General features: G+C 35.5%; 4 protein-coding genes and 3 non-coding genes across 7 annotated transcripts; 2 read left to right on the forward strand and 5 right to left on the reverse strand.

The window, feature by feature from the left end:
• Nucleotides 1–2798: 2798 nt before the first annotated feature.
• LOC145596357 (small nucleolar RNA Z279/snoR105/snoR108) lies at nt 2799–2906 on the reverse strand. The gene has a single exon (XR_014103200.1). It is a non-coding gene; the product is annotated as a small nucleolar RNA Z279/snoR105/snoR108 (small nucleolar RNA).
• Nucleotides 2907–20147: 17241 nt separating this feature from the next.
• LOC145596378 (small nucleolar RNA snoR136) lies at nt 20148–20293 on the reverse strand. The gene has a single exon (XR_014103219.1). It is a non-coding gene; the product is annotated as a small nucleolar RNA snoR136 (small nucleolar RNA).
• A 106-nt stretch (nt 20294–20399) lies between these two features.
• On the reverse strand, nt 20400–20484 carry LOC145596216 (small nucleolar RNA SNORD25). The gene has a single exon (XR_014103090.1). It is a non-coding gene; the product is annotated as a small nucleolar RNA SNORD25 (small nucleolar RNA).
• Nucleotides 20485–33658: 13174 nt separating this feature from the next.
• On the forward strand, nt 33659–34422 carry LOC145593811 (17.4 kDa class I heat shock protein-like). The gene has a single exon (XM_081650178.1). The coding sequence runs from the start codon at nt 33769–33771 to the stop codon at nt 34258–34260; it is 492 nt and encodes a 163-aa protein (XP_081506304.1). The 5' UTR covers nt 33659–33768; the 3' UTR covers nt 34261–34422.
• A 7172-nt stretch (nt 34423–41594) lies between these two features.
• On the forward strand, nt 41595–45788 carry LOC145594979 (transcription factor MYB1-like). The gene is made up of 2 exons (XM_081651334.1): nt 41595–41973; nt 44470–45788. The coding sequence occupies exons 1-2, from the start codon at nt 41688–41690 to the stop codon at nt 45456–45458; spliced, it is 1275 nt and encodes a 424-aa protein (XP_081507460.1). The 5' UTR covers nt 41595–41687; the 3' UTR covers nt 45459–45788.
• Nucleotides 45789–46806: 1018 nt separating this feature from the next.
• On the reverse strand, nt 46807–47286 carry LOC145594528 (17.4 kDa class I heat shock protein-like). The gene has a single exon (XM_081650841.1). The coding sequence runs from the start codon at nt 47284–47286 to the stop codon at nt 46807–46809; it is 480 nt and encodes a 159-aa protein (XP_081506967.1).
• Nucleotides 47287–49323: 2037 nt separating this feature from the next.
• LOC145595088 (UDP-glycosyltransferase 76B1-like) lies at nt 49324–51696 on the reverse strand. Its single transcript, XM_081651447.1, has 2 exons — nt 50827–51696; nt 49324–50416 (listed from the first exon to the last, which is right to left on the reverse strand). Exons 1-2 carry the CDS (start codon nt 51314–51316, stop codon nt 49524–49526), a joined length of 1383 nt encoding a protein of 460 aa, XP_081507573.1. The 5' UTR covers nt 51317–51696; the 3' UTR covers nt 49324–49523.
• Nucleotides 51697–59366: the final 7670 nt, after the last annotated feature.

Genomic DNA, 59366 nt, shown 5'->3' on the forward strand with positions numbered 1-59366 from the left:
CTAATAAACTATGTTTGCCCCTGGGTTGGATTTTAAGACTTAAATTTCATGCACATATTAACCCAATGAAGAAAAAAAAACTTAATGTGCATTACAAACTTATGAGAATAAGTACTACCTTCATCTAGCTAACATGCATTGAATAATGAATAGGTACCATCAAGTTTCCTTCAAAATTATAGACATTCTTTGGACCACCCCTCTTTATCTTCAATATCTCTGGAAATGACAGTGGATAATTGGATATGATGTCCTCATTCCTCGATATCTAGATCTTCATATTAGATTGGATTGGACTCGAATCTATTTACTCCGTATGTTTTATTGATTTGGATTTAAATCCTTCCTACTTAATCTGAGTTTTAGATAAAAATCAAACCGTAATACTTATTAATGTGGTGCATAAGTCTATAACCAAAACTACGTCAGACTACAATATTTTTTAAGAATGTAGACCAAATCAAAATCTCACAATAATAATTCTTCATATTAAGTCCATCCCTTATAAAGTTATAAGTAATAATTGTATCATTTACTACGAAGTACCATTTATCAATTGAACAAGCCAAAGAAAACATTGAACCCCTCAAATCACATGGTATTGTTGACTTGTTACCTAGAGTTAGGTAAAAGTGACCTGGTAGCTGCTTTCCCCAAGTCTTGGGGCGTGAAAGACTTTGATATTTTTAAGATGGACCTATTTTGGAAGACGTGACAATTGTCTGGACCTTATTACTATATTTATATTAGCCCAAATATGAACATTAAAACAACATACTGACATAAGCTGAAAATATAATGGGCTAACCCATTATAAAATGAGTTTTACGGTCCAATCATGTATATCAGATACTCCGTATATTTAGCTATCTGTTGAAAGTGGGCTTCTGCCTCATGAGGAGTGATACTGCAAGTGACCTTCGTTGGAGTTTTATGAATGTCTTCTAAAAGAAAAAAATAGCAAAATAATATCCAAAACAAATGTTAGCATTGAAGATTTTATTGGTTTATCTTAATATATGCACTATATTCATAAATTATACTCCGTATATATATTTCCATTTAAAAGGAGATAGGGTTAATAGCAGTAGCATGTATTTCGTCTAAGTTATCTAGTAAGGAGTAAAACAAATTAGTACAGTGGATACTAAAGTACTTGTAGTAAATTATCTCTATTACTCCGTACATTATTTTAAATGAAATAAAATTGAGTTTAGACATACTTACACACTCCCAATTTAAATAGAGGAACTCAATATAAATTGCAACGAACACACCCTTTGTCCATTATTATTCGAGTTAAATAGAGAAGGCAATACAAATTCTTACAATCCACCGTCTTATCATCATTAGAGTATCTTATAGGTAGTTTGGAAGAAATTAGGGAGGAAGAGAGAGTATTATTACATGCTTGGTTAGTGGCTTACAAAAGTAGTCTTATGATCATTAGACAGTCTTACACAAATGTATCTTAGATAGCGAAATACTCTGTGTGTATTTATGATGATAGAGTAGTTGCTTGCCAGCTTAAATAACATGATCAGTGGTACAATCTTTAGATTTGCCAAAACCAACTTGAATTAACAGTAATATTACTCCTCCCTTTTCTACTCACCCTAATCAATGCATTATAGTAATATACTACAGTAATATAATGTCAACTTGTGTTGCTTGTTGTATGTTAGTCAACCAATCAATCAAGAAAAAGAAATAAAGATAATGATTTTGCTCATACAACAAGGATGTTGCAATACTCAAGAAATAGACATGAATTATGGAGAGGATTGTAAACCCACTAATAATGAGACCAGTTTACCCTTTTCTCTCAAAGTTGTTGTTGATTAGCCCAACACCCATAACTAAAATAAAATCCATGTGATTTAACTGATTACTTACATTATCCTTCGGAAATGACCAGGTACGTTTGCTCATTAATTTGTGAACATTATGTTTGATCAGTTATTGATTTTGTAGACAAGACTGTACCCTAATTAATGGGCGCATCATACTAAATGTTAATCCAAGGTTTAATTAGCCTTTGTCATAATGAATGAATGTATGATAATAAACTTAGAGCTCTAAGGCTGAACTTCGAGCTCCTAATCATGATGATGTGGTTGATGTTTCGATTCATGTCTGGCAAACTTTATAATTGGCTACTTTGTTGATTACCTTCATATGAAGTATATAGTCATCCTAAATCTTGATGCTACATTATTATCAGTTATTCCAAGTTTATGTTCATGTTATTGAATAAGTTGATTTAGAATATTTGAGGATTAAATCTTCATATTTTTCAATGTTATATGAGTTTTAATTTCAAATTGTGACTATGTATACATAAGAGTAATGCGATCAAATTTATATTTTTGTACTCGTGTGGCTCGATTATATTTTAAATTGGAGAATGATGAATCCCTATCATCTCTCTCCTTCCATGTACGAGGAGGCTTCCCAAGTGGAGAGAGTTTCGTGAATGAAAAGACAGTCATCAATGAATGTTTTACATTTCACAAGTCTGGCCTCTTTTATTTTGGTTTTAAGAGTATTTGTCCAACTCACAAATGAGTAGTGACAATGCTGGTCAAAATTGAAAGTCCAACTCACAAATGAGTAGTGACTAATTTGCTTGTCAAAATATTTTTTTTTTTTTTTTATCTTTTAAAGACAAATGCTCGTCAAAATTTAAATATTAGCGAATTTTTAATTTGTAAACCCAAAAGTTATAAATACCTTTCATAAAAAGTTTGAAAATAAACACTTTGAATATATCTATAAAAAAAACATATACAAGAATAGGGATCAGATGGTATAAGATTGGGGTGCCCATATTGTCGTAAATAAGGCTTGGGGCGGACACCCAATTCGCAATATAAAATGCGAAAATTGACCACTCATCATATCCCATTAACTGCCTGAAGGATCATACTTAAATGAGTTAACAAGTTTTTGCTTATAAACAACTTCACCAGCTAATACCTTCTTTCATAGTCAATGTGGGACTTAGCCAACATTTTGTTTTTGCTTCACTTGTACTATCTCTCTAATCTGTATCATTTAGACACTTAACTTCATGTACTTTATCATCTTCCTCCTTTAATCCTTTTACTCCACATTAAAATAGTCGGTGTCGTCGACAAGTCCTCGCCATGTTCTCTTCATAAGGCGGGCACTAGGAGGTACATACCTTCAATGTACTCCATTAGTAATTGAGAAAAAAAGAAGCTAAATGATACAGTATGTTACTGCACTACGTGTTGTTAGCTTCTCTTCCTATGAAACATGATGGAAATTTACAACAATCCAGTCTAGACGAAGAAGTTTGACCACGTAATATTTGCAGCTGCATCAAGCTCGTTAGTCTTACTAAAATGACCTGAGGCAAGTAAGGACTTTCAAGCTAAGAGCGTGTCACCATTCAGTCGCTCACTAGACAATAAATTAACCACCATCTAGTAGTCCAACTCTAAAGTATAAATATATGTTAACATAACATACTATGTGAATGGATTAAATTTCTAATATGATAGATTAATAACCGAGGCAATGTTGATTATCATACATTGTTGTGCAGTAACTCAGTAAGTACACATATATACTTTTTTCACAAGATAGAAACTTGTATTCCGTAATTAATATATTGCATAGCTATATAAGTTGGAATACATCTATTATATTTACAACTTTGTATTAGATCAATAGGTAATCTATCTATTGAGTAGAACTAGCTAGATTTCACCACTTCTATGTGAGTACATGCAAGTTTTTATTTTATCCAATTGACTAGGTTATGTTGGTGAATGAAAGGTAAAAGATTCATGTCAATAAGATGGGAGAGGTGTGTAAATGTAGAGTCATTTGTCCATGAAACGAACACCTACGCTAGTAATGTTACAAAATATCCATCCACCCTTTTTTTTTTTTTTTTTTTTTTTTTTTTTTTTTTTTTTGAGGAAAAAATGCCCATCCACTCAAAGTCTCAAACACTACTTATTTGATTTTATCACGGCACATCGATGAAAATAAAAAACCTCAGCTCCCCTTCAATATCATATCCATGGATATATATAGGATTAACTTGAAGAGAGTGACATTGCTGATATGTTTATATATTGCACTAGAAACCTTACAAATATAAATAATTCTTGGGCTGATTATTATTTCCAAAAAAAAAAAAAAAAAAAAACCACACACACGAGATTTTGGATGGTTTGGACAATAATCCAAAGAAATAATAGAGGTAGGACATTTATTGTTTTAATGGGGGGTAAGTAGTGAGTTTAGAGGTACGTGTGTAAGAAAGTTTGTCGATGAAAATGGAGCAATGTATAATGAAGGACAAGAAATTTGTAATTAAAGGACATTTTTTAAGGACAAATGTTCCCTGAATTATAATACCAGTTGCCTTCGAAGCACTCAATATGAATTATGAGGTCCCTCTCATTGTTCAACAAAAGGGACATCCCCAAACTCATGATTTTTCGAAGCCTTGGATTCTAATTAACTTGAGTTTTGACTTATTAGGGCCACATGTATCTATTGTAGTCTAATCATTTTTTCTCTCATCTGCTGATCTAGCACTTTCATAACCTAATTCATTGTGGAACTCTTGCATTAAAAACATTAGATGTTAGTGTAAAAGTCGCGCAAAGGACAATGATAGAAACAAGAGTCAATAATTTTTTTTTTTTTGAAAACCGAAACAAGAGTCAATAAGATATATTGTTACATGCATGTATGGCTGAAGTAAGTTTAGAGTATTAATTTCCCGTCAAAAATAAAAAAATAAAAAAATTGTAGAGTATTAATTACAAATGAACTTACATACATATGTTGCCCGCTTTGCACTAAGATGCTTATCATCACAATGTACAAAATCACCAAGGATAATGATGTGTGGACAAAAATTATTGATTTAGTATTGTTATAATGTAAATTTGAAGTAATTACTGAGTATTATGCCATCACCAACATATGTTGCCCTTGCACTAATAAGATGCATATGATAGAGGTGGAAGGAGAATATTTCCATTATTTGCTCAAACCATATTTTTGTGCCAACAATCATGTGAAGATTGGCATGCATAAATTGCTCTAATGCAGCAACCAAGTAGGGCAATATTGCATAAATTCGTGCGTGGAATTTAGGCCAATAAAATTGTTATTATACAAAGTTATATATAAAGCTAATTAAACATGTTATTAAATAGTTTTGAAAAAAAAAAAGGTTTATTAAGAATGGTTTATTTACGCTCCAATATCACATAGAAATGATTCGCATGGGACAACATAACTCATAATCAAAAGCCTTTTCGTGCAAATCAGGCAAACAATATCATCAAAGTAAGTTCATCATGTTAATTAATTTTAGGTTTGGTGCAAAAGTAATCGCATTATTATTGCAAATGATCAAAAGCTTCTAGACAAATGAGGTAAAAGCAATATCATTATGAAAGAAGTTTTGACCTTGTGTAAATTCATCATACATTTTTCTAGAGAGCCAATGCTTTTGATGTGATATTAACTAAGAAAAGTTAAATCATCTTTATAATCGCGCTTTATTAGCAAGCTTTATCTTAACCAAGAATCAATCTAAGCAAGAAATTAGCTAAATAGTAATTAACAATGGAAAATACCATAAAAGCTTTGAACTTCAAAAATCTTTTAGCTTTCACATGGAATGCTAATTTACTTTTAGCTTATATTATTATGGGGATTAACAAACCTGATATTCAGATCTTAATTATCTTAAGAATCGGATTAAATTAAGTTGATCATCTCTACAGTATTGATTGGATCTTCGAACTCATTTACATTAATCCTGTCTATGATTAATTAAGTGAATGCTTTTGCTAATTAACTTACACACTAGCATTTGTACGATGAAACTTGTTTTTCTAGCTTAAGGTCTAATTTTGTTCAGAAAATCAACATCTGAAACTATATGCTGAATAAAAAATCGCCAAATTATGTTGCTAAATTGTACAGACTGCTGTCAACATTATACTTATTGATGGTTATTTACGGCCAATATTCAACTACAAAAGCAACAATTCACCTATTTAGAAATAGAGAAATTATATTATCTTATTGGATGTAGGGATGATGTACATCGGATCAACATCATCCCTATGTAGACAAAATTTTATTATCTTATTGGATGTACATAAGTACAAAACAACTCAATTTATGTTTCTAAATTGCATCTAATAATGTATAGCTTGTGTTAGGCTCTGTTCTTTTCACCTTAAAAAAATAATATTAAGTAAAAATAATTTCAGTTCAGTAAAATTAATTTCAGTTCAGTAAAAATAATTTCAGTTCAGTAAAATTAATTTCAGTTCAGTAAAAATAATTTCAGTTCAGTAAAAATAAGTTCAGTTTAGTAAAATTCAGTTTTCTTAAAGAAGAATTATAATAGAAAATCAGTAAAAATAATTTCAGTTCAGTAAAAATAATTTAATTTCATTAAAAATAATTTCAATTCAGTAAAATTAAGTTCAGTTCAGTAAAAATAATTTCAGTTCAGCAAAATTAAGGTGAATCAAACAGGGCCTTAGTCCAAAAAAAATTAATTTTCTAAAAAAAGCAGAATTTCTTACAACCTTACTCCAAAATTTTGCTCATTTACAGAATCGAATCCACCCAAAAATAGCAAAGTGAAAAATAAAGACGAACAAGAATAATTCGAAACGAAAAAGACGCTCATGGAGTCCATGCAAATTACGAATCTTTTTTATTTTTATTTTGGATTCTTTAGAATACAAAATCCTATTATTTTCTTATGAATTTGGAGTTGATCAAGTATATCAGTATATGCGTATGTCTAATTTATATTAATTTATTTTCTTTTTTTAAAAAATAAAAAAAATCGTAACCCTATTTTCAATTAAGAATCGGATCAACATCATCCCAATCAACCCTTTTCGTCTATCAAAAAACTATTAAAAAAAGTTAATCTGAGACAAAAACATAACAATTAATAATAACTATGGCATAATTATAAATTTGGATGATTAAACATGTTATATACAATAATGTTAGAACCAAGACGTACCAAAACCGTGGAGGGTTATTACCTTATGTGGTCGAGAAACTCAAGATTGAACAAAGTTCTACAGGACTTCGTCCAAGGAATTGTTCGGTTTTGGTTGATTAAATTTGATGAATGAAATAATAAAGCTACGGAAGGATAAATCCAAAGAGATTGCATGATCCAAACGAAACCATAAAATAAAAATTGAATTGTAAGTTGGGATCAATGCGATCCCTTTGGATTCCTCCTTCAGCTGCTGCAGAAACACAACTAACCCCACAAAACACCACTTCTTTCTTTCTTTCACTCTCTCTCACTATTGTTGCATAAGAATGAGAGGAGTTATAACATATAAGGGTCTACTTATATATATATGTACAAAATAATTGTGTCAATAAATTAAAATAAAAAAGGGCTCCAACGCACTTAAAATGATATAGTACTACTGTTTTCATACTGTATAATCTAAGCTCATGAGTTGAGAAATCTTCTTTTTCTAATTGAATATATGTATCAACAACTATAAATAGGGAGACCATTATTCTACTTGGTCCCATCTACCCTTCCAATCAAGTATTGTTTGGTAAAGGTCTTGTTCTCTTCATCTTATTTTAAAGTATTATTTAATTCATCTCATCTAAGCTGATTTGTTCAATTAAAATTGATTTTTTATTGTTTACAATTGATTTTTTTTTATTATTATTATTATAACTTTTTTTTTTTTTTTTTTTTTTTTTTTTTTTGTTTTTGATATTTTTACCCTAAACTGTAACTAAATGCAAGCTGAATAATTTGAATTGTACTGATCAGATATGCATAATTTGTTCCCCAAATTTATATCGATTCAAATTGATCTATAATGATTACATTTTTGTATAAAACAATGGAAATAATAAGACTCAACCCTAACTCAGGAGCACTAGTGATACTAGCTAGTGAGATTTATCTTAATTAGAGAAACATGAGAACCAAGGGGTACATGTCAAAAGAAGTCCAAATTTAAAACCAGTGATAGAAAAGAAAAAAAAAAAGTTGATAAAAAATATTGGTTAATGTCATATAATTATAAACTACGTAAATAACTAGTATCTAAATTATAAAATATCTTACAACGAATACAACATCCAAATTTAAATAATCAATCAAGGGATGACAATATGTTTATGTATATTCTCTACTTATTAACAACAACCAATTCAATCAAGGGATAACAATATGCTTATGACTTATCATAGTTATCAAACACGTCATTTTACTCTCTAGTCCCTTGATTTTCATTCTCATAACTTCAATAAATATACAATAACCTTGAATTTGTTGATTTGATATCCTAAAAATTGTCGGTATTTAAGTTATTATTGAATAGGACCACACATTGTTGACATGGTGATATGATCCAATAATAACTTGTATTCAGTACCTTTTCTCTTGTCAACTTTGATTTTTCACTCAATTTTGTGAAGATTCAAAATCAACTATTTACTTAGCTTTAAATATATGTATCTCTCTTTACATCTCTTCTTCAATACTTGTTGATTTACTAATTTACTTCAAATTGTCTAGTAACAATGTGTAGTGTGTAGTTTTTTTATTTAGTAATAATCAATCAAATTACCTCCACCATATAGCTAGCACAATAATGTAAGAACCAATGCAAAACCCATCAAATTATATTCCAAAGAAAACAAAGATTATGGTTACAGCTGCTACAGCCTAGCTAACTGCCAAATCATTGACAAAAGTTAAATAAAACTTTATATTATATGAAAAGAGATTTCATAAAATCTGGTAGATCATACCATAGCTTATTCTCTAAGTAGCATCTACTATTGATTTCTTTTGTGATTTGCCAAATCATACAAAGACATGTTTAATTAGCTAGTGAGGTACCTATAAATTAAAAAGTAGGACCCTCTTCTTTATTACTCTAAACCAAACACATGGGATTTTTAACCTAAAAGTGGGAGGTCTATTAAGCTATTTAGCTAGCTTGACCATTCTACTTTTCTTGTTCAAAGTTATTAACTTCTTAATTAACAGCTAGATTGGTGGGTAGTTGTATGCTAATGTTAGTATCATCATTTATTATCTTGCTTATCCTATACTTAGGCTAATTTAAGGGAATGTGGTCCTAATCCATTTATATTATGTCCCCACCTCCTTTAATCCATTCTCCAACTTTAATTGTTCTTTCCATCAATAGGGAATAAATTCTTCTCATGTGTGCTATATTTTCACGCACATTAAAGAGTGATTGAAAGAATAAAGAAGATGATGCATTCGCCGTCCATCTTACATACCTTAATGTTTGGCAATCTTATTTATAGCATTTTATTCTTGAATCAGCAAGGATAGGTGTCGTGAATAGATTTGATTCCAAGTTTTGAATATGAAAAGAAAATGTGTACGGAATATATTTTAGCATGAAAGAACTCTAATGCCAAAGTAAATTTTGTTGAAATTCATTGTAGCCCACTTGTGTGTGTCCCATAATGAAAAAAGAGGAGAGATAATTCCACTTTATAACATAGAGAAGTTACTCTTAATTTGTGCTTAGCGGTAGCTTTTAAGTAGTTTTTAGTGGTTTGATCAAGCTCAAAAAAAAAATAAATAAATAAATAAATAAAATTAGTGGTTGGGTAATTTTTCGTGGTGGAAGTTACGTAGCTGTTGAAAATTTAATTTATGATTTTCAAAAAATAGTATTAATTTTTATATATAACAGCTACATTCATAGCTATATCTTTGTCGAACACGCCCTATTAGTATTGTAAATTGGTTTTTGGTTTTAGTATGTAATCTCCTTTTCATGTTGGAGTCGACTTACCTCACATATTTTCTAGCAAAGCACAATTATACTTGAGAAGTATATATATAATAGTTAGTAAATATAGTTAAAAATTCTTATAAATTTATATTTGGTATTTCGTTTTATAAAGATGAATATTTAACTTTTAACTCCCCCTATATTCTTTTGAGAGTTTATATGCTTCTTTTTAGCGTGACAAGGTTACGCATTTGATTGTATGATAATTGATGACACATGTATAAATAATCATATGAGCAAATGATTGCTTAAATGAGATGGTAATAACATTGACTGCTCCAGATTCAATGTATTTTGGGATCTGATCCAAAGCTGCCGTTTATTTGAGGCTTCATGGTCAAAGTCAAACTTGCATGATGCTATAACGTGAATAATAGATCTAGAGGACATACTCAATCCAATAAAATTAATCCAAATTAATCCTAAATCTTCTTTTGGAGCTAAATCTACATGATAGTATTAATACAAGTAATAAACTAGGGCATATTGTCACAATGACAAAAGAGATACGAAGGAGATCGATAAAACATTTTATTGATATTGAAGTATTGTATAGAGAGTCATAAAAGTAAATGAAGATGATTATGACATGTACTTAAAAATTTATATATACACCTCTACATTAGTACAAGAAATAACTAAGCTTGGTTAATTTTTTTGGACATATGGTAAATGGTATGAAGAAAAGAAATACTCCGTATTACAGATTATATATCATTAACTGACGTCTATCATCCATTGGACAATTGCACATAAAAGAGGCAACCACAAAAGTACTGAAAAATAATTCATACCTCGAAGACTTGAATAACTAACTACAAAAACTTTTGCCTAACGTCAGATTTTCAACAGTTTAGATTATTGACATTTTTTATTTAGTTTACATGTCATCAAATCGTTATCAAGGTTTAGATTTTTTGAATGCTTAATACTTCGTATGAGTGTATTTAGTTAATGGATCAGTTAAGAGGTGTGTAAGCCTTCTGGCCCTTTACCAAGGAAATTCTGATTTGTTAATATTACCTCCATTTTATATTGTTTGCAATAATTAGACATTTTTCCTCTCTATTTTGTCAAATCGTTGTAAATAATATAAACAAAGGTAGTATGTTATTCCATGTCATCACATGTTAATCTCATCATTGGAATATCTTGCTAGATGGACTTGGCATTAATATAACTATAAGTGATCTGAAGCGTCTTCTTTCAAGATAATTTAAATTTCAATGTTCAAACAAACAAGCTCTTAATTCTATCTACCAAAAAAATTAAGATTAAATAGTTAGTACTCCGTATTAATTAGTAAACAAAAAATATATATATAAAGCAATTCCTAATCATTGTGATGCTTGTGGGGTTATCGTATGCATTATTCACAATCATGGTTTGATCACGAGTTTCCCACTAAACAGATGCACATGGTTAGGCAATAGTGATTAGTACTCAAATTATAGGCTCCGTGTATTAAATCTAATTACTTTAGCTTATAAAAAGGTTATTAATAAATTATAGGGATGAACGCCCTAATTATAGGTGTTAAAATCCACGGTGATTCTGCACAGCTTGGATTATAGCTAGTATTAGTCAATTTAGGCTAAATTTTCAAGTTAATGTAGGTGGTCGTCGTGGTCAAGAGCACATAAGCAGTTAATCATTTTAGTGGAAGTGTGGAACTAATAACAAGCAACAGTTTTGAACTTTTGCGAAACCCTAATCAAAGGAACTCTACCTTATATTAGCATTAATTAAGGTTTGACATATTACAAGTCTGAATTTTCATAGGGCAGATTTTAAACTTTTACATAATTAATTTGCTTGTTATTTGTGTTAATGGTATCCTATGTCATTCAACATACATGACCTAAAAGAAAGAAATTGAGTTTATTTTCATTTAAGCTAGCTAGTACTTCGTATAATTTTAACTAGTACAAATTGAGTAATTAAATTGTAAGTTTGTAACTTCTCAAAAATTAGCTAATTAACCTTTTCTTTTCACCCTTGCTACCATACTCTGTTAAATGGACCTTCTCATCCACTGATTTGTCTTATTAACCCTTGATCACCAATTAACCACAAATTTGACTTGATTCTCCATCATTAGTATAGATTATTAGCACTAGATCTTTCCTTGTGCCAATCTTAGAGACCACATATTGACCTTACGCATATGCACTTCACATGTTTGTGTTGTGCCGATACATCTAAATTAGGCTTGAATTATATGTGGTTGTCCATCCAAATTCAGGCCCCATGATGGTCCTCAGTTAACCTAGCTTGTATATGAGTAATATTTTGTCAGCCTTGCCCGTCTCACGATCCATTTATAATTAGCCTTATCAATCTCTCTCTCTCTCTCTCTCTCTCTCTCTCTCTCTCTCTCTCTCTCTCTTCAGGCCATTTCTTTTCTTTCATATAATTTTAATTTGAATTGCGTTATTCTTTCCTTACTTGCCCTTTATGGGTTGTATCAAGGCCCCTACTGCACCCCACTCTTCAATTTGCTTGAGTTTTTCACAATTTAAATTTTCTAAACTTGTTTTTTAGGGTGTATATTTAGAAATTTCCTTCAACAAGTCTATAATTATAATTGATTATTCGTACAAATTACAGATAATCAACGACAGATTACACGAGCAATAAGTTTGAGATCATTCCCGTTACCAAAATCAAAAGTGTTTTACATAATAAAATCTTCAAAACAATCAAGTAAAGTAGTACGTACTCCATAATTGTAGTGACAAAGTAAGTAACTTGTTGAGACTTCTCTTTCCAACAATCATGGAATAATTTGATTCGGATGGACAGCACAGTACAATACAGGTTCGAAGGCAGTGGCTAAACGAGCTTTGGATTTGGGCCAATAACAACAATTACAGAATTTGCACGTTAAGTCCATCATATGGTAACCTTTCAATTCGTTACTACTACGTGGGGGACCCTTTTTAAAGTTTTATTTTTCAACCCATTAAGCAATATATGCATTTCGAGTTGGTATGCTATCTACTGTATTTTGTAAAATGGACCCCCTTCTTCCTTATCACCTTATATGATGCTAGATCTTGCCTTCACTAATGAAGCATTATTGCCCCACTTTTTCCCTCCATTGCACCCTCTTTTTTTTTTATTCTAGCTTGTGTTGTCAAGGTCTCTCATCTTCATTTTGATGTTATATGTAATTAATGCTTACGGTAGGATTTTTTCTTTAGAAAAACTCACATCTGGGGCTGTCATCGCATACTTATGATAAAGATGATATTGATGTAAAGCATGCTTGAAGGGTAACTATGTACTAATATATTATTCCAATTAGGTATAACAGAGACAGTAAATAAGTTACATGATTTTCACATATTTAAGCTTATTTGAATTTCTCTAGCTTTCAAATAAAGTTTAATAAAATCATGTAAAAAATTAATAATTAAACGCTACCCAACTAAAATTAATTAATTAATCACTTCAAACTCGATGAATAAAGGAGTTCTTGCTCCATTCCTTATTTCCTTATCATTGATCCACTAGATATCTTAAAACTCATACCTTTATTTTGGCATTGGCTAAATTGTTGTTGAATCCCCACGTTTTAGACTAGCTCCAATAATTTTACTTATTAATGTGATGGCCAACTTCCCATATACTAACCAAATTGTGTAAGTTAATGCGTCCAACTTTGCCTATTGCTCTCGAGCCCATCGTATAGATCAGATACATTGCTCCAATCGCATCAATTCTCATTATTAAAATAGTCTTTTATGTAAAAGGCAAAACACATAACACACAATATGTATTTGTGATTGGTCCTACAATCTGCATGCTAAATTGTTATTTTTGAGTATGATGGGATTATTGATTAATTAACTTTGGTGTTTATGTGGATGAAGATAAGTATATATAAGCTGTGATTTTGACCTAAAAGTATATTTCATCAAAGTACTACACTCATTTTTCCCTTCCTAAATACATTAATATTTTCAATATTATTGCTTGGTTTGCCGACATTTAATTTGAAGAGAGGAAGATGTCATAATGGTGGTTGTGTATAGTTTTTCAAAGACGTTGATAAATTTATCGTAGTTTGTCATAAAACAAATATAGTTTGAGTGGTTGTAAGTTTATTTATAGGTTTCACTAAAAAAACACCAAGCTTGTACAATTTATAAGTTATCTTGCAAACTAAGAGAGAGAGTCACTTTTCAAGATCAAAGGAGATTCCATCCCAAAACCATATGGCAATAAGAGGAGTAGCCCCTTAGCCTTATAAAATGTTTAACTCTCTGTTTTTCAACCAATGTGGGACACCTACATGTGGTGATACACTTCAACATATCTTTTTTATATTATCAATTAAGAGGTTGAAAATGGTTCATTGTTAGAGATTAAATAATTTTGAATTCCCATAAGTTAAAGCCAATTGTTTAGCTCACAAAATATACAACGAATCATCAAAAGTTTCACGTACAAAAATTCAAAAAAATTGATATTTAGTACTTGGTAAATTTATGAGTAGATTATGGATCTTCCACCTAATAGGGTTGTACACTTACCTTTATAAAAAGGAAAAAATAAAAGTCGTAAGCTAAACAAAATAAAGAAAGCAATAAAAATAATAAGTCGATGGATAAATGCAAATGCCTTGTCTTTTGGTAGACAATAATGGTGGCTCCATTTCATGTCACACGTAAAATTAGAAGTGATTGTACGTAACATTTTACATGTATAGTGAAGCATAACGACTATTTATGTTGCGGACCAACCATGGTTTTGTTTCCATTGCTAACTTTGGTGGTTTCTTCAATTTAAACGTTCTTCTCTTTACAATATTAGAGGAAGCAGAAAAGATAGGTCACTGCCTTTTTCTTTTATCTTTTTATGATTTTATTATTGGGATCCAGAAAGGATGCAAAAATACATGGTGTCTCTATTAACATACACCCCACTCCCTTAGATAGGCAGGCCAAATCACTAGCCCACTAGGCTTTACACTCACTTATGTTTCAAAAAGACCGATTTAATTGGGTTATGTTTAGGGGTGAAACAAGTGCGGTTTAAAACCGAACCAAACCGAAAACCGAACCGAATAAGAAATTTGGTTCGGTTTTTTTAGGAAGTGGTTCGGTTTCGATTCTTAAAAAAAATATAATTCGGTTTTTGGTTTGGTTTCGGTTTGCCAAAATGGAAAACCGAACCAAACCGAACCAAACCGAACTACAAGCCCACCCCAAATAACCCTAGCCCAACCCTAGGTATATAAGGGAAAAAATAACCCTAATCAGTTTACTCTCAGCCCCTCTCTCACTCTTCACTCTCCTGTCCCTTCCTCTCCTTCGAGCTCCGACCAGTCGACCACCGTCTAGTCCACCAGCAACTTTCTCACTCTCCTCCTACTAAGGTAAATTCCTTAATATAATTAGCCTTCAACAACCTCAAATTTTTTCGAGGTCCAGATTTTGAACCCTCTTGTGAAACCCCAGAAAAACCCAAGTTAAGGAGCTCAAGATAATCAAAACCCAGTTAAATTTTAACAAATTAATCAAACCCCAAATCAATTAATTGCAAAAAAACATGAAATTGGGAAGAAATAATTTGAAGAAAGAGAAGAATATGAAGAACAAGGACGTTTGGGCTTCGAATTCATCGCCTAATCACTAATGTAGTCTTTATTGAGAGTACACATCCAACTGTAATAATAGTCTTGATTGAGAGTACCCAGGCTTCGAATTCTTCGCCTAATGTAGTCCATTGTCATCGCCGTTGTTGTGTGAACGTTGCGTACCAATCTTCTGCACTTTCGAGTGTTTTTTTGTAAAAATCGGTTTGGTTCGGTTTTTTAATATGAAACCGAAATAAATATGGTTTGGTTTGGTTCTTTTTCTAAAGTAAAGTGGTGCGGTGTGGTTTCTGAAATACAGAAACCGAATTAAAGTGGTTCGGTTTCGGTTTGGGCAAAAAACCAAACCGAAAACCGAACTTTCACCCCTAGTTATGTTTTTACTTTTATCGTTTTCACTTTTAGCTACTCATCACTTGTGAATTGTGATACTTGTCAAGTTTATACTTGCTTGTTCGAGTCAATATACAACAACGGTTGTTCATGTACATTAAGTTGTTACTAGTGTTATCCTTCCATAATCTCGAATGGATATTGTTTATTAAATCAATTAGATCAAATGAACAAGCTACTTCGAACTTTTACATTTTATTTGGATCGAAAGAAATGGAAGGCAAAGAAGAGAAGAGAAAGGAAGACAAATTCTCTTGTTTGGGCAAAAGATTGGGGGAAGGTCGGGGAAGGAGAGGGAGGGATCCATTTTCTCTTTCTCTTTAACAAGCATAATCCCTTCAAATTTGAAGCGATTTGAAGGGGAAATGGAGCTCACTTCCCTCTCCCTTTCTTTTCCCTTCCCTTCCTCCTTTTTCCCTCCCCTTCATTTCCTTCCTTCTTTGCTATCCAAACGAAGCAGTAAGCTCTAATAAACTATTCCATATTAACCTAGCCTAAGTCTGTAAATACAACAGTCTTTCTATATAGCACATTGCTAGTGAGCTACATAAATTTGTGTAATCTTAACTATTTTTGTGCATGTGGAAAACAATTCATGAGATGCATTATGCGTGTACGTATTCCTAACAATATAATTTTGGTCCAACAAATCAATCCACAAGTAAATGACAACTAAAAAAGGAGAAACACACCTTATCAAAAGATATGAGGTTGAACCTAAATCAAAATCAATTTGATGAAAGACGATGAATGAATAATGGAAATGTCAATTCACATAAATAAGCATTCTAAAATCAAAGCGAGAAGATGGTGGTAGTACTATTAATATAAGACCACACATTCACACATCTATAATTTATGGTCCATTAGTCCTTTAACACTAAAAGTCTCAAATGCATGATATTTAAACGCATGCATATAAAATATGGTTTTATCAAATTAACCAATTATGTTATAGCACTATTTTAAGGACATTGCATTAATTTTGCCATTCATTATTAGGATTGGCGGTCCTTCACGAAACATTCCCTCCTCAACTAAACAGTTGAAGATTGGCACAAGACACAAGGCAAATGACTCCGAAATTAGAGATTGAAATTGCATGTTGAGGTGAACTTGACAACAAATTACAGATCAGTGTAATAGAATTTTTTTTTTTTTTTTTAAAAAAAAAAAATATACACATGACCTCTTTTTTTTTTTTTTAAAAAAAAATAAAGATTTCAAACAATCTAATTAATTTTAACCACTACGTAAATTACTTGCATAGTCGCATACGTAGTATATGTTCACCCTCTTTTGTCCACGGTAAAGTTTTGGGTGAGACGGACTCACGTGAGTCCACTATCATGTTTTTGGTGTTGCGGGCCTCGCGATCGGGTTTAGTTAGCCCGCGCCTTTTTATTGGACTTTTGTTATTGAGCCCGGTCTCACGTGAGTCCGGTCTCACACAAAACCTTTTGTTTTTCCACACAGTGACATGATTTCAATTATTTATATATTTACATATAATTATTAATATCTAATTGGCGCCTATGTAAGGTCTATGCAATATGACTAATCTCTGAAGGTATAGTAAATAATAACATCTATATCTAGTCATTTCCAACATTTAAGTATAATAATGGAAAAATCATTGATCCTAAGCTACATCAAACCAAATTACTAGCCTTTGTGAAAAGACTTAACCACACCTCCAAGGTAAGCCAACAACAAATAAAAACATTCTTAATTGAGTGCATCTTTTTTGCCTTTACCTTTTGTCCAAGTCTCTTTACCAAACCCAACCTAGCTCATGGATTTGCAAAACTTCTCTTCTAGAGTGGCTTACTTTAACCCTCATCTACCTTTCCTATTTCCTAATCCCCTCAAATAATCACCAAAATAAACCAACAATCATCACATTAACAATCCATACTTATCCATTTATTCCCATCATATTATCCTTAATAAAACTATAATAAGCCCACTAGTTAAGCCCAAAATCACATTTTTCTAGTACAACATGCCAAATAACCATAATAATACCATCTTCCAAGCCCCATGCCCAAAACATGCATTCATCTACAACAAAACTTTGTGTTCATGTTCACCAGGATATCTTTACAACGTCTCTACTAAATCCTGCACTTTCTTTAACATTTCGCCTTTAGAGTGGTGGTCGAGTTCCTCAGTAAAGCACACGAACGATGATGGTTATCAAAAGGCGATCAAATATGAACAATATTATGTTTGGTGTAGCGTTGTTGCATTGTTGATGTGGGTGTTACTATGTGCAATCGTGAGGTTTGGGAAGCTTGGTGATGGAAGGAACGCTTGGTTTCAGATTCGTTGGTGGATTAGTCGCCTCGATTTTACGTTTTCTTCAAAACATTGGCTTGTAAGTTTTCTTTAGCTTGCCTTTTTTCATTTCACTTTTTTTCTTTGCTTTGGTCCCGGCTTGTGCTTTCCTTTGTGCTATATACTAATTATACCCTATTTTGGGGTACAAGTTTATGAGACACGAATAACATAATATATGACATTTATTGCCTTTTCGCTTTGTGTACAAAAACTATTTACAATGTTAGAATCTAAATTGTAAAATCTAATAAAGTAATATAAATCATAAATATCCTTGCTATCTAGATTTAGTTGTCACATTACTAATTCAATAACTTTATTATCGTGGCTACTATATTAGCTCAACATGTAGTGAGTAGTTGGTTTAATTTTATAAGGTGTTTGTATACCTAGTTTGCTAGTTGGTTTTCCTTGTTGAAAGTCACAAATTATTTATAAAGAATATTTGAGTACATTTTGTTTTCTAGCTATTTCTCACTGCCATTTTTGTGTAAAAGGGAAAATTCGAAATAGAATTTTTTTTTTTTTTTGAAAGAATTCGAAATAGAAATTAGATTGTTATTAACTATTTACTGTATTGAAATAGAAATTAGAATTTTTTCCATGCATATGACCATATCTGTGCTAATCTACCTCCGTGACTTATCAATATTTGGTGTACTCAGTGTGAATCCCGGATCAAACGACTGCGCACTGAAGATCAGGTTATTCAAAGCATCAAAACACGAAGAATTGCTGAGGATCACTGGCATAAGGTACACTTATGCTGTGCTCATGGTTGTCTACATAGAGTTGTTCTTCAGCACATGTCAAAATTGTCATCATCCTGCTTTATCCTGATGAAGATCAATGTAAACTGACTCTTAAACACCTGAACTGATCAGTTACGAAGATTCGTGGCATATACGTTTGGTTCTCGCTTATTAGATGAAAGATATAACTTGAAAGAGGAGCCAACATGCTGCATTGGAGGAAACGGATTATCTATAAGTAAATTCAGACAGCGTGAGATTAATATTCAGTCTTTCGGCCTTAGAAGACAACCTCAGCCAGCTGATTCACAGGTTTGTGCTATATTTTTAAATTACCGCCACATTTGACTAGCAAATTTCTTAATTTCCGCAATGTGCTCAGGTTCTAAGAGATGCATCCAGGATCACTAAAGGAGTAAAAACCATGAACTCCTCAAAACCATCAGATATCTATAATAAGGAGTCATCTATGCTTAAAGAACATTATATAGCGCCACCACCATCTTTACAAGGTAAGCTTTGTGCTTTCATGTCTACTACTTTGGATCTGAAAACTGAAGTTGTTACTAGTATTTTGTTTGAAATAAGTCCAAATTAGTCGAACAAAACAAAACCTTGATCTCAGCTTTTTTTGGAAGACCCTCAATTGTCATGTTGATTTGATGAGTGTCTTTTCTATTTATGCAACAGAAATTAAAGGTGACTCGCCAGCTGATGTGCAAATTCTACAAAGAGAACTTCGAAATCTATATGAATACAATGCAATGCTGAGGGACAAGTTAGTTAGTGTTCAGATTAAGCTAGATGATTTGACTGCACACAATTCATTTGCAAGAGATACTTGAAATTGGAGTGCTTATTGCTAAAGAATGCATATTGATGGGCCAAATTGCTCATTAATAATTCATCCAAAAAAAATGGTATATATGACCCTTAATGTAGGTTGAGAATAGCCAAAGATGAAGACAATGAGTCAAATCAAACACTAATTAAAATCAACCCATAATATTATCATGAAAACGCAAACTAAAACTCATACTTTGTAATTTAAACCAGTCTAGTTTATTTGGATACCTTTCACGGAGTAGTTAGATGATCAATCAAAGACTATTCATTTCATAGTGAATATCATGAAAACGCAAGCTTGAAATACATTATTTGATTTACATTAATCACAAAAATTATCAGGAAAAATATAGTTACCCAACGTCCAAATGTAGCATTCAAATAATCTACATTGGATAGCGAGGGGAACAAATTACTTTAGGATTTCACATTTCTAAATAAAGCCAATTTATTATTGACACCATTTTTAGGCCTAATCAAAGTGAACCCAGATAAACTTAATATTAGTTCTTTAACCAATGATTTAAATATCAAAGGAAATCAAATTGTAAAAAAAAAAAAAATAATAATAATAAGGAAAACAGAAAAAGGCAAGAAAAGAACTCAGTCCCTTAGATGTTCAATGAAGTGCGATCATTTCCGCAAAATCATTACAGGTCTGTATTGACTCATCACCGTTACATTTCTTGCATTGCCAATTAAAAACCCAACAAATAAAAAATAAAGGGTAGATTATGAATTTAGCTGCTTTCAATAATCTTAATCGCTAAAAAAACGAAGAAGAAAATAAGAGAAAACAACACAAATTAATGTTGCTTCAAGGGAACGAGTCAATGGGAATTCATATTCTCCACATCAACCAACAAATGAAGCCTTTCATTCATCTTTCAAATTTACCAAAGAAAAGAGAGAATTTTCAAAAACAGAAAAATAATTATTTCATGAGAAAAAACAAGGAGAGAGAATAGTAGAAACCCTAAATAAATTGAGACTACCTGAAAAAGGTTGAACGCTGATGTGATGGAATGAAGAAGATGAAGGGGGGTTATATAAGGTAAGGGACGGCTGGAGGGTTCTGATTTCTTAGGTTAGGTTCTTCTCTCCAAGTCTCCAAATATCGACCGGATTTATTAAAGGAAAATTTGACATTTGCTACCACTTAAACCTACTGTCTTCAGATTTGCTACCTATTTAAATTTTTTTTTTACTTTGCTACCACCCTAAACTGATCATGTTAAAAATAACTACCATTTAACGGTTTCTGTGACAGAAGTTGTTAATGGGCCCCACCTCACCTAACTAACTCCCTATTTTCTCTTTCTCTCTCCCCGTGTCTTCTTCTTCTCTCTCTACCATTTCTCATTGAATGCCCTGTGCTCCATTTTTACCCACGAATTTCACCAATTTTTGACCCAAATTAACCTAAATTCTCTCTTTCTCTCTCTGTCGGTGGGTTTCTTTGCTTCTCTCTCTAACTTATACTTAGATCTGGGCTTGTGGTTTGCGTGGAAGCAGTTCATTGGAGGAGGAGTTCCAACTGGGTGAAGTGTTCGTCATCACCATTGCTGAAGTGGAAGTGGAATCTTCTTCTGACAGGTAAGAGCTTCTTTTGTACTACATGGGGACCAACAATGGTGGTGGATTTGCAAATAATTGATGGAATGTAGGGCAATTTTGGCAAAAAAGTAGTAGTAAACCCTAGAATATCGAGCTTTGCTTAAAAAAAGCCTAATTATTCAATAATTCTGCAATTAAATATGAATGTGTGTAAACAGTCTTGTTATGTGCTTTATTTGGTTGCAATTGGTAGTTTATGCACATGGGTACTTGTGTTCAATTTATAATTGCTTACTGTGTTATGTTTTTATGTGCTTAATTGTAGAATAATGGATGGTGATAATGAGAATGTGGACATTAAGGTTAGATTGTTTGGTGGGTTTGTTGCAAAATATAGTTTAGGCAAAGAATATTGGGTGTATGAAGCTGGCTTCACTTATTGGAAGCATGATGTCCCACTGTCTTCTATTGATGTAGCATTCCTTAGGTATGTTTGTGTACAAGGGTTTGTTGAAATGGGTTGGGATGTCCCTAGCATTTTCAGTATATGGTATAAGGAGAAGGGATTGACATGGACTAATGGGAAAAGGAGGATTTTGACTGAAGAAGATGTTAGGGGATTCATAGAGGCCAAACATAGGGATGGGTATTTAGAGCTCTTTCAAACTGTGGGGGTAGAGGAGTGGGACAGGTTTCATCCTACAACTGGGGCTACAAGAGTGGAGCAGGACCTTTCCAACCCACCCATTTCTAATCCAAGTGGATCAGCCTACCCATCACATTCAGCCCAAACTGGCAATGGATCACAGCCATCCCAATCAAACCCATCACAACCCCACCCATCTCAAAATAGACAATGCTCAAATCTGAAAACCACTCCATTGACTAAATCAAGCCCAGACCTTAGTATTGTGCCAGTTGTTAGGAGAAGTCCTAGGGTTAGCAAAGCTTCTAAAAGTCAACCCCCCATTAATAAGCTACCTCTGTCAGAAATTCAACCTTCCAACCAAATTAAGCCAGTTCTTAGGAGAAGCCCTAGAATTTTGAGGAAATCTGGAGTTGGGGAAAGCTTAGCTGCTGTGAATGAAACTAGAAAGGCTGTTTCTGCTGTGAGTGAGAAGGGGAAGGCCAGGAGGAAGCTGTTTAAGGGAGAAGAGTTGGGATCTGGGTCAGGTTCATCCAGTTCTGATGTGAGTGACTTAGAGATAGCTTGGGAAGCTGGAGAAGAAGATTTAGGCAACAGTGAGCAGGAGGATGAAGAGTGGTTTAGACAAACAGGAAAGGGTTTGTTAGGGGAGCTACAACAGTTAACTGATTACAAGGTTCAGAATGAAGACAAGGATGGGGAGCTAGATCAACTAGTGAAGGATATAGGCTGCAAGGATCTTGTGCTGCAGGAGGAGGGAAGTGATTCAGATGAGCTGAGAAGTCTGCATGGATCTGATGAAGATGTAGATGGAAGCCCCTGGTTCAGAGAGGAATTTGACTTTAAGAAGCCTGTTATTCTTCAACAGAAGCAAAGGTTTACTAGTAGTAGGGTGCTAAGAAAGGCATTGAGAGTGCATGCTATTGAGAATAGATATGAGTTTTATTATCTACACAATGGAGGGGAAAAGATAACTATTTTTTGTAGGAAAAGGTGCAACTGTGTGTGGAACCCAAAGAGAAGCAGTCTTGGGTTGTGTAACTGTAGTGAAGAGGTTAGGAAGTGTAACTTCAAGGTATCTGCAAGGAGGATTTATGAGAGTTCAGCTTGGCAAATTAAGGAGCTCAGATTGAAGCATAACTGTATGAGGTCTAAGATGAATGCATGTGTGACATCTGAGTTTTTGGCAGAGAAGTATGTTGAAGAATGGAGAAGCAATCCAAACTGGAAAATCAACAGTTTTAGGGCAAGGGTTCTTAGTGACTTAGGAGTGAGTGTAGGGTACTCTCAAGCATGGTTGGCTAGGGCTAGAGCTAAGCTTATGATATATGGTTCTGCCTCAGAGCAATATAGTAGAGTGTGGGATTATGGTAAGGCATTATTGAAGCATAATCCAGGGAGTAGTGTGTATGCTGTAGTTGAGGGAATTGACAGACCAGAACCTCCCCTGTTTCTGAGAATGTATGTGTGTTTACATGCATTGAAGACTGGTTTTAATAGAGGGTGTAGGCCCCTCATAGGATTGGATGGCTTCCATTTAAAAGGGGCATATCCAGGGCAAATTCTGGTTGCAGTTGCCAAAGATGGCAATAACCAGATTTACCCTTTTGCTTGGGCCACAGTGGAAGTTGAAAACAAAGAAACCTGGGGCTGGTTTCTTCAATGCTTGAAGAAAGATGTTGGTGACTGCCATGGTGGATTAGGGCTGACTTTCATGTCAGATAGACAGAAGGTGAACAATTGAAACTTAAATTTGCTTCACTTCTCACTTGATTGTGCATTTAATAACACATCTGATTGGTGTTTTCTTTTTTGACAGGGATTACTTGAAGCCTTCCACGATGTCATGCCTTTAGCTGAGAAGAGGTATTGTGTTAGGCACATTTGGGCCAATTTCAAGCTTCAATTCACTGGCTCAACTTTCAAAGAGTTGTTTTGGAATGCAGCAAGGGCAACAACCTTGGTATGGACCTTCTACATATCTGTCTTGGCTTTGATGTGAACTAGTTTAGCTAGATTAGGCAATGAAGTATGTTTTGGTTGTGATATCAACTTTAATTTTGCTACAAAAATCATAAAACTGTGTTCTTTCCTGTGTTGTGTGTTATTTTTGCTACATATAACTATTTGGAACTTTTACTTGTGATTTTGTTTATTTTTTGTTACAACCTTGTGTTTATGTGGTTCTTTTTTTTTTCCCAATTGTGCTAGTTTGATTTTGAGGTTGCAATGGAGTCCATACATTTTCTGTCAGAAGATGCTTATGATTACTTAGCTAATATCCCAGCCCAACACTGGTCTAGACATGCATTTTCAGACTTCTGTAAATCAAACATGATTTTAAACAACCTATGTGAAACCTTTAATGCTGTCATCAAGGATGCCAGGGACAAACCTATACTTACTCAGATGGAATGGTTGAGGAAGTATATGATGAAGAGAAATAGTGAAAAATGGAAGACAGTCCAGAGGCTTGAATGTAAGAACATGCCATATGTCACTAAAACATTACAGAGGATGGAACCTGTAGCCAGACACTGTATTGTCCAACTGTCTAGGGATGATTGTTATGAGGTTGAGCTCAATGGTGACCAGGTGGAAGTGGACTTGGGGTTGAGGAAATGCTCCTGTTACCATTGGGAGTTGACTGGGCTTCCATGTGTACATGCATTTGCATGTATTTTGGACAAGAGAGCTGACCCAGATGACTATGTGGATGCCTATTACAGTAGGGCAACCTATTTGCTGGCTTATGGTGATGCCATAAAGCCTATGCCTGGGCCAAGACATTGGGAAAGGGTAGACCTTAGAAGACCCCTGCCACCTCCAGTAAGGGTTATGCCAGGTAGGCCAAAGTCAAAAAAAAGAAAGCTAGAAAAGGGGGAGAGAGCTGACAGCAAAGAGCCACCACAAAAGAAGCAAAAGAGGTGTCCCAAGTGTGGCCAGCTAGGTCATTATGCCAAGACATGCAAAAACTCACCAAAGCCAGGACCATCTGCTGCTGCTGAGCCTAAGAAAGCTGCTAAGCCTGTTCTGAACACTCCATGGCTGCAGGAACAAAGGAGAAAGAAGGCAGAAAGGGCATTGAGAAATGTAAGGGCATGTTTTTCTTCTTTTTAAATATGTTTGTGCATGTTGTGTATTTTGATGCTAATACACATGTTGTGAGTGCAGACTGTAGCTGGGGCTGGACCTTGGAGCATTGCCAATAGGACCTTTGCCCAAGAACAGATGCAGGCCCAAGGACAGAGCTCTCAACCTGTTACTTGCAGCCAAACCACTCAGGCTTCTGCTACTACAACAGCCCTCCCCCAAAGAAGCAGACAAAAGCTAAGGGCAAAAACAAGATTGTCTGACTTTTCAGTGTTGAAGACTTATGTAATAGTTTTAGGTGTTTGGCTTCACTGAATTATGAACTTAAGTTGCCACTACTGTATGTAATAGTTGAACTTGCTTTAAGTATGCCTTAGGTACTTCAACAACTCATCTTTTGTATGATTGAACATGATTGAACAAGGTTTAAGTTTGTATTAAACATGACTTTTTGCATGAGTTTAGTTCATGTTTATTGTGAAATGTCAGCAATGAAACTTGTGTTTTCCAAAAAAATTGACTTTTCCATTAAACTTGTCTTTTTTCATTCATAATTAACCACCATACAATATCATACTGTCCACTTCAAGTGAGTAGACTATTACAACATAATAACAGCAAATTGAACACCTACTACCATAATTCCTAAACTAACTTAACCCTTTTTTCCAACAACTAACATACCCAACATGAACAAAACACAAAATATGCCAACACCTACAACAACTACCCTAAATCCAACATTGCTTTGATGGCCTTCCTTGGAGTATTTCTTCCTGTCACCACTCAAGGTTTTGCACTTGACTCTGAGGTTCTCATTCTCAGTGAGCAGGCACCTTCTTTGCCCAACCAGATCCTCAACTTCCCTCTGCAATGAGCTCATCTCACCCTTCATCAGCTTTTTGTCAAGAACCAACTGATTAATCACATCTCTTTGTCAATCTGTGCCATCATCTTCATCCAACCACTGAAAGCACTTGCAGCCCCTAGTCTCTGTTTTGGGATCATAGAACTTGCAAGTCAAGAACTTCCTGCCTGGATTCTCTCTAGTCCACGAGGTCAACCTAGCCATGGGAATACCACAGTCACACTTCTTGTATTTTGAGGGGGATGATCTAATCAAAGACATAATTCCCTGCAAATATAACATCAACAACTATTGTAAACACCAACAAACAACTTCAATTTCATGAACATCAACCTTATACAAAAACCCCCAATTCGATTTTTGTCAAGAACCCTAAATTCTGCTCATCAATTAAACCTCAATTCAACTACAAATTAATCCCTGTTTACATACTAAAATCAGTAATACATGCTTCTAGAAGTATAATTACTAAATTAAACAACATTAATTGCATAAATTCAAGCTAATTGTTCGACAAATTACCTGATTTTCGCCAACAATTGCTTCGAAAAATTTCCCAGCCAACCCTAAACTCTTACCAATTGAACACCCTCACTTGACAAATTTTAGTGTTTCACAGCCTTTGTGTTTTTACTTGATGCAATTCAACAAAAAAAATTTAAGAAAAAAAATATCAGAGCAAAGAATTAGAGATAGAAGTTCATAAATTGGGGAATTCGTGTTTAAATTGGGGAAAAGTGCACATATCCGTTTGAGTGGGCCCCACATAGTAGGAAAACTAACAGAAGTTGTTAAATGGTAGTTATTTTTAACATGATCAGTTTAGGGTGGTAGCAAAGTAAAAAAAAAATTTAAATAGGTAGCAAATCTGAAGCCAGTAGGTTTAAGTGGTAGCAAATGTCAAATTTTCCTTTATTAAAGGACAAATTTGGTCTTAATTTTTTTTTTTTTTTTTTTTTTTTTTTTTTTTTTTTTTTAAGAATGGTCCTAATTTAATACGCAGAATGGTCCTAATTTAATACGCAGTAGCCAGTAGGAGTACATAGTTTTTTGGTTTTTTCACCAAAAACACTTATTTTCATCGTTTAAAAAAAAAAATTGACACCAAAGTACCATAGCAATTTTTTTTTTTTTTGAAGGAATGAAGGAAATAGCAATTTTATTAATCAATCCATTTTTTTCTTTCATCGTGTTTTACTTCTTTACAAATTTCCGTTTCATAATAATCGCAACAATTTAACTGACATAGTTCACATAGTGACATAGTTAATATACAACTTTAACCATTAATATTTGTAATTTTATGTTATTGAGATGAGAAGTACTATTAAAGAATTATATATAGAAATTATACATCAAAACTAATTCAAAAATATTTTACATGACAACATTTTTAATACAAAGTATATCAATAATAAAATATAATTAAAATAAACATATAAATAGTATAAAAGTCACACTGATATAATTATTACGAAATAGAGGTTATACCTACTTTTACTAAATATTTATTGTTCTTTCTACGAAGTATTTCAAATCATGTTCTTTCTAGTTATGACCACCACTACAACTTTCTAATGGTAAAATTCTATATAGCGATACTATAGTTGGGCTTTGAGATTTAACATATAAAGAGAGCCACAAGGGCGGGGGTGAGAATCGATCCCAGGATCTCCTGAAACCGACCGGGAGCTCTAACCACTTGAGCTATCCCTCACTCTCTACTTACACTTTATCTTAAGTATTGTTTACTTGTGTTACTACAATAATCTTTGTTAAATTTAGGATATATTTAGTTCATCTTATGTTCACTTATTTCATATGTAATAAGTTCACATAAATAAAGAAATTAAGACGTTAAGTTCAGATAAGATTATGTGCAAGTGTGTTAATGGCAGCAAAAGAGAGAGAAAATGTGTGAAGAGTAAAATGAAGAAAGGAAAAAAATGTGTTTATTTTCTGAATAATGAAATTATTACAGGTGAGGCTATTTATAACTCAACTATCAACTAACTTGTAATAATACAAAGTGGGAGCTGACTCAGCATTCCCAATAACTGAATTCTGTTACAACAGAAATACTAATGCCTAGCTGTCATGTGGGTCAGTATAACCAACACCCCCCCGCAAGCTGGGAAGGGGAGAAACCATTCCAAGCTTGGAAAGTAGATAGTTGAACTGATGAGATGGTAAGATTTTAGTCAAGATATCAGCCAACTGTTCTGTAGTAGGCAAATAGGTGAGCTCCAATAAACCTTCAAGGACCTTGTCACGAGTAAAGTGACAGTCTATTTCTATGTGCTTAGTTCTAGCATGTAGAACTGGATTCTTAGCCAAATGAAGAGTACTCTGATTATCACAACTCAGTGTAACAGGTTTGAGACCTGAAACCCCCAATTCTTCTAGGAGACGAACCATCCAAGCAACCTCTGAAGAAGCAGATGCCATTGCCCTATATTCAGCTTCAGAGCTTGACTTAGAAACTGTGCTTTGCTTTTTACTCTTCCAGCTAATAAGAGATTTGCCTAACATAAGAATATAACCTGATACAGATCGCCTAGAATCCAAGCAAGAACCCCAATCACTATCAGAATAAGCTTGAAGTGTAATGTGATCAGTGCCTTGTAACAAAATCCCATGCCCAGCAGTACCAGCAATATACCTAAGAGTGTGAACCAAGGCTTGAAAATGAGGATCTCTGGGAGCCTGCATATATTGACTGAGAACTTGGACAGTATAGGATATATCAGGTATGGTGTGGGATAGAAAGTTCAACTTCCCAACCAAGGATCTATAAAGCTCAGGATCCTTAAACAAAGTACCTTCTGTAGCAGTCAACTTCAAATGCAAAGGCAGAGGAGTGACAGCAGACTTTAAATCAGGAAGTCCTGCAGACTGTAAAAGCTCTTTGGTAAACTTATGCTGGCACAAAGTGATACCAGCAGAAGTGTAACCAACTTCTAGACCAAGAAAATAGCTCAACCTGCCAAGATCTTTGATCCCAAACATTAAATCCAAATGCTGCTTGAGAGAAAGAATACTAGCATCATCTGTCCCAGTTAAAATCATATCATCAACATACACTGCAGCTAGAGTGATATGACCATGCCCTTTCTTTATGAAGAGAGAGTAATCATTTTTACTCTGTTTGAAACCTTGAGAAAGAAGCTCTGTAGTCAACTTGGCAAACCATTGCCTAGAAGCTTGTTTCAAGCCATAAAGGGATGTCTTTAGTCTACAAACTAACTTCTGAGGATTATGTAAGCCTGCTGGTGCTGTCATATATACTTCTTCATTTAAATCCCCATGTAGAAAAGCGTTATTGACATCAAGCTGAGAGATATTCCAACCCATACAAGCTGCCAGAGCCAGAATACATCTGATGGTTTCCATTTTTACCACTAGAGAGAAAGTTTCTGAGTAATCTATGCCAAATTTCTGAGAATACCCCTTAGCAACCAAACGTGCCTTGTACCTTTCTATTGAACCATCAACATTCCTTTTGATCTTGTAAACCCACTTATAGCCAATAGGCCTTTTATCAGGTGGAAGTGGAACCAGATCCCAAGTATTATTCAACTTCAGAGCCTGCAGTTCTCTATCCATGGCAGCAACCCAATGAGGGTTCTGAGAAACCTCTTTATAAGATGTAGGTTCATGAAAATTAGAAGAAGAAGCAATAAAAACTCTCTGTCTTGCAGGCAAATTTCCAAAATGAACAAGATTGCACCAATGTTTGTTGACATTAGCAGACCTGTGAGCAATAGCTTTTGTATTTGGAAGAGTAAGATAGAAATCTGAGAACTTCTTAGGAACTCTTACAGGTCTGTCTGACACTCTGGTAACAGGAAGTGTATGAGAAATAGATTCAGAGGTACCAGGCTGAGTAGAATCAGAAGACTGAGGGGAAATAGGACTAGAGGAAGGAGAAGAAATAGAAAGAGGAGGGGAAGAAGAAATAGAATGGGAAGAAATAATGTTTGATGGTTTGAAAATATCAGGAAAATCATGGAAAATTACATCATCCAGAGAAGTAGAGGAAGGGACAAAAATTGAGAAAGGAGGTGATGAGTAAGAATCAGGATCAGAAGGAGAGGAATGATGGAAAGGAAAGACTTTCTCATGAAAAACAACATCTCTAGTCACTGAAATTTTGTGAGTTTTCAAATTTAGAACTTTGTAACCCTTCTGATTTGGTGAATATCTAATAAAGACAGAAGGTTCTGCCCTAGGATCAAATTTACTTCTATGTTGTTTCAAGGTAGAAACAAAACATAAACAACCAAAAACTCTCAAGTCATCAACAACAGGAGGATACCCAAATAACTTTTCATAGGGAGAAACAAAACCAAGAACTTTTAGAGGTGTTCTATTGATGATATGAACAGCACACAAGACACACTCTCCCCAATAATGAGCAGGAATATGAGATTGGAAATACAAACTCCTAGCCACCTCTAAAATATGCTTATGCTTCCTCTCCACCACCCCATTTTGCTGTGGTGTATCCACACAACTCTTTTGAACAATAATGCCTTTAGAATTATAGAACTGTAACATGTCACCCTCTGTTAACTCTTTTGCATTATCACTCCTAACAGTCATGACAGAAGTTTTGAATTGTGTCTCAACATAAGCAACAAAGTTTTGTATGACACTGACAACATCTGACTTAAACTTCAGTAAATGAATCCAAGTGGTTCTTGTAAAATCATCCACTATTGTAAGAAACATTTTACAACCATTATGATTAGGAGTAGACAAAGGTCCCCATATATCTAGATGCACAAGCTGAAAGGGAAACAAAGACTCAGAGTGACTGACAGGAAATGGTAACCTAGGCTGCCTGGCAGCAGGACACACTTGACATATACAATTGTCAAGTGATTTTACATCAACATTATTCCTAATAATCTTCAACTTATCAATAGGAATATGGCCTAATCTCAAATGCCATAATTTGGCCTCATCAGACTTAGACAAAACTGCAGTAGCAGTACATGACACAGAAACAACTTACTTATTATTACTTAAAGAACCTGAACCAGAAGCTTCCTTTTGCTTTGTGACCTCTAAGCAATATAAACCATGTCTTAGATCACCAAGATGCAGTTGTTGGGTCATGTGAAGTCCCTGAATGACACAAGAGTCATGAGAGAAAGACACAGAACAATTCAAGTCTTCACAAAGTTTATGAACTGATATCAGATTAAACTGAAAATCAGGAACATAAAGAACATTCTTCAAGACAATTTTATCAGACAATCTAACATCTCCAACATGTGTAACAGCAACAGTACTCCCATCAGGGATAGTTATTGTGTTGTCTAGATCAGACACCTCTCTATAGGTATTAAAAACATCTAAGCTATGACAGATATGGTCAGTTGCACCACTGTCTATAACCCATAAAGCTGGAAGTAAAGACATAAGGCAGAATTTACCTGCAAAAAATGCATTGCCACCATCTTTAGTGTATTCTCCTTTTTCTGAGTTATCTTGCATCTGTTGCTGTTTAGCAAGCATATTCATGATTTTGGTACATTGTTCCATAGCCATCTGAGGAGTCAAGATTTCATCACCAGAAGAAATATTTTGCTGAGAATGATCAGATTCAGTATCTCCAGTTTGAGCAAGATGAGCAGCTCTCTTGTTGGGATTTTGATTGTTGTTGTAATTATTGTTATTATTGCTCCAGACATTCCAACCAGGAGGATAGCCTTTCAACTTAAAGCACCTATCAATTCCATGACCATACATTTTACAATGGTCACAGAACCATTGTCTCTTAGTACCAGCAGTCATAGTGTTCTGAGGTCTATTCATAGCATAATTTCCACCAGAATTCTGTCTATATGACCTATCAGGAGGCCTATCATTATACCTCCTACCAGCAGCAAAAGCCATAGGCTCAAGAACAGTAGACCCTACACTCATTTCCTTGTGTTTCTCCTCTTGCATACACAGCCTATAAGCAATGCTTATAGTAGGTAATGGTTGCATCATTAGTATGTTAGTCCTGACCATAGCATACTTTTCATTTAATTTCATCAAGAACATCATAAGTCTCTGATCTTGTTGAATCTTAAGCATCTTCTTAGTAATCAAACATGTACAATTAGCACAAGAACAAATTGGTAATGGCTCATTACTATCCATTTCATCCCACAGAGATTTAATCTTAGTAAAAAACACTGAGATAGATTCATTAGGACCTTGATGCAAGTCAGATAACTGCTGGACCAAACTGTATTGCTGAGTAGCAGAGGAATGACCAAAGCGATCCTCAAGATCCTCCCAAAGATCTTTAGCAGTCTTGCAATACCAAACACTTTTAGCAATACTTTTCTCCAAGGCAAACAACAACCAACCAAGAACTAAATCATTACACCTACACCATGCTTTGAAATCTGGATCAGTAGAAGCAGGTTGACTAACACTGCCATCAATAAAACCTAGCTTATTCCTAGAAGACAGACTCAAAAGAATCGACCTCTTCCAATCTCCAAATCCTTTACCATCGAAAACATCAGAAACCAGAGATTTGTTTGAAGCATCCGATGGATGAATATAATAAACACTTCCAGGAATTGCGGTGGAATCAACATTAGGATTTGTGTTTTCAGGCATGATTAATTTCAACAATCAAAGTATCACAGGAACAAATCAACAATCTCAACGATCCAAAAAATGACCTCACTAGAAGACGAGAACAACAAATCCTCAAGAAGATCAACAACCTCTACCTCAATCAAGAAACCTCAACAATCAATCGGAATATCAATTGAAAAATCCAGCAAATCAACAATCAAAGATCAATGCCAGAAATCGAGCACAAAACTCATCAAAAACTCAGCAAATCACAACAACAATCACAATCAGAACACAAATCGCAACTCAACAACAACAACAAATTGCGACAAAACAATTAGCGAACAAAATCATACCCTCGAAGTCGAAAAACTCAGCAAAAATCAGAAAAAGAACCTCAGATTATCAGCAAGAAGACCAGAAAGTCGCGGAAGAACAACGCAGGATCAACAAACGCAAGATCATCAACAAAAATTTGCAGAAAAACGAGCTGAAAGAAGCTCTGATACCATGTTAATGGCAGCAAAAGAGAGAGAAAATGTGTGAAGAGTAAAATGAAGAAAAGGAAAAAAATGTGTTTATTTTCTGAATAATGAAATTATTACAGGTGAGGCTATTTATAACTCAACTATCAACTAACTTGTAATAATACAAAGTGGGAGCTGACTCAGCATTCCCAATAACTGAATTCTGTTACAACAGAAATACTAATGCCTAGCTGTCATGTGGGTTAGTATAACCAACAAAGTGTGCAACGCACACATGTAACAAAATTTTATCTAGAACATTGTTACCTAAATATAATTAAAGTAAACATATGGCATTGGGCTGTGCGCGAAACCATCTAACAGACCAAATAGCAGTGATCTACTCTGTATTTACTACCTCGGCCCAACCCGGGGAAATAGATATTGTTCAGTTTAACGAACTATCTAGAACATTGGTGAAAGACCCTTGTTGACCCGTTCATCCTTATTCCTCCCAAAATTCACATCAATCCATAATCCATTAGCGAAAATACCTGTCTATTCAAGAACCTCCTAGAACACTCACTTCCTCTTTATAAATATCTCTATATCCATTGTCTTCCTTTCAACATCAACCATCATAAATTAAGAATCTCACATCAACAGTTCATAATACACTCTAATCAGTCAATTCTGAATTCTCTGTTCAAATCAATTCTTCAATCACCAAACACGTAATCAACAATGTCACTGATTCCGAGCTTCTTCGGAAACAGAAGGAACAATACCTTCGATCCCTTCTCAATGGACCTGTGGGACCCATTCGAGGGCTTCCCCTTCGGCGGTAACTTTAACCAGTCTCTCTCCTCCGGCAGCACCTCCGCCCGCGACACCGCCGCCTTCGTCAACGCTCGAATTGACTGGAAGGAGACACCTGAGGCGCACGTGCTCAAGGCGGATCTTCCTGGAGTCAAGAAGGAGGAGGTCAAGGTTGAGGTGGAAGATGGGAAGGTGATCCAGATCAGCGGAGAGAGAAACAGGGAGAAAGAGGAGAAGAATGACACGTGGCATCGTGTTGAGCGGAGTTCTGGAAAGTTCTTGAGAAGGTTTAGGTTGCCTGAGAATGCGAAGATGGAGGAGATTAAGGCGAATATGGAGAACGGTGTTCTTACTGTTACTGTTCCTAAAGTTGAGGAGAAGAAGCCTCAGCTGAAATCAATTGACATTTCTGGCTGAAATCATCCTCTGTTCTCTCTCAAATGGCATATTTTCTGCTGTTGGGATTTAGTGATCTATCATCTATGTTAATGAAAATAATTATGATAAGTATGTTTTGATGTGTAAATGATGCAATATGTAATCTAAAATTTTATTTTAATAAATTTTGATTTTATTAAATCTTGAGTTGAAGTGGAAGATTGATATTGCGATGGTAATGAAACTGTTTAGAATATGGTTAGTTCCCAAATTGGTACTCTGTTTCTGCTAATTGATGAAATCGGTCAATGTGTTGCCTTACCTGCATATTTGAAGCTCTCTTCAAAATTTGAATTATTGTGTAAATGTAAATCTCAATTGATTAGGGGATTTTGTTTCATAAACTAAGTAATTATGGATTAACAAGAATGATCCGTAATTTTTGTTCAATAAAATTAGTGGAAAATTTTTTATTATGATATATGCTAATCTACTTGTATGTGACATTGTGACAAATTGATAATGTGTGTTGATCCGGCCTTGTTAGTTCAGTATCATAGTGTGACAATTTTATGGAAAATTGGCTTATGTTTGGCAAGGTGTGGTGAATATGAGTTTGGTAAACTATGAAGTATAAGAATAATCGTTTATTTTAATACAATTTTGATAAATTATTAATAGTTATTTTGTGTTGCACACAATTTCTATGTGGGTTATTTTAAAAAAATATTTACTTTGGACCTTCGAGTTATTGAATATCTAAATTGTTATGTATTGGTTGACCTATGTCTCCCTATGGCTAATGTCATTTTGGTTTTGATTGACTTAATTAACAAAAAGTTGCAATAAATAATTATTTCGTATTCCCCTATTGCTTGTATATACATGTCTCATAATACGGTTTATCAACAATTATATAATGACGGGGGAATTTTGCATCAAAAGAAAAATACATGACGGGGAAATTAGGAATTTGATTCAATGAACAATATAAGCCATTTAGAGCAACTCCAATGGTAAGCTAATTAACAAATTAGCTTGTTATGCCACATAAGATTATAAGCTAATATCTTTTGTAGCTAATTTGTGCTCCAATGGTTAGCTAGTAGCTTGTGATTTAATAGTGGGTGCCTCAATTTGTTAATCAGCTTTTTATATTTAATTTTATTAGTGCATCAACCTCTCTTTTTAGCAAGTTTATTTCTTAAGCAAATTAGTTTAGCTAAGCTAATTTGCTTGACCAAGCTAATTTAATTTTTTAGCTCCAATGGTTAAGCTAATAGCTAGGAAATTTTATAAATTACAAGCAAGTCCCTAGCTACAACCATTGGAGTTGCTCTTATAATGTGAGCGAAATTGTAATGGATAGGTTGGCTTATTATATAGGAATTGTTCAAAATAATAGGGTGGTTTATTTCATCATTCCACTATTCAAAATAAGCAATCTTTTTCGGGTGGACATTGTAAAAGTGGTCATGCCACATTTAATTACTTAGTTTTTGTTTTTAAAATCATTTGAACATGGACCAATTTATAAATAAGTTTTGTATTCTCAAGTCTAATTACTCTAATCATAATACATTTTGTTAAAGTATGATGTGTCATCATGGAATGAATTGCTTAACTTATGGGAAGTATAACAAATAGGGCTGTACACAGTTTGGTTTGGACCGTAATCAAACCAGACCAAACTGCATTTTAGCGGTTTGGTTTGGTTTACAGTTTGGAAAAATATGGTTTGGTTTCGATTTTTGGGGAAAAATATGGTTTGCTTTATACATACATTTTAATTGTAATGTTCTGGATTGTGAACTAATTCAACAATTCCTTTAGATGATTATTTGTTTTGAGTTAAATATTTATCACAACAATCATATTGTGGTGCTAAATTGTTTATCTCAAACGTGATTTTACATTTCATTTTGGAATTTTGAACATTTCAATGATTCCAACTTTTATTTCATTAAGTAATTATCGTTATATTTACTTAAATCGTTAATAAGAGCAATGAAATAGTTAAATCCTTTTGCTAAATCTTGAATTTATGGTACACTTACATCATATGTTTGTGTTCCAAAAGGTCATTTTTAGCACTTTCACCCTTTCAACTAAAAGGTATCTTGGTCATTATACCTTATCAAGCATTACTTCTAATTCTTAAGTGATTCATAATCATATAAGAGTAAGAGTCCATCCATAACTTTGGATGTGCAAATGGTTTATGTGACCTAACCTTACTTATTATAAGTAAATTTACTTTGAATCATCTAATTTTACTTTTGTGATCTACTTATATCAATGTCATAAAACTAAAATTAACTCATATCTAGCAAAATGAAAACAATTTATTACCTTGGTCATGGATCAACATTTGTCCAAGCCAAGTAAAACCAAATCAGTATTCAAAATAAGAAAACCGAAATATTGTCTCATTAAAAAATGGAAATAGTTCTAAATGTCATGATAAACTAATCAGAAAATAAAACTATTAAGCTATCTCTGGCCACTCAAATACTTCTAGTGCACCTTCAAGCTCTATCTCCATGCTAGCTTCACTTGTTTGCAGTTCCTGCGCAACATCATAATGTTAAGCTCTGCAACTTGGTATCACATACTTTAGTGAAAGTTAAAATGTTTATAACATAATACCTGAGGTTGATACTCCATTCTTCTTCTTGAGGAAATCAAGGTATTTCTGGCAATTGCGTTTCCAATGCCCCTTCTTCTTGCAGTAAAAGCATTCACTCTCACTTGCAGCCTTGGGTTTTGGATTCGCCTTAAGCTTTTCAGGAGCCTTGGCAATTTGCTTGCCCTTGCTCTTGGCACTAGCCTTTTGCCCCTTCTTCTTGAACCCCTTTCCCTTTTGAATCATAAGAACTTCCTTCTTAGGTTCCTTAGGGATTTGTTTCTCAGCACTAACCAGCATTGCATGCAATTGATTCATAGTCTTTGCATTCGCAGTCATGTTAAAGTTCATGATAAACTGGTTGAAACTTTCTGGAAGTGAGTGGAGAATGATGTCTGTTGCCAAATCATCACTAATTGGGTACCCCAGTTTCTCCATACTTTGAATTAGGCCGATCATTTTGAAAACATGATCATGAACTGTGGCACCCTTCTCCATCCTACAATCCAGAATCTCACGATGAAGCTCATACCTTTCAACTCTAGCTTGTTTCTTAAACAAAGCTTTGAGCTCTTCCATGATTGAGTAGGCATCCTGGTCTTCAAAACGTTTTTGAAGACTAGGTTCCATGGTAGCAATCATTAAGCAAGTGATAGGCATAGCTCTATCATGAGCTTCTTTGTGCTTCTTGATATCTGCCGCAGTTGGATTTTCTGGCAGAGGTCCTGGTAATGGGGTATCAATGACATCCTCCTTACCTTCAGATTTCAGAACAAGCCTTAGCATTCTTTCCCAGTTGGAAAAGTTTTCCCCTGTCAACCTATCCTTTTCAAGGAATGGTCGCAAATTGTAAACGTTGTTGTCATTGTTATTACGGCTACCCATCTATGTCAAAATAAGGCAAAGTTTAATAATTATGTTTAAAATTAAAGTACCATAAAAAAAAATATTCATTTGGTAACTTTAAAACACTTTATTCAATAATTAAATGACCCCAATTGAATTTTAAGTGATTCCAAGACCCTTTATTCGTGCAATAATTAACCGGACTTTGGCCCTGCCATCAACCATTACATTTTCAAGGTGAGTAAACTCTTTACTGATTACAACTCTTGTAACTCTTGGTTGAATAATTAACCATCACATGTTTAATTATTACCCTTAGCTTCAAGGTTCTAAACTTTATCTTTAGGTAACCTTGTTGAGTATAACCAATTAAAAGTGTAGAATTTGTCCTACCCCCACTCCCTAATGAAAAATATGATGCCCAGCTTTGGCATGACCCATCATAAATGTCAAAGGTTTCATCGGGTTTTTAATTGGAAAAGCTGCCTCAATATTACTGGGATCTAGATTTATTATGTTGTGATTATTTAGTGAACTCTAGCGCATCATCAAGCAACATAAATAAACCTAAACATGCATAATCTACTAATGCAATAAGATATGACATAGTATGGCCCCTTAGTCCTAAGAAAACTAGAAATGAAAAATGCTCCCACTTGAATCATCATGGATCTTCATCCATCTTGCTCCTTTGGGCCTTCACTTCATGGGCTTTTTTTGGGCTAACACCATTTAAATAACTATTCTATTTACATTAAATAAAAGTTATAAAAATACTCAACGGTACGCAGACCGTATTTAGATTACAAAAATACATCACGATACGCAGATCGTATTTAAGAATCTATGGGCCATACTAGTCTATATATAGCAATATAATATCATATATTAGAAAAGTGCCATATAATAAATCACTCAACATGCTTGTCTAAACTATAACATCGAATGATCATAATAAAGACAACGCATTTCCTAAAATATCTTATATTTTAATCATAATTAGACAATATCATATATTATTCATGACGGTTTATAAAATATCATATATTTAATTTAGTCATGAGATAGAATCAAATCATATTTTAATCTGGAAAGATAAATCATATTTAATCTTCCATGATTATCCTAACTAATTTAGGAGATTCTATCCTAATTACTAGCCAATCAAATAATTTTAAAATCAATTACATCCTAATCTAATTATGGGATAATCACATTATTTAAATCAATTATTATCCTTTTGGAATATGCTCAGAATATCCTAGTCAATCTTATCCTTAATTAACCACTTTAATTTAGGATAATTATCAAAATAACAAACTAAATATGGATAATATCAAATATAACAACTTTTGAATATTTGATTTTATTCTAAAATAAAAGATTTTATCCAAATAAAACCAACTTTATCTTTTAAGCTAAAAGATCATATTTTGAAAATATTTGAACTTATCCAAAATAAAACCGATTTTATCCCAAAATAATTCGTAATTATCCTGAAATAAATTTTTTTTTTTTAAAGCAGTTTTTTTTTTTTTTGAATAACCGTGACTGCACGGTTGCTGGCCACCGTGGTTGGCTAGCCGGAGCTAGCCACGGTGGCTGGCCACTTCACAGCAGCCACTGCCGCAAGGCAGCAGCAACCAGCAGCAGAGGCAGCCACGGCAGCAGCGTGCAACGCTTGCACAGCTGCTGCCCCAGCCACCAAGACCGCCGCCCTCCCTTCCCCTCCCTCTTGGACCACCGCCTGGTCGGCAGCCGCCGTGGCTGCGCCACCCAGCCGCGGTTGCCGACCTTAAATAATTTTTTTTTTTTTTTGTTTTCAATTTAATTAAAATAACATTTATCCTAATTAAATTAAATTAGTCCATAAGATTAAAATTAAATCACATTCAACTTAAAATTAGGGTTCATCATAAAATTAATCCCAATTTAATTCTAACTTTTAAAATTAAATCTATGATCATACATAAAACATTTTTATGCATAAATCAATTCAATTAAAATTATGAAACATAAAACAAAACGAATTAAACCAAAATTAAGCACAAAAATCATATTTTAGGGCTAGTATTTTCGAAAAATTCGAAATTAGGGTTAGGGGTTCGAAAAATTTGAACATATTAGGGCATAAATTCGGTCCTCTTTATGGCTATTTGAGCATAATTAAATCGCATTTAATCTATTCCAAAAGTTTAATCACATTAAATATAATAATTGAACCATAATTAAATTAATTTCTCCCTCTTAATTGATTATAAAATTAACGTGGACATCAAATAATTGTATTATTATGATCTAGCGCGTTAATGCAAGAGGCTAACTGATACCACTGTAGGAGTTTGTAGGTACTACGCAGCGGAAATAATATATATATATATATGAATCATATTCAATAGAGTACCTAATCCAAGGATCGCATGCATAACACACAAGACACATAATCATACCTTTGAAGCGTGAATTCCACGAAGCTATTTGACAGGCAAATCAGGGAGAGAATAAAGCCCCAAGTGTTGCTCCTCTACTTAGTCCACGAGATTCGAACGAGCCGTCCACCAATACTAGATTGGTCGAGTGATTGAGGAAAACCGCGATCACCACCTTTTCGGACAACCGACCACCGCACGAACCACCACCACCACGAGACACCACCGCGCCTAGGAGGAGGAGAGAGCCGTGAGAAAGGGAGTATGAGAGGGGGTTGGTTTCGTGTTTGCTAATTAGGGTTTGATCTAAATGATCAGTCAATTCCTTACCTGCAAACCTAGGCACCTAGTCTATTTATAATCTCATTATAATTAGACTAGGGCACGAAGCCCAATAGCCTCTTAAAGCCCCATATGGCCGGCCACCTAGAGTGATGAGGCCCGTGATGGGCCTCGTCCTCTAATGCTCGATCTAGCCCCTTTGTGTGACCTTATAGGATCCGTCCAATTGGGCTTTGGCCTATTTTACTAGTCCAAAGATCGTAAGTACCTCTAGCTATGGCAAAACGACAACCCAAATGTCCGGACTTAATTATCTCCATAATTTGATCCAATTATATATCTAGTAATTGCACACGACGAAGACATAACTCCTTCATAAACCGCATTTTAATATTTATATAATTTTTAATTAAATTAAAATAGTTATTATATATTATAAAAAAATTAAAAAAACAAAAAAAAACATGAAAAATTATTAGAAGACTATACGGGCAGTATACTACTATACTCTACACTCATTCTCAAATATCAATACTTAAAATTCAATAGGTCATATAACTCATATTGCTCTTATTGTGTTAGCACTTAGCACTTGATTAGTTGGTTGTTATTTTTATTAAAACTTTGTAGTAAAATTTAATCCCTTTGGGCTAATTATTTAAACTTTATTATAAATTTATTAATATTTGACAATTTTTTAGGAAAAAATGTCGTCTCATCATAAACTGCAAACCAAACCGCACCACACCGCATTATTACGGTTTGGTTTGGTTTGGTTTCAATACTAATATGGTTTGGTTTGGTTTGGTTTGGAAAATTGACCAAACCGTATTTTGCGGTTTGGTTTGGTTTAGACTCAAACCGCACCAAACCAGACCATGTTCACCCCTAATAACAACACTCTTCTTTGTGATTGAAGCAATGAAAATTGTGCTATGATACTAATGAGGTATTGACATAGTGATTAAGATTAAAATACCTTATTTATACTGTCTTTATAGTTTCAATTGCACAAAAAATTCGTACTCCGTAGTAAATAAAGTAAATATTTATACCCTAGTATAAGGGCAAGTTGGTCATTTGGCAATAAAACCGCCATAGGGGGAAAACAGGAAACCGAAACATATTTCCATTTCCCCTCCAAACGAATTTGACAACAGCCCTCCTTTTTCTCTCTCCTCTAGTTGCAGTTAGGAAGGTAGGTACGGTTAGAGAGAGAAAGCCAAAGCACAAACACCTAAATTCAATATTAATAATAAATAAAAAAAAACAGTAAAACTAAAATGAGTGACGAGCCGATGACTACCGAAGACCCTAACGACCTCACCCTCCCTGACGCCGCCCCCGATGCCACCGACGCCGACGAACTCCCGGCCGCACCATCATCGAGCCGAGTACGGGGTCCATGGTCGCCGGAAGAAGACGCCATACTTAGTGAACTTGTTAGCAAATTCGGAGCCCGAAATTGGAGCTTAATCGCCCGTGGAATTCCGGGTCGCTCCGGTAAATCTTGCCGTCTTCGTTGGTGTAATCAGCTTGACCCTTGTGTCAAGCGTAAACCTTTTTCTGGTAATTTCTACTACTTTTTTTTGATTTTTTTATGTTTACCGCTGGTTGAATTTTGAAAATGTTTGTTGTGATTGGTTTTGATGATTGTGGATTTGTGGGTGTTTGTGATTTGTGTGTTGGTGTTTGATGTCTTGTTGATGAATCAATTGGTTTTTGTTTTGGTGGTTTGCATTTGATGATTTGAATTGTAAAGTAACGTAATTTTCGTATTTTTTTTATTTGATTTTTGGAGATATTGGTGGAATTTGATGTTAATTTTCTGTTTTTTCATTGTTCTAATCAAAATGTTTTCTTGGGCAGCAATTTTACTAGTTTGTTTGCTAAATTTTACTTCTTTTTTGTGTTTAGTGTTAAATCTAGTAGGATGAAATCAAAATTGCATCATTTTTGGAATTTTGAATCAAATGCAGTTTCATTTGTTTGATTTGAGGTGGATTTCACGCGATTTTGAGTTGGTTCCATTTAGGTCTGGGGTCGAGTAATGAAGAGATGCTGGGTTTTGCTAGTTTTAATCAAAAACTAAAATTCAGCTTGATAGGTTTGTTGAAAAGTTTTTTATGGCGTCTTAGTTGATTGAGGGGCATAAAATTTGCAAATTACACGTAGCTGTGATCGTTTCGATGGTATGACTAACAGGGCTCCATATGACCTTAAGGGTGGAATATAGTGTAACACTGTAACATCAAAGTAGGCAATCTGGTATTTCGGTGGGAATAAGTTATATTCGCTTGGTCAAGAGAAGAATTGGTGAAGTAACATGTGCTTGAACATGTAGTTTGTTTATTTAGCTTTTCGTTGCCTCCCCTCGGAAATGCAGGATGTTTTCGTCTTAGGTTTTAACTGAGTGGCCTTGCTGACAAGCTTTAGGTGATGTTTTATTGAGGTGAAACCCTTCATTATGGTGTTATTGGTTCTTGGTTATCCCAGCAGGGTCATAGGCCTATTACTCATTAAATACCAAAATTGCATTTTTTTTTTCTTCTGTTAGCACTTGGCTATAGTTTGAAATTTTGTATGGTGTGTAGTGTAGCTAAGCTTAATAGAAAATTATTTCAACAAATTAATGTTTAGGTTTTTGTTTTTCTTTGTTTGTGCGTGTATGTGTGTTCCCTACTTCATTGCCATTGCGAACAACAAAATTTTGCTTGGCTTATGCTGATGTATGATCCCTGTGATTTATCCTGTCATTGCTTGAATATGCATTTAGAATTCGAGGAGCTACTTTATAAGGACAATGTTCTGGTTTTCTTTGGCTTGTTTTTTTAGTATGTGCTCATTGGTATAAGTTAGGACTTAGAATTGTTGACATCAGTGACTCAGTAGCCCAGATTATTGATAAAATATTGTTTTTTTTTTTTTTTCTAATGCAAATCTCTTGCAAATTTTTGGTTCGTATACAAGTGAAGTGGCTGAAGTTTCAGTTTGCTAATGCTTCTTGATTGACAGTTGCTAGATTTTAAACATTTGGTCGGTTTGCAGCAATTGCATATATTGATATATTTTCTTCCCGTAAAAAATAAATAATTTTTTTAATAGCATTGGGGATAAAATGACCCCAGCTTATAGTGCAGTCTTTTTTCTTGTTTGCAATTGGTGTGTAATGCCCATTTCAGTGCCATCCTACAAATTATGAGCAAACTAGATGTTTGGACTTGATATGTGTAGTGGATCTCCTTCATGCAATCACCCCTATTTTGGGTTAGCCACATTTCTGTTTTTGAACAGCTTCTCTAGATAGAAATTTATTATAATTTGTTTGTATCTAATCACCATGACAACCTAATAACTAATTATCATATATTTAGGATATATTCAAGGAAGCATATCAAATTTAGTCAAACTTTTTGTCTACTCAGCTTATTTCAACACTTGTAGAGATTTGTTACTTTGCAATACAATGGGCATTATCTCACGAACTTCATTCCCAAATTAAGGATCTTATTCCAAACAATCCTTTTGTGAACATTAATGTATATCTAGACATAGTTTCTGTCCTCCTATGTTCACTTGATTAATATGTAGTTAGTGGTCTAAGGCATTGTCAAGGGCTCTTGTAGGTTAATAGTGGACATAATTTGACTCATTATATGATCAATTGAAATACTCTGAATTCGAGTTCTAGATCAGATTGAGTCAAGATGTATAAAAGTAGCAAATGTAATTATCGCTAATTAGAATACTCATTACATAATAGCATTTGAATGCCCTGTTCTAGTGCAGGGTAAGGCCGTATGCTTCCAACTCCCCTTACCTGATCAGGGCAGGTGTCTCTTTAGTAAGATTTGGGGTTCTGTACTATTGTTACATGCCGTCATAAATACCTTTGTGTAGGCATCTGTCATAGGCATAGAAACAGGTGGTTTGCAAATGAACTGTTGTATTGATCATTGCAGCTTGAATTGTCGACAATGATCTTTTTGCCCATGATAGTTGTGTTCGACAGTATTATCTAGCACTCGTATATTTCGATGTCTGATTAGAAATATATCACTGCAGAAGAAGAAGACCAGACTATTATTTCAGCACATGCAATTCATGGAAACAAATGGGCCTGCATAGCAAAGCTTCTCCCAGGAAGAACAGATAATGCTATCAAGAACCACTGGAATTCAACTTTGAGACGGAGGTATGATTTTGGGAAGTCAGTAGGAGATTCCAGCTTTGACAGAAACAAGGCATCATCCGAAGAAACAGTTTCTGGTGAAACCAATTCATTTAAAGCATATGATGGAAAACAAGATGTAAATATGGTTGTTAACCAATGTCCTCAGCCCGATTACCAGTCTTCAGTCAATGAGGACCTAAACCAATCTATGCAACCTGAAAACCAGCCTTTGACCATGTATGAGAATCCCCCCATTGTATTTGCATATCCTCCCATGGTTGCATATCCTCCCTTTTATGCTCATTATGCTGAACCTATTGAGCCCCCTAAACCCTCTCGTCCAGTTGCACGTGTTGGTGCTTTTAATGTTTATCAACCCTCGTCTAATTTAACACCTGCTGCTCCACCTCCCAAGCCTGTGCCTGTGCAGGGTCCTTTGGTAAATGCCTTCCAACCTGACTTTGGAATCTCCAAGTTTCTTGATGGAGTTCAGTGTGAGCCAATTATTCCTTTGCGGTGTGGCCATGGATGTTGCTCAACTCCAACTGGTGCAAAAACCCAAAGCTCACTGTTGGGGCCTGAATTCATTGAATATGAAGAGCCTCCTTCCTTTTCAAGCCATGAGTTAGCCTCAATAGCCACAGATTTGAACAATATCGCATGGATCAAAAGTGGGTTGGATAGTGGCTGCACCAGAAGAATGGAGGATCCTATTCAGAGAAGAGATACTCAGGGGACTGATAATTCAGGGCAATGCGCGCAGACCAACAATGTGCGTTTTGAGGAAGGACGGACCAAGCTTATGGGTATGATGACAGAAGTGCTCTCAACTCAGATACCAAGGCAAACAGTCGCATTGCCTGCTGAAGTTGGGGTTTGAGCTGAATATGACGCGTGCTGTTGCCTTTTGTGTAGCATTCTCGAGATAGTTCTACTGTTTCAGTCATTAAACTCAGGGGTTGAGGTTTTTTAGGTTTTGTGAAGTGTCAATGATTGATAGAGATTCACATACTAGCGGAACATCTTACATGTCGAGATTTGTTGCAGAGCAAGTGATGAGATCTATAGTCTTTTTGTTATATAGTCATGCTGTTATACAAGGGATGGGATCTATAGTCTTTTTTCTTAATTATAGTCAAGCTTTAGTACCCGAAACATGAATGTTCTTGCACTGATTATATCTGTTGAATTAGCCAGCCAGTTGAATATGATGGGAGCTTTGGAGTAATTCTAAAGAGAGATAATATAATTGTGGATCTGGTTCTTCAGTAGTAAGACTTCTGTTTTTGAATTCGTAATTATTTTCTAATTTATGAAGGTAATATAACAAAAGCACCACCTTAAATAAACCTCCATAAAAAAGTACGTACAATTATTGCAATATTTAAAGAACGGGAGAATGGAACATTTTAATATGGGTTGGGTTTTGTACTTGGTACTAGGGGGTCCAGATTTCAGAGTTTGGGTTTGTCGTACTAACCCAAAACTGTTAACAAGGCCCACAACTGAAACGTCCATATCTTAATCACACTATCTTGCATTCTTGCCTCTTGATAATTGAGTATGTACACCGTTTGATCAGGTCAAATACGTAGTATTTCACATTCTTTTCAACGTGAAATTAAAATAGTTTAGTGTAAAGTATTTTATGTTTAATGGTTGATTTAGTTTCACTAGTCCTCTCTGGCACTGATGGCTTTCAAGACTTGAAACCTCAGGTCAAGGGTTCAAGGACTGGTGGAAGAGAGAATGTGCAAGTGTTGTTCTAAATGAGGTATTACAAAATACCTCACCTTTTTTTTTATAAGGTCAAAAAACTAGAATTCTCAATTTTGACCCTTTTGTTTTTCATCACCTATACATGGTGGATTGCTAAACTACAGTACGGTAATATACAAACCATATATTAAAGTGATTTACTATATCACAAAATACATTACTTAAATATAATTTACAACATTACTAGATTTTAATTTACATTCATGCATATTTGCAATGCTCCTATAGCCTCATTTTCACCCAACTTTGAGACTAGCTAGCTATATTAATATATTATACATACATTGACTATATAATATACGAGTAGTAGTACACAACTATTTTACAAGAACATGCTAGTACTACTTAATTACTCCGTAAGTCCGTAATAATTTACTCCGTAGTTACAGAAGGTGAAAAACCCACGGTATTATTATTTCCATAAGTAGTTAGACAATATAGCCCTTTGATTAACCAGAGACATCAATAGACTTGATCTCAGGCTGTTTTTCCTGCATCTTAGGAACAGTGACAGTAAGAACACCATGCTCCATATTAGCCTTGACCTCATCCATCTTCGCATTCTCCGGCAGCCTAAACCTCCTCATAAACCTTCCAGAGCTACGTTCGAGGCGGTGCCACTTATCCGTCTCCTCTTCACTCTCCCTGTTCCTCTCTCCACTTATCTGGAGCACCTTCCCATCTTCCACCTCCACCTTCACCTCTTCCTTCTTTAACCCCGGAAGATCCGCCTTGAACACGTGTGCCTCCGGTGTCTCCCTCCAGTCAATCCGGGTGTTAGCGAACCCTCCTACGGCCTTACCCGAGGCCGTAGTGTTCGCTATTGAGGTGTTGAACGGAAAGCCCTCGGTCGGGTCCCATATGTCTAGGGAGAAAGGGTCGAATATGTTTGATCTCCGGCCGCTAGAAAAGCTAGGTATTAACGACATTTTTTTTTACTGTAAATAAAAGTACTTTTGATGAAAGAGTAGGATGGTTTATGAAGTTAGGAGCATAGATTATAAGTACATGTATATAAAGGGTAATTATATTTCTAGCATAATCTTAGAACATGCAATGTAAGATGTATCATTTCTTGCTATTGACACTTGTTTCATATGTGGCATTACAATATGCAATTGTGCTTGTAATGTAGATGACGTGTTGAGCAGGCCTTGTCACTTGTAATAACCATGCATTCTTGTTGGCAACCAAAAAATTAAAGTTGAGTGCATTTTGGAGTTTTGGAACTCAAGCTTATCGATTTGGTTAAGTAGGTTGTTTGATTGCACGTATATAAACTTAAATTATTTTTAGTCCTTTAAGTATGTTTAGTTCTAAATTATTTGGGTTATAATGTCAAATTTGATCATCAAAGTTTAGTTCAATGAGGAAAACGAATTAGACATATGGACATACCATTATTACCATATCACAAAAAAAAAAAAAAAAAAAAAGAAGTTAGATAATACTACTTTCTGATTTTTTTTTTTAATCACGTTTGTTAGTGTAAAAGTTTAACAATCAATAATTTAAATTTCTCATACTAAAAATTATAGAAATTTTATACTCCGTATTATGATAGACGATAGTACTTATTGAGATGAATCTAACAATATCCCATATGAATATGTTTATATTTAGCAAAAGTGAGGCCCTGTTCTTTTGAACTTCTGGGCAGAGCAGAACAGATTGGAGCAGAGCCAAGCCGAACATAGCAGATTTTATTATTATTATTATTTTTAATCAGAGCAGAGTAGAGTTGAGGCCCAGTTGATTCCTTAAAGTAAAAAAAGAAGGAACGAAGTAATAAAGTAACATTTGATTCCTTAAAAAAAAAAGGTTGGGGCCCAGTTGGTTCCGCCGACCATTGTTCTCCCGTTCATCCGGCCGTAATCTTTCTCCAACATCACTTCCGCCCTCTCAACCACCGTAATTGTCGCCGGAGCCTCCCATTTGAGATGACTGCCAAGATGTAGGGAAATTAAGCAGTTCACATATTGGATTGGGTTTGATCGATTTCCAATCATTTTTTCTTTAAATTTGATCAATTTTTATATAATTGTGAATGCTTACATCGATTTATGTTAAGTTTTGTTGTTGAATTTATGATTAAAATGTTCAATTTTACTACCTCTGCTTGTATTTTGGATTCTTCTTCTACTTCTTTTTTAGTTTGGCTGCAAGATTCCAAGAATGTGATCCAATTTATTGCTAAAATGAACTACTATTGTAGTATTGTTATATGGTAGTATATAAACAAAAAGAGATCTTGAATTTACCCAAAAATAATTAGGTTGGGAAACAAAGTATTTTTGAGCAATACAACTATACAAGTATGTAACTTGTATACTAGTAGTCGACAACAGGACTCCCTCCTTACATAACTAACCTAAGTAACAATTACATGTGCTAATAATCAATATACGGAATACTATTTTAGGATGCTCGGAAAGATTATATGCTCTACACCAGTAATGTAATTGTATCATTGAAGTTCCGAAATGCCTTTATTTAAAGAAGATGGGTAGGAGACAACTATTATTAGAGGATTTTGTTTGTTATCTCATAATGAAAGGGGAATTAAAGAAAGCTGATAGTAGTATGTACATCAATGCATGTAGCAAGATTGATACTCTATAATATGCAGTAAACTTTTATGACACAAATTTGTTAGTTGATTGTTGCTTGAATTCAGTACTTCATCAAGAAATTTTATAATCTGTATTATGCAGTAACTAAATTTAACTATGTGAAATTTCTTCAGAATTTGGTGTATCTATCTGATGACTATGGTTTTTCAATTATTGTTGTATGAAATGATTCTATCTTGTGAATTTATTGCATGTCTAGTGTGTAGTTGCTTTGCTACCTGTATTTTTCTGATAAGGTGTATGGATGACACATTTAAGTAGTGAAGAATAGGACGCGAGTGATGATTAGCATTATAGCAAGATGAAGAGAAACTATAATTTTGGAGGGCAATGTGAGAAATAAAGTTGTAAAGAACAACTTTATATTATGATTATACCATTTGAAACGAGATGAGTTAACTGCATATGCAATACAAAGGGCTGCTATTAAAAGTGAAAAACAACACAATCCGATGTAGGAACATATATCCATTTTTATGGAAAAATAAGGACTCTTTATTTGCTGCATGAATCTATGGTATTGTTTGATTATTTCAGCTCCTCACCATTTCGGCACCACAAAATGATAAAATGTGATTAATTAGTCGATCCAATGATTCATATGAGGACTCTCCTTTCATTAGGCAACACTTTGCTTTCTCTTTCAAAGCATTTACCCTTTCTCTCATTTCTTGACCTTCCTTTTCCACCATTAATCTTCTAATCACACTCATTATTTCTTTCCTCTCAAGTTCTTTCTCCAATTGCAATCCAATCTTCAGAACATCGCTAACGTGTCTAGCGTTCATCTTCTGATCACCAAAAAATGGAAGGCAAATCATGGGTACCCCTTCACAAATGCTCTCAATGGTTGAATTCCATCCACAGTGAGTCCAGAATCCTCCAATGGCTGGATGAGCCAAAACCTCTTGTTGTGGTACCCAAGAGACGATGTGGCCCCTCCTGCTCACTATCTCTAAAAATTCCTCTGGAAACAACTCATCATTTTTCTCTGAGCCATTAATCAGCCTCGGTCGAGTTACCCAGAGGAAGGGCTGCTGGCTTTTGGCCAGTCCCCAAGCTACTTCTAAAAATTGCTCCTTGCTTATTGCTGCAAGAGTTCCAAAACTAACATAGATTACTGAATTTGGTGCTTGTTTGTTTAACCAAGTTATGGAGCTTTGTTCTTGAGTGACTATGCTACTCGTAGAAGTCGGAGAGATTTTGTGTAGCGGACCTGTCAGGAAAATAGGAGTAGCAAGAAAATTTCCACGAACTCTGTCTAGTATTGAGCCTTCAAGTTCCTTGAATGTGTTGCAGATTATACCCTGACAATTTTTCTTGGTTTCTTTTACCATGCCAAGAAGTACATCATGATGTACCTCTGGAGGAAGGTCTTTTACTTTTAGAGGTGGAACCTCCAACACTGGTTCTTCCTTTCGGGTATCTGAAAACATTAATCACACCCCAAAAATTGAAGATTAGCCAAGAGTCCAAGACTAATTCTTGTGGAACCAAAGTACAACATTTTAAATGTCTTATTTTCGTTTCTTGTCTGTCTGTTAGTGTATGCTTGGGAGTTGGGAGCATTTTTGTGAGCATTTATAGCTAGTTAGACTTTGTTGCTAATCTGAACCTTATGCTATACACCTTTTGCCTTGATATTTATTTTGATACTAGAACTGATAATGAGCTAACTGTACAATCCTATACTTACACTGGCACTCTTGCCTTTTCTCAATTTCCTAAATGGCTTCATGTTAGTTACAGATTTTCTGACAAATTAGTTAGAATTCGATCGATGAAAATTTAGAGTTGATTTTTGTTTTGATTTGTTTTGTAGAGAAAAGGAAGTACCTTGGAGGGGGAAGTAGCCTTTTTCCTGCAGTAGTGGCAGTGATTCGTAAAGAATGGAAGCCAACAGGCCACCAGTTCTTAATGCCAGCCTTGGGAGGTTCAGCTGATCAGCAACATCCCCTGCGAATTCCCACAAGGGATCTGATATCAAGCATGCAACCGGCTCCTTGTCCTTGGAAGCGTCCTCCAGAATCTGGGACAAGCAGTTCCGAAAAGACTCCAAACAATTCTTATTAAGGATAGTTATGGTATCTAAAGAACCTGAAGATGGCGTCTTAGCTTTTGACAGGACATCTTCAAAGAAGTGGAAGTTGAAGTTGGGGAACTCAAGAGGATTCGGGGAGTTGAAATGAGTGTGAATTACAGTGATGGAAAATCCCTTCGAGTGAAGGGCATTTCCCAAGTTCAGCATTGGGGTTATGTGGCCTGTATATGGTTGTGGAAATAGTACAACTCTACAACAGAGCTTGCTTTTTTGCTGCTTCTCCATTGGTGCTTTAGATGATGGCTTCCAACTGTAGATGTTTGTGCTGCCTTGTATTAACAATATATATAGAATGATCCAAATGTGCAAAGTTTCGTATAAGGTAATGGCTCTAATTTGCTTTTCTTTTCTATGCTTTATGTCTTTCTTAAGATGTCATTGCTGGATTGATAAACCTTTTGACAATAGCCCACCACACAAGAAGAAAGATTTTCTGCAGCCATGCTGTTTGCCGCCTTGCTAATGCTAGTTGGATTTATCGTTCTGTGCCTTATTCTCTTTCCATTTCTGATAGATTTGTCACCTCAAGTCATTTTTATCAGTTTGTTGAATAACTCGATTTCGGTTACCACTTCCTATCAGTTGTTGGTAGATGAAGAGTTTGATTTGAAAACGTTTGTAGACCAAACTGAAAGAGTAACTTGATAAGTTTTTACTAAGTTGATGTCTTAGGTCTATTCTATTTGTGGGAGGTTGATTATTGCTGTGAAGGTAGTGCACCAGCCTTGTGGTATCCTAGTGAATTGATGGATGTTGTCTTTGGTAATGGTCATTTCGTTGTCCAACCTGGGATACACGTTTACTTCGTGCTATGAAATTCATTTATTACTTGGCATTCGTAACAATGCACCACAGCACCAGCCTTGTGATCTCTTGAGACTTTGTGAATGTTGTGCGTTTAATTTGTGACTTGTACACTACCTTGGTGAGTTTCCTACTAGTGGTCCATAAGAAAATGATCGAGCTAAGAAACTTTGCTTTAAGGGAATGTCTTGCATGCTTGGATGAAGACGAGTACACTGCAAATTGCTCTCAATCTTTATCTTGTAATAAATTATTGATATGTGTATGTATACGACTTAAGATCAAAGGTAAATTATTGATATGTGTATACGACTTAAGATCAACGGTAGATGTTTTAATTGACAAATTTTGAAAAAGATATATGCAGTATAAAGTAAAATAAATGAAGCTAATTGAAATCTTATTAAGTACATAAGTTAGCAAGATTAACTTTTGACCATTCATTCTGATTAGCAAGATTAACCTCATTTTTTTCTAGAATAAAATACTCGCTGCAATGCTTCCATCTAGTTTCAACTAGATAAAATGACACAACAAAATATCTACTTCGTATTAGTGTATGTTTTGCTACAAATCACAGAAAAGCTACCTAATTATCAACATCCTTAATTAAAGTACATTATTTTAACATGTCACCTTGTTACGCATTTAATTAGTCAAAATGCTAATAAGGGGAAGTTTAATGTCTACACTAAGATCAAGTCAAACCGACGATATGTCTAATTGTCTACAAATAACTGTCAGAATTTGAAAGTCAATAATGTGTTGCTGGCAAAGTATGGGCCGAGTAAGAAAACACTACAGTATTTAATTAAAGATCCATGCAGATGCAGGTCAGCAGGTGAATCATATCACATCTTTGCTTCAATGAATTATTGAGAATTTGAGATGACATAAACTACAACTATTGTTTTTTACTTCAATTTTATTGGATTCTTTGCTTGATTCCATCTCACCAACATCAGTATTTAATTCCAGTATATACTCCATGCATTGTTATTGAATATAAATTTACTCCGCAGTTCATATTTTTTTGATAGAGTCGACGGCATGAATCAAGATTCTATCTTTTATTTATCTTTCATAAATATCATTCATTTTATTTTTTTAGTTTTTTTTTCTTCTAAAAATTAAATTATTTCACTTCTCTTCATCTTTTATACTCCGTATCTAGATTGTCATCTCACTAACTCAAACTAACATAGTTTAATATTAGCAACTTCCCCGTCAAAAAAAAAAAAAAAAAAAAAAAAAAATATTAGCAACTCCATCTTTTATATCGAATATCTACCACTATTATTATCATCTCTAGTACACTAATAGTACCAATACAATTTATATTAAATTTAACCAATCTCTAAGTACAAGTATAAATTGTTATCTCATGATCACACTTTTATTTCTAAATTTGGTTATACTCACATGCATATTTACTACTTCGTACTTATATTATAAAGCATCACACTCTATGATTCTACGGTAAAAATTAAAATTGTACCATAACATGGCAAATACAACCACAAGTTTAGATGGCCATAGTTAGAAATATCTATTGTCATTACTATCTACAAGTAGAATATTCTCAACTAAACTTAGCAACCTAGAACCAACAAATATCCTTAAAGGGTACAAAGTAAAGATATGCTATAATTTGCTTCAATTTTCATGACATCACATACAAGATACGAACAAAGAGTGGATTCATACTTCATTTGCAACCACTAGTACGTTACAATATTGGGAATTCGTCATTCGTGTAATCGTGTACTCGCAATGCCATTAAAGCATGTAAATTTAGATAATTCACCACGTTAGTATTACTATTACTACCTCCATTTTTAAAAACTCCTAATTAAAATGACAATTTTGCCCTTTCTTTGACCATGTATACATTTATATAGCATGGGTAGTTTTGACTTCTCACAATTTCCTTTTTTTAAACTATATTTGAAGGACATCATAAGATTCATAACACTCCAAATGTATTTGCAAAAGTGGGGTTATTTATTTATTTATTATTTATATATATATATATATATATGCATATGAAAAAATAGGGTAATTATTAGTAATGGTGAAGGCGTGGAAATAGTGGGGCGTCACACGCCGTACGTGACATGAGTAAAAAAAGAATCGGTGCTAATCATTTAATTCATGGTCAAGACAAAAAATTAATTCTTAGTTTATAAAATGATTTTATAATATGCTATGGGATTTTGTGTTATGTTGATATTTTCTCGTATGCTATGTCATGTTATGTACTCAAATTGGAGATTTGATTATGCAATAAATCATTATTCTACGTACCATTCAAATCATGGACAAGTTGTTTTTTGTGTCATTTACCACTTAGCAGAAAAAAAGTGAGATTTAAAGTATGTTGCTTTAGGATTTTAATAGTTAAGTTGAGCCTTTTGTTCCTAATAGGTGAATTAATTTGTAATTAAAGACGAGGAGTCATTTTATGCTTTTTAGGTGTTGAGTTCCAGTTTCTTTTTTCTAGTTTAATATCTATCATATATTCATACGCGTATTTTATTTCCTTAATTTCTGTAGGAGATAATAATAATTGTAAGGTTATTAATACGGCAATATAAGCTTGAAATGAATTGAATTGGATACTTGTTAAATAACTTGGTGCATGCGAGATGATTAGCTATTATCTAGCTCATTAGTCATTATTTTAATTTAATTAGCTAGCAAAGAAATTGGTTTTGTACGACAATTATATCAGCAAGTTCCGCATTGTCACAATTTCACAAATGACTAAATGAGTACAGCTTTCGGTCATTAGTTGGTGCATTTGACACTTCAGATATTCTCCAAAGCAACCCACAATTATCAGAAATTTAGAGCCTTCTCTTTAACGTTTTGATGTTATAAGCTAGATGGTGGTCGTGTTGGGGGGTCCAAATGATACATTGACATCTTTCTTACCTTTCACCTATTTGGTAGGGTTTGATTCTCTTTATCACCTTCTTTTATTTTGCTAAGAAGATGGTAATCAATCCATGTATATGTATTGTATGATCAAGTGATAATCAATTTGTTGAAAACGTATTATACCAAAGAGTCCTTTAATCCAAACTATGTGATGTGTATAAATATAAAGTCTTAACAATATGACAATTACATTATTCAGATGAAAGGAATAATCATCCGTCAACTTAATTAATATAAACACCTAAGACGATATAAGTAACCCTCCCTCATTTCGATAACCCTCCTCTTAAATCCTACTGTTTGGGTCCAATTTAGTCCAATTGGGCCTAGTCACTAAATGATCCAATTATAAGCCCAAGGTCAAGGTTCAACTCTCCAAATAATGCTAAAGTCAGGATCAGTCCACAAGGCAAGTCAATTGGGCCAAAGCCCATTCCTCCCATATGTGCAAAGGTATAAAAGCCATCAATATTACATTTGTACATGGATTCACATACATACACACAAAGCCTCAAGCAATTAATTCTCTTGCATAGCTTTCTCTCTCTACACATTGTACTAACTTTAGCATCGGAGGGGCCTTCCTCGGCAACACCCCCGAGGCTAGTTTACGTGTGTTTGCTGTGCAGGAAATCCTCGGTCCATCATCACTTGGACCGAGCCCAGTCTTCACCACCTTATTGGACCTTCGGCAAGGTCCCATTGTTTCTACCCGAAACAATTTGGCGCCGTCTGTGGGGAAGACTTTCAAAAAATCTTTAAGCCAATTTCAATTGTTCCACATCAATCTTAGTTCCAATGGCTAAGAATCGCAGGAACAAAAACGACGGTGCTTCTCCTCTGAGAAAGCGCCGAAAGTCACTAGGAGGGGGTCCCTCGGAACGCCCCACTTCTAGTTTGTCTCCTCCTCGGGATAGGAGCCCCTCCGCGGGACCCGACTCTCGTGAGGAGCCTAGGGAGAGATCCGAATCTCCTATCATCCAGTCCAATCATCCGCCGAGCCCGCCTCGGTCAAATGGGGACGACTGATCCGGTCAAAGGACTCAATCTCATGCTCGGAGCCAATCCCGGAGCATTCACACCAACTCTCGCTCTCAGCCGAGGACACCCTTGACGGGGCCCAACTCGGAGGAGGTAGTGAGAGCCCTAGCGGTCCTCATGGAAGCCATGAAGGCCCAAAACATGCCACCTCCACGCGACCGAACCCCTCCGCAAACCAGAAATCAGCGGAGGAACATCGGCCAGGAGGGGGGGAAACTCTCCTCCTTCAAGGAGCTTGGCGAATGGGAAGAGGATACTTGGAGAACCGAGAGAGAGAAAAATAGGAACTCTCACTTCTTCAGGGATTCCTCCACTCAGCTCACCACGAGCCGAACCCATAAAAGCAGCAGTTCTGCCTCTCGGCCAGAAACTGCTCGCCGAAGTGTCCACGACCGGCTCGGCGATAGAGAACGGAGCGTGCATAGTCGCCTCTCCTACCCTGCAGCCGAGGCCCAGACCTCCCAGCCCGGGACGAAAACCACTTCTACCTCTCTGAGAGGGCGGAGCGCGGTCCCTTCGGCTGGGAATAAGGGCAAAGCCGTGATGCTGCCCTCCAGTTCTCCATTCGAGCAATGGATATTGGAGTCCCATGTGCCGACGGTCAAAATCCCGTCGCACATTACTTATGATGGAACTTCGGATCCGAAGGACCATATTGCCTCGTACGAGGCTCATATGCATCTCTGCCCCAGGTCCGAAGCAACTTGGTGCAAATATTTTCCAACCACTCTCAAGGGGGTCGCGCAAGCGTGGATCTCCAAGGGAGTTAAAGAAGGCTCAATTACTGGGTGGGACGATCTGTCCTCCAAGTTCAAGAGCAAGTTTTCCACGGCAAATCGTCGAGAGAAGACTACCGCAGAGCTCATGGGCCTGCAGCAAGGTGAGGTCGAGAGCCTCCGAGATTATCTGACTCGCTTCAGCAACGAGTCATCCAGCATTTCTCAGCTGGATCAAGGGCTGGCAGTTTTTGCCCTTCAGCACGGTATTAGAACTGGGCCGTTCTCCGACTTCATGGTCATGAATTCACCTCAGACCTTGGAGGAGGCATTGAATGCCTCGGATAAGTTCATCCGAGCTGAGGAGTGGAACAAAGCAAAAACCCAACCTCAATCTGGGGGAGGGAAACAAAAACAAGCACCCTTGTCTGAAGGCCAAGGCCAGAAGGCAAAGGGAAAGGCGAAAGCCTCGGAACAATCTTCGGCCAACGAGTCGAAGAAGGAAAAATCTGCTCCTTTCGCGGGCAGATACTAGTCTTACACTCCGCTCTCTCTTCCGCGCGCTAAGATCTACATTGTGACGAAGGAGGAGCAGAGTTACAGAAAGCCGAGACCGCTCCCAGAGTGGTATCAGCGCAAGAATAAAAATCAGTGGTGTGAGTTTCATGAATCACCGGGACACAACACTGAAGAATGTATCCAGCTGAGGGACCAAATCGAGGATATGGTCCGGAAAGGGTACTTGAAAAAATATATCGCGGATCACCGCGAGAAAAAAGAAGCCGAGAAGCTTGAGAAAGACTCTCGGCAAGAAATTGACTTCCCCCTAAAGAACAGCAAAACTGCGGAAGGAAAATTCCCTCCAATCCATGTTATCTCGGGAGGAGCATGCTCTCGGAGGGAGCACAAACGTCACCTCAGGGCTCTGACCCATCAGGTGCATCATGCTGATATACAGCCACCCCAGTCACCGGTGCCGAACATGATGTTCACAGCTGCTGACTGCCGGGGGGGTGACGTACCCTCACGAGGACCCGTTGGTGATCATCGCCACGGTGGCCAACCACGACGTCAGCAAAGTCTTAATTGACGGTGGTAGCGGGGCAAATATTTTGTTCCGAAAGGCCTACAATCAAATCAAGCTGAAGCCCAAGCACCTCACGCCGGTATCCTACCCAGTATCCGGATTCAATGGGGCTTCAACTTATCCTGATGGGAAGGTTCTACTTCCTGTCACCATCGGCTGCGACGAAGCAGCTAGGAATGTCATGACCGAATTTTTGGTCATTGATGCTCCTTCAGTGTACAACGTGATTTTGGGGAGACCCATAATTCACGAGATCCAAGGGGTTGTCTCAACTTATCACCAGCTGATGATATACGTTTCAGACGGCGGCTTCCCCGAAAGGATCCAGGGCAGCCAAAAGGAAGCCCGAAGGTGCAACTACCTCAAGCCATCCACTAGTCGCCCAGAGGACGATGATGAGGATGAGGAGGAGAAAGAAAAAGAAAAAGAGCCGAGCACGAAGAAGCCGAAAGGCCTAAGTGCTTCGGCGCAAGGTTCTGTACCCAAAGAAAAAGGGTCAGAAAAAGAGAAGGCAAGCTCTTCATCTGAGCCGAAAGACTCAGGGAGCCAGCCGAAGAAAAAGAAGTCTGGGACGCCTGCTGATATAGACAGCAGGCCAGATTGTGAAGAGTCCAGTCCATCAGCAATGGACATGGACCAGCAGACTGAAACGGTCGAGTTGACCGAAGGAGATGCTGAGAAATGTGTAACAATCGGGATGGACCTTGATCCGAACACCCGTTGCGAACTTATTCAACTCCTTCGGGACAACAGAGATGTGTTTGCTTTCTCGGCAGCTGATATGCCTGGGATAAGTCCAGACCTCATCTCCCATAAGCTTAACGTCGACCCAACGTGTCGGCCAGTTAAGCAAAAGAAGAGGAATTACTCCGCAAATAAGAACCGAGACATCGCAGCCGAGGTCAAAAAATTGCTGGACGCAGGTTTCATCGAGCCTTGTCAGTATCCAGAATGGCTGGCAAATGTGGTGATGGTTCAGAAGGCCAATGGTACCTGAAGAATGTGCGTTGACTTCACGGACCTAAATAAGGCTTGTCCGAAGGATTTCTATCCCTTGCCGAGAATCGATCAGCTAGTCGACTCGACGAGAGGCCACGCCTTGCTTAGTTTCATGGACGCATTCTCAGGGTATCATCAGATCTTCATGCACCCCGACGACCGAGCAAAGACGGCATTCGTCATGAACGCCGGGGTGTACAATTACAAAATGATGCCCTTCGGATTGAAAAATGCGGGGGCAACATATCAAAGGCTGGTGGATCAGGTTTTTGCCGATCAAAAAGGCCGAAACATGGAAGTCTATGTTGACGATTCAATCGTCAAAAGCAAGAAATCTGAAGACCATGTTAAGGACCTGGCTGAAACCTTCGCCACCTTAAGAAAACATCAAATGAAGCTGAATCCGAAGAAGTGTGTCTTCGGCGTGAAGTCAAGGAAATTCCTTGGATTCATGGTTAGCAAGAGGGGGATTGAGCCAATCCCTCCAAAGTCAAAGCAGCTCTAGATCTTCCTGAGCCGAAAACAAAAAGGGACGTTCAGCGGCTCACCGGAAGAATGGCAGCCCTCTCGAGGTTCATTTCAAGAGCTTCGGATAAGGGGTTACCCTTCTTCAAAGCCCTGAAACTTCCAAAAACAAAAGAGCTCATTTGGGAAGAAGAGCAAAGAGGAGCCTTCAAGCAGCTTC

This window comes from Chenopodium album, chromosome 19 (genome assembly GCF_948465745.1).
Source record: "Chenopodium album chromosome 19, dcCheAlbu1.1, whole genome shotgun sequence".
Taxonomy (NCBI): domain Eukaryota; kingdom Viridiplantae; phylum Streptophyta; class Magnoliopsida; order Caryophyllales; family Amaranthaceae; genus Chenopodium; species Chenopodium album.

Coding starts and splice junctions, on each gene's coding strand:
- LOC145593811 (XM_081650178.1), top strand. CDS start 33,769: ATGTCACTGATTCCGAGCTTCTTCGGAAACAGAAGGAACAATACCTTC.
- LOC145594979 (XM_081651334.1), top strand. CDS start 41,688: ATGAGTGACGAGCCGATGACTACCGAAGACCCTAACGACCTCACCCTC. Junction 41,974..44,469: donor CAAGCGTAAACCTTTTTCTG/GTAATTTCTACT, acceptor ATATCACTGCAG/AAGAAGAAGACCAGACTATT.
- LOC145594528 (XM_081650841.1), bottom strand. CDS start 47,286: ATGTCGTTAATACCTAGCTTTTCTAGCGGCCGGAGATCAAACATATTC.
- LOC145595088 (XM_081651447.1), bottom strand. CDS start 51,316: ATGGAGAAGCAGCAAAAAAGCAAGCTCTGTTGTAGAGTTGTACTATTT. Junction 50,417..50,826: donor AGGCTACTTCCCCCTCCAAG/GTACTTCCTTTT, acceptor TAATGTTTTCAG/ATACCCGAAAGGAAGAACCA.